We start from the raw sequence: 72,089 nt of genomic DNA, 5'->3' as shown, positions 1-72,089 counted from the left end.
TCACTGCTTTTGTAACTTCCTCAAATGTCAGATCAGAGTCCAAGTTCTTTACATTTTCTTCATCCAGCACAGGCAAATTATTAAAAAGTTCATCTACGACTGCATTTCCTGTGCACTCTTTACCATATAAGTCCACATAAAAATCAACAGCAAGTCTCCGCATTTCCAAAAGATCAGAAGTAACATTCCCATCAGGTGTGCGTAATGCATGCATATAATTAGTATGACAACACTTCTTATTTAAATTAAAAAAGAATTTCGTGGGAGCATCCATATCATGTAATGAAACAAAATGTGATTTCACAAGAGCTCTTTTTACCTTTTCATTTAACATATTACTTAACTCTTGTCTCTTCTGACTAAGATCATCTTGTAAATTAACATCATTTTGTTCAATTAACATATTTTGAATTTTTAAAATATCTTTCTCTAATTTTGCCATTTCTTGTTTAATTTGACATGCAGTATGTGCCATAAATTGTTGACAGAAAAGCTTAATCTGCGTTTTACCTATTTCCCACCACTGAAGCAGATTTTCATAATCATTTTTTTCTTCAACCCAACAATTCCAAAACATTTTAAAATTCTCATAAAAAATAACATCCTGAATTAATTTAATATCAAAACGCCAATAAAAGAATTGTGGTTTTGTTTCTGATAAAACAACATTCACTGTAATGAGCTGATGATCAGAGATAATACAAGGTGTGATAGATGCACCAATCACCCTATTACTTTGATTTTTACATAAATAAAATCGATCCAAACGAGCCGCACTAACTCTACCTACTGCCACTTTAATCCAGCTATATTGTCTCACTTTTTTATTTTTTTCCCTCCACACATCTACTAGCCCCAACTGAGTGATTATTGCTTTCAAAACTTTAGCAGAAGGAGGATGTGGTTCTTCTCCATTCCTATCAAGAACAAAATCAAGGGTGCAATTAAAATCTCCTCCTATAATTAATAAATCTTCTTTTGAAAGAGAAACAAGAGTATTTTTAAGCATCTCAAAAAGCTTAATTCTGTCCTTACCAATATTTGGTGCATACATATTTACAAAGACAAAACACAAATCTTTTATTTTAGCTTTAATTAAAAGAAGTCGTCCCTTTTCCAATTCATTAATTGATAGAATGTTTACATCTAACTCAGAAGAAAACAAAATTGCCACCCCTGCACTTAAATTTGTCCCATGGCTAAGAAAACACTGACCATCAGACCACAAACCCCAATCTACTTCATTATTTATGTCACTGTGTGTTTCTTGTAGAAACATCACATTAATTTCTTTTAGCTTTATACTTTCTTTTAACAATGACCATTTATTACTTGCCCTAATCCCATTTACATTTAAGGACCCCACTCTTAGGACATCCATAATAAAATAGGGTATGAAAGCAGAAAGAAACAGTATTGTGAGAAGAAAAACAAGAAAAGGACAGATACCCATCGTGCACTTATTTTAGTTTACCTCTCACAGACCGGCGTTTCGCCCTGCCTGATTTTACTCCATGCCTAATTGTTGTTATGTATTTTTTTAATCGAAACCTTTTCTGCTGGGATAACACTTCTAGACTGCATTCCTGTCTTACATTCATAACAGATAGCACAAATTTGTCTAAATCTGGAAAAAATTTACCGATGTCAACACTTTTGCCCTTTGTCTCGTCCAAAAAAGCATTAATTTGCTCAACTGTATACAAATCATTTCCACAATTTGCCACATCAAAGTCCGCACATGAATCATCATCTCTACAACTCTCTAAAGTTGCTTCTGACATATCATCCATTTCTTCACTTTGCCCATCATTCGTCTCATTATCCTGTACTAGGCCACCACAAACATCACTCTTACCAACATCACTATTGCTAGGCCTACTACAACTTGGAACCTCAACATCAGCGACAGTATTTTCAGAAACAGTTGGCCTTACCTCGATATTCGTATCTGCCTTTTCAGGTTGTTGTGGTGTACTTTCCTTCACCATCTGCGGCCTTTCAGAAGTTTCAGTTGGGCCTTCCACTTCAGTATTACGCGCTTTATGCGGGCAGGTGAAACGTTTATGACCAATATCCCCGCATTCAAAGCAACGCAAAGTCTCCGTACTAGCGTACACCATATACGCACTCTCACCATGAGATATCCGAAAAGATACATCAAGCGTTTTAGTGGGAGAGCTCAAAAACATATAAACGTGTCTCCTGAAAGATAACACGTGTTTCAGTGCGGCGTTTTTACAACCGAGCGGAATTTCTTTTACAGCGCCGGCAATTTTACCAAATCTAGTCAGCTCTTTAATAATATTCTCATTACCAACGAATGGGGGCACGTTAGAAATGACAATTTTCGTTGCCGGTGCCGACAATGGTGTAATAGGCACATACGTTTCATTGATCCAAATTCCGCTTTCAATCAAGTTTTTTTACTTGATTTTCATTTTTCAAAAATACGACGACTGCCTTATTCATTCTAGAAGCAGAACTAATATTTTCATTTCCAACCTTAGCTCCTACAGCAAGGAGAACATCCTCAATAGAGGTATTCGCCTCCGACGCACACCTGAAACCATTCCGGAGGGTGAGAGGCGACGCTCCCCCCGCAGGGGTAGACGTCATACTGCCTCACACACACAAACACCACACGATATAACCTTAAAACTACCCTAAAACCAAGAAACGTGCTCAGAGAGGTGAAAAAAAGGAAAACACCTCATAAGAAAAAGAAAAAAATTAGTAATAATAAAGAAAGAAAAAAAAACAGCTTGAAAAAAAGCAAAGCGCTCTCCTACACGCGTCTCTCACACACGCACCCACTCCCAACATCCACTCCAACAGAGAGAGAGAGAGAGAGAGAGAGAGAGACTTTACAACTCTTTATCAAAACATGTACTAAAACGCTAAAATATCATATATTTCACCCTTACAAACTTACTATTACAATATGCACATACGGAAAAAAATCAAAAAAAAAAAAATAAATAAAAATAAAAATAAAAAATGAAATTGACCATTAAACATCACCAATTAAACACTATAGTTTCATCTTCACATATTGACAATAAAGCACCATTCACACACCATTTAGACTCAAATTCAAGTACATTTTTGGTAATTTGATAGAATTTATATTCCAGTCTGATTCTTGATTCAACCAAGGCAGTAAACATTTTCAGCGCACTCATATGTCTCCCTTCAGCAGCCATTCTGCAAGTCTTCCAAATGGCTAGTTTAGCTTGTCCAACTGCAAAATTTGCCAAAGTACACTGTTCTCTGTGCATTTTTGAGTACTTGCATCCATAAATAAAGAAAGTATTGTTAAAACAAAAACCTAGGCTTCCAAGTATTTTTTCCAATAAGGTAAACAGTGGTACTAGCCTTGGACATTCAACAAAAACATGGAACACAGTCTCTGGATTAGTACAAAAATTACAGAAGGATAAAACAGCTGTATTAAACTTAGAAACAAAGCTATTGGTAGGTAACACACAGTGCAATATTCTCCACTGTAAATCCCCAGATCGTTTCGGAAGGGGACCTTTATACAAGAGCCTCCAAGAGGGAGCAAGATCATCAGAGTCCATAAAGTATTCTCTCCACTTTGTATCACATCTCTGATTAATATTCCCAAAATAATCAGTCTTTACACATATCTGGTAAAACTCTCTTTTTCCAACAGCTTGAAATTCAAGCTCCTGTAGCCCCTTAAATTTCAATAACTTCCCCTCTTGGTCATCCTCTGTACAAACCCTAGGAGACACAAATAACTTCGGGAAAGAGCATTGCATCGAATCACCAGACAGGAAACAATTTACAAAGTGGAGGAATTGGGAGGGAAAAGCAGCTTTCAGATTGTTTATGAAATGCTCCACCATTCTCACAGACCTGAATCCCACCTGTTCACAAATTTCGGCTGCTGGTCTCCATTTTCTGGAAACAGTATCAATCAGATGAGCAACTGTGGTCAAACCTTTGTCTATAAATGTTTTAGCAATGATATTAGACGTACATACATTGCCACCAAAAAAGGAGTTATCAAACAGTGGCTCATTCAGGCCAAAATGATAATTTTCTCGTTCAAATTCCTTAAAAACGGTCCAGGAATTTAAAACTGTCACATAGAATCTTGCATCAGATAGGCCTATAAAAAGTCTACTATGCAAAGACATCAAAAACAATTGTCTATCAAGGGAGAAACCGCCAAAAGTTCTGAGCAAAGCCAGGCCAAATGAAACCCATGGTGTTGTAGAATAAAGCACAGTCTGAGCAACTATTAGCATCATAGCTTTAACTTTAGCGGTCACATCAATTAACCCTTGACCTCCTTCAGTAACTGGCAAGTAGAGAACTGCAGGGGGAAGCCAGTGATGACCGTCCCAAAAAAACTCAACAAAAACCTTCTGCAAACGTTGCAATAGACATTTTGGTGGATCAAGTACATTTAAACGATGCCACAGCATAGATGCAGCCAAGTTATTGATTATGAGTACTCTACCCCTATAGGACAAATGAGGGAGAATCCACCTCCACCTTTGTAGACGGCCAGACACTTTATCAAATATACCTTCCCAATTATTCTCCATATATTTGTCAACCCCCATAAAAACCCCAAGCACTTTGAACCCTTCCAAGCTCCAAGAACAGAGCTGAGGAAGTACTGGAGGACCTCCATTCTCCCATTTGCCCAGCAAAAATGAAACACTCTTTTGCCAATTTATTTTTGAGGAAGATGCTCTTTGATAGACATCCAAAGATTCTACCAATTTCTTAACATCTTCATCTGACCTTATTACCACTGTAACATCATCAGCATATGCACTTAGTTTAGCTGTTACCAAATCTGTACTATAAGGACACATTGTAGAAATCCCACTTAACTGACGTCTCAGAATTGCCAAAAGTGGTTCAATAACAATAGCATATAAAATACCTGAGAGGCCGCACCCTTGTCGGATACCTCTGCCAACCAAAAATGGCCTCAAAAGGGTGCCATTTATTTTTAATATGCTATAAACATCCGTATACAACAGCTTAACATAAGAAATAAATGATGAACCAAAACCAAAGGCATTAAGACATTTAAAAAGAAAGCCATGATCAACTCGATCAAAGGCTTTCTCTTGGTCCAGAGAAACCAATCCTACATCAAGTTTATGCACTTTAGCAAAGGAAATCAAGTCTCGAACCAAAAAAAGGTTATCAAAAATGGATCGATTCGGAATGCAATAAGATTGATCTGCATGAATCACTGAAGATATACACAATTTAAGTCTATTAGTCAAAGCTTTGGAAAGTATCTTGTAATCAACTCCTAGCAATGACACAGGGCGCCAATTTTTGATGTCTCCAAGATCACCCTTCTTAGGCAGTAAAGTTATCACGGCCCTCCGAAGGCTCACAGGTAGCGTGCCTCTTTCCAGACACTCCAGGAAGACAGCAAACAGGTCCTTTCCGATCACAGACCAAAATGTTTTGTAAAATTCAGCATTCAGTCCATCCAATCCTGGTACTTTACCTGAAGAGATTTCCTGAACAGCTACAGTCAGTTCATCAAATGTCAAAGCCTGATCAAGTCTAAATTTCTCCTCTTCTGCAAGTTGAGGTAAATCTTGAAGAAGAATGTCAGCCATTTCATCATCACAGGTTTCAGCCTTATAAAGATCCTCATAAAAAGATGAAGCATAGGACATGATTCCACGATCGTCAGTCACTTTTCCTCCTCCTGGAAGTTTCAAATGACATAGAATCTTCCTATTTACAGTCTTTTTCTCCAGACTAAAAAAGGATGATGTTGAAGCATCCATATTATTAAAGGTGGTAAACCTTGCTCGGACAAGTGTCTCTTGGGCCCTTTCTTCTAAAAGATTCCGTAAGAGAAATGTATTCCGTTCAAGGATTTCAGCAGTATCCACACCATCCGCTTTATCATCAGTGTAAAGGATGTCTTGTTCAAGCTGTTTCAATGTTCTTTCCAGAATGCTTTTATTATAGGCAATATAGTTCTGACAAAAAATTTTAATTTGTGTTTTGCCAATATCCCACCATTGACTTAGGGATTTATATAGCATTTTACTCTCTCTCCAAGTCTCCCAAAAAAAGGTGAAAGAGTGCACAAAGTTGTGATCTTGCAACAGTCTACTATTAAACTTCCAGAGTGAGTGCTTAAGAGTGCTCTGTGTAGTAGAAACTTCAACAGCCATATACTGATGATCAGATAAAGCAGTGGGAATAATACAACTATTAAAAAAAATTACCCCTAACACTTTTCTGCACATATATTCTATCAAGTCTGGCTCAGGATATCATGTTAGAGTTTACTTTCAACCAAGTATATTGTTTGGTCTGAGGGAAAGCTTCCCTCCAAACATCTACAAGACAATGATAAGTTATCAAGGTTTTAAGTTCTTCTGACGACTGCTTATGTGGTTCTTCATGGTTCCTATCCATAATATGATTTATGGTACAATTAAAATCCCCAGCCAGAACAACCATTATATCCTGCAAAACATCACTTAAAGCAGTCTTCAGTTTTTTAAAGAAGAGAGTTCGCTCTGAACCCACATTTGGGGCGTACACGTTAAATAGCGAAAAATTAAGTCCATGAACCGTTACGTCCACACGCAACATTCTACCAGGAACCAATTCAAAAACACTCACAGGATGCTCCTTATACTCCGGCCCAAAGAGAATTGCAACACCTGCGCTAACACTAGAACCATGACTTAAAATCGCCTGCCCCTTCCATTCACTCAACCATTGTACTTGATTATTTGAGTCTGTATGAGTTTCTTGCAGAAAAACTATACTAGCCCTCTTTATCATAATTAATGCCATCACGACAACCGTTGATATTTAAAGTGCCAAATCTCAAGGATGCCATGAAGAGAAAGAAGAGAAGATTCCAAAAAAATTGCATGCTAGCCATATCACCTTTTGCCTGGTAATTGCAGTATACTTCTTACATTACTCAGGAGCTTCTTAAGGCGGTATCGTTTTGGTCTGTCTAGCTCATCAAAGGTTGCCTTCCGCATAGCCACAGTACAAGATGCCAGGAAAAGTTTTAAATCCGGAAAGTACGACTCAATACTGGGCTTGCGAAGCCCCTTTGTATTGTCAAGGAAGGTGTTTATCTGTTGTAATGAGTAGAGTTTAGTCCTACCTTCAGAAGTATTCTCCAAGTCCATTACGTCACTCCCATATAGTTCCTCATCGTCCTTGTCGAAATCCACTTCTTGTGAAACATGATCTCCTTGACTCTGATCGATTGACTCATCATTGCTTATTTTAATCACACTTACTTCAGGTTGGGTTTGTTGTTGTTGTTCATCCTCGAGTGAGTCGGCCTCATGCGCGTCTTTTGCACTTATCTGATCCGAACTCAATTCTGACTGTGTAACTACGGGCATAACATCAGCTACCTGGGAAACCTCAGCTATCTCCACGGCACTATTGCTGGAGTTAGCCGACAGGGATCTCTCCCCATGCACCTCGAGCGAGCCACTCGGCGCTGACTCAGCGTCGACCTGTAGATGTAGTAACGGCGCAGCGTCCGCAACGTCAGAACCTCGCGCCCTACCATCAACAATATTATCAGCCAAAACTTCATTATTTCCATTACGATTCGGGCAAGTCTGTCGAACGTGTCCGAATTCGCCACAAATGAAGCACTTCATGGACTCAGAACTAATGAAAATAATATAATCCTTCCCTTCAATGGTTAGTTTCGCCGACAAGTTCAAAGGATCGCTTTGAGAATTCAAAATCATAAAAACCTGGCGCCGAAAAGACATCACATGCTTAAGTTGTGGATTTTTACATCCAAGCGTGATCATCTTAATGGGACTCACTAATTTGCCATATCGCAATAGTATTTCCTCTAGCTTCTCATTTTTAACAAATGGAGGTACGTTTGACAAAACAATCTTCTTTGATGGGCTCGACAGAGGCAAAACGGGCACAAACATTTCATTTATTGTTAATCCGCTCTCAATTAAATCATTGACCATTTGGCTTTGACTCAAAAAAATAACTATCGCCTTGTTCATGCGAGAGGCTGATCTGATGTTTACGCCGCCGACTGCAGCACTCACGGCCACCAGGCAATCCTCTACTGACACAGACGCATCAGGCATACATTTGCAACCGTGTCTGATAGTCAGTTGCGAGAAATCACCTGCATTTGTCCCCATTTCCCCACACGCTGACCAAAGTCAGCCCAAATAATCCTACCACTTAATAAACCTATAATCAAGTAAAGGAGAAAAAGGAAAAAGAAAAAAATAAACTCCAGCTCAACAACACCTCTAACCCACGCCAAACTTCACTCGCTCCCAGCATGCAACACACAGAGAGAGAGAGAGAGAGAGAGAGAGAGAGAGAGAGAGAGAGAGAGGTTGAACAGATCTTTATTGTTACATTAAATCCAGGATTTACAACATTGTTACCTGTATCATTTTACCTCAACAACAATTCATTAAAAACTAGAAATTAAAAAGTAAAAAATAAATCTGCATCATCAATAACACATAAAACATCATTTATACCCCAAATTCGTAAAAAACTTTCAACATTATTGATCAGCTTATAATATGAAAATTCGATTTTTAACCTTCCTTTCACCATACACTTCAACATCATTTCTACATCTATTGAACCGATTTCAAGCTCCTTGTTTTTCCTAGTTTTCCACATCGCAAGCTTTGCTGTACCAATTAAGTAGTTTAATAAACACAATTTTCCTCTATCAAGCACTTTGTATTTGAGTCCCCCGATAAAAACTTTGTGGGAAAACTCCTCACCAAAACCCTGAAACCAAACATCAAGCAACTTAAAAAGACTTCCAAGCCTCAAACATCTTAAGAACAAATGTTCTATGGTTTCTTCATCATTACAAAAACTACAATTCCCCCCCACTGCTGGATTCAGGCGTGCTACATGTCTGTTCGTAGCTATCGCCCTGTGGATAAGCCTCCACTGCAGATCGGCTGTCCGCTTCTCGATGGGAGGCTTATACAGGACTCTCCACCTATCTCTAACTAGGAAGTCTGGCTCCATTGTCTCTGTCCACTTTGAGAAACTCTGCCGGCTAAGTGAGTCCATGTGAACAACTTTCACTGTAACATACAGCAATGCTTTATTTGATGCAACGTCAAGCTCTTCCAGCTGCGGAGTTTTAAAAGTCAATATAGATCCTTCAAACTCTCGTTGTTCTTCACTGACAGCAGGACTAATTTTCAACTTTGGAAAACCTCCATTCCGCTGTTGTACATTCCCCCCAGCAACAAGGTTTCTGTAACTGCTAGGCAAAGCAGCAAAAATTTCATCTCTCAATTTTGAAGCAATTCTTATCGAGCACAAACCAGATAGTTCTTTAAAAGTATCTACTGAACTCCATCTGCCATTGTCCAGTAAATGACCCAGTTTAGTGACTCCATTCCTTACAAGAGTTCTCCGAATGCTTACTGATGATAAAAAACGGGTCTGAATCAACGGATTATGAAACAGTGGTTCCTCATTAATCCAGTCTCCAAGCTCATCCAAGTTTCTCTCCACCTTCAAAACCTTAATCCAAGCTTGCAACATTGATTTGTAAAAAGAAGAGAGATTATCCATTCTCAACCCGTCCATTTTTAATAAAAACAAGTGTTTATCTAGTCCAAAACTTTCAACCTTCTGCAGGAATGCACATGCCGTCGGTGTCCATGCTAAATCATCTTGATAGAGAAGTTTCTGCACTGCTTGCAGCCTAAAGGCAACAATTCGACTCTTTACGTCCACCAGACCTTGACCTCCTTCATGTACCGTTAGGTAAAGCACTGCAGCCCGAGTCCAGTGTTCGCCACTCCAGAAAAAATCAACAATTTTTCTCTGTATGTTACAAATCAGTTCACTTGGTGGTTCCAGAACAATGACTTTAGCGTAGAAGCTGCCAGATTGTTTGCCACCAGAACTCTTCCTCTGTAGGATAAATGTGGTAATAGCCATTTCCATTTAGACAATCGAGCCACTACCTTCTCCAGCATTCCCTCCCAATTCTTCATTTTAAAACTTTCCTTTCCTAAAAAAACACCTAGCACTTTTATACCCTCCCTCCCCCAAATTAGTCCTCCTGGAAGTTTCAGAGGTCCAGTATCTCTCCACCGGCCAATAATAAACCCCTCACTTTTCTCCCAGTTAACTTTAGCTGAGGAAGCCATCTCGTATTGCCTAATGCTTGTTTCCAAAGCTGTTACATCATTTTGTCCTGAAATACAAATAGTTACATCATCAGCATAAGCAGACATATACACCTTAAAAGTTTCCTTTACGCCTGTAATTGAAAAACCACCCAAATCTCTCCTTAATTTACATAGTAGAGGCTCAATTACAAGACTATAAAGTTGCCCAGAAAGAGGACAACCCTGCCTAAAACCTCTATTGACTGCTACTGGGGCACTTATTCCTCCACCAACCTTGATTAAAAGTGATACATCAGAGTATAACAATTTAACATAAGAAATGAATTGATCACCGATTCCAAAGCTCTTTAACACTTTAAAAAGATAGTCATGGTCTACCCTATCAAAGGCTTTTTCTTGGTCTATTGACAAGACACCCAAATTAGAATCATTTATACAACCACAATCAATCACATCTCTTAGAAAAAACAAATTGTCCATTATTGATCGGTTCGGTATACAATATGTTTGATCCTTATGAATCAACAAGTCTAAAACATTTTTAAGCCTATTTGCAATTGATTTTGAAAATATTTTGCAATCTAAACATAACAAGGATACTGGCCTCCAATTCTTTAAAAATTCTAAATCACCTTTTTTTGGTAACAGTGAAATTACAGCCCTCCTACAACTAACAGGAAGTACTTTATTTTCTAAACATTCTAGTACAACTTCATACAAATCCTCCCCTAGTATTCCCCAGAAATGTTTATAAAACTCAGCTGTTAATCCATCAATTCCTGGAGAACGCCCCATAGACAACTGCTGCACTGCTTCTGTTAATTCTCCATATGTAATTATGCTATCCAAAGCTTGACTTTTTCCTTGCTCCAACTGTGGTAAATCTTTAAGTAAGTCTTTTGCACTGTCAGGATCACATTCCTCAGCACTATACAACACAGAATAAAAGTCCATCGCCAACTTCCTCATTTCAGCTGGATTTGTTGTTATATTCCCATTTTGGCAACGAAGATAATGCATCTGTTTATACTGAACTGTCTTTTTTTCCAAATTAAAGAAATATGAAGTTGGGGCATCCATGTCTTTGATAGAACAAATCCTTGATCTTACAAGTGCCCCTTTCACTTGTTCTTGTAACAAATTTCCAAGTTATTTCTTTTTCTTGTTTAAAAATGTACCATTGTCCTGTGCTCTTTCATTGTTTGTCAAGTCCTCTTCCAAACACTCAATTTCCTTTTGCAAGCGTTGTATAGTTTTTTTCACATTCGTAGAGTTACAATAAGAAACATTTTGACAAAACTCTTTAATTTTTACCTTGCCTACATCCCACCATTGACTAAGGTTTTCAAAATCACTTTTTCTTTCTTTCCATTTCTCCCAAAACAACTTAAAACTATCACAAAAGAATGCATCTTTTAGCATTTTTTCATTGAAATGCCAATAATACCTTGGTCTTAAAGTTTTCTTTATATTAAAATCAAACATGATTAAATGATGATCAGAAAAACCATTTGGCAATATTGATGCACTCATTACCCTATTTTCCACCATCTTACTTAAATAGAACCTGTCCAGTCTAGCCCCACGAACCATATTTTCTACAACTTTAATCCATGTATACCGTCTCACTCCAATATTCCTTCTTCTCCATACATCTATTAAATCATGTTTCCCCACTATATTAGACAATAATTTACTAGAGTGACTATGTGGCTCTTCACCATTCCTATCAATTAAACAATTAATAGTACAGTTCCAGTCCCCTCCTAACATTAACCAAGTGTCATCATCAAAATTTTTAAGTGTTTTATCTAATTGGTCAAATACCCTCACTCTTTCCATCCCATTATTTGGAGCATACACATTCACTAGAACAAAGACATGTTCCCCATACTGTATTTTTAGTAATAGTACCCTTCCTTTTTCGATTTCTTCAGTATGTAAAATATTGACATTCAACCCTTTTTTAAAAAGTATAGCTACTCCTGCACTATTGTTTGTCCCATGACTTAATGCCAACCTCCCTTCCCACCATCTATTCCACTCAATTTCATTCTCCTCATTGCTATGAGTCTCTTGCAGAAATACAATATTAACCCGATTTATATTTAAGAACTCAGATATCACTGCAAATTTAGCCCTATCTCTTCCTCCATTTATATTTAAAGAGCCCACTCTTAAGTTCTCCATAGAAAGGTTAGAAAATAAAGTGGACAGGGACAGAAAGAGAAAAAAACAACACATCATAAGAATCACCCAGTGCATTTTTTCCATTACTTTTTAAAAAGAGACGTCCCTTTATTTTTCCTCAATTTCGTAATAAATTTCTTTAATCTAAACCTCTTTTGTTTGCTCAGTGCATCATAACTCGCTGTACGCTGCAGTATTTTCACTGAAAAAACAAATTTTTCCACATCTGGGAAAAAATCTTTCACTTCTACCACTTTGCCAAATGTTGTATCCAAAAAGTCATTAATCTCATCCAAAGAGTACATCTCTTCCATATTTTGTGAACCGATCTCAGAAATATCCGAAAGGGTATCCTCATCCCTTAGTTCTTCCTCTCCAACCATCTCAGTCCAACTCAACGACTCGTTCACCTCCATACTAACCACTTCTTTCGTCTGAACATCCTCACTTTCCTTACCTACTGATCCAAGACTTTCCTTAAGTTCTACAACAGACATGTCAAAAATCCTTTTTCCATGTTCTACACCACTACATGATGCAACAACACTTCCATCACTTTCTTTTGTTTCATTTTGAATCGTTTGCTCCCCATTGGATTCATTCCCTGCCTCTGAATCAAGAGTAGGAATCACAACAGGGATTACATTGGGAATCGTTTGCTCTCGATTAGATTCACTGGCCTCTGAATCCGCAGCAGGATTCGGTATAACATTATTAACACCACTATTACCCGCCTTATGTGGACATTTAGACCTTTTATGTCCCACATCTCCACATTCAAAGCACTTTAAGCTTCCTGTACTAGCATATACCATGTATGTCTTCCCTTCATGTGCAACTCTAAAAGATACATCCAATTCAGGTTGTTTAAGAAACATTGCCACCTGTCTCCTAAACGACATTACATGTTTTAGAGCCGTATTTTTGCATCCGAGTGGAATTTTTTTTTATCGTACTAGCAAACTTGCCGTACCATAAAAGTGCACGCTCGATTTCGTCATCAGGGATGAACGGAGGTACGTTTGAAATAATTACCTTTCGGGTCGGGTTAACTAGCGGAGAAATAGCAACAAAGAGTCCACTTACCGAAATTCCACTGCTTACTGGACGGTGAACCAAATTTTCCTCCTTTAAGAAAACCACTACAGCTTTGTTCATTCTTGACGCCGAAGAGATGTTCTCATATCCAACTTGTTCTCCAATTGATAATAAAACTTCCTCCACCGCCACATTCGATTCAACCTCGCACCTGACGCCATGACGGAGTGATGGTGACGCTTCTCCGCCCTCAGGCCGAGATGCCATCACAACTCCGTCAACAATCCTCCCGGCGACGCCGCGCCAAATAAATAATTAAAACACTTTACTTCCTATGTTCTTACTTTTAAAATAATCCCCATAGGTTATAAGAAAGAAAAAAAGAATAACAGTAGAAAACCCACTTTCAATCACCCTCTACTCGTGAACACTCCCACACGCACCCAAACACTCCCAGCATGCACAGAGAGAGAGAGAGAGAGAGAGAGAGAGAGAGAGAGAGAGAGAGAGAGAGAGAGAGCTGAAAGTTTCACTACGAGAATTCTGAGTTATTGTGTTTGTTGTTGCTGTGCACGTGCACGGTGAACGCGCTTTGTGCACACCTTTTGTTTATTTCTAAGAAACGTGAATAAACGAGAGTCCCAGCTCAAGCCGACCCCTTTCTTCTTCCTTCCTTGTCCATATTGAACTGAACTTCATCACACAGTGTAATGACAATTTTATTCTTTGCATGAAAACACTTGAATTAGCCTAATCGAACACTGTCTGGGTGTATTAAAACTTCAGAATTATATTCATATTGACCTGCAACAGTGATAAGGTGAAGCTAAGAGTGGTCCAGACCAACCTTACGAAAGTGTGACTTACAGAAGATATACTTAGTGTACGAACGTGTCGGGAATCGTGTCATAACGTTAAGAGAGAGGTTAAGGAATAGGTTAAGAACTACTTAGCAATAAGAACATTTTGGGGAACCGGGCCCAGATATATTAAAGTTTGCATGCTACAAAAACTCCCAAAATGGGTGCAGAGGTCTTGAAATAGTTTGAGTTCTCTTCGTCCCCAAGCATCAAGTCATGTGGATCCAGGCTTGTCTCACTGTTTCTCACTTGTCTCCAACCATAAAAGAATAAATAAAGTTCAGCTGGGCATGCACTGTGACAACATCAACAGTGTTAAATTATGAAAAAGTTACATCAAAGCAGTGCTGCATTGAATTAAATTATGGTCACTCTAATTAAGTCATTACACATGCTGTTAAAAAACAAAAACAAAAAACACAGTGGGATCATTAAATCCAAGATTGTGTATGTATGTGTGTTTTGTTTCCAAAGTCCTTGTTTTTGTGTTTTGTTTGTAGAATCCATGTGTATTTTAAAGAGTCTTTGTGGTGGTGGTGTTTTTTAGAGGATTTAAACATTTTTTAGAGGATAAAACCAATCTTAAAATAAATACATATAAAATGCTAAAAGAGGAAGTCGTCTGTTGTGCAGGACCGGGGTGGGTCCTTATCAAATTTTCCACCACTCCTCTCCGGCCCAGTGCTTCCAGTGCCCAGCAGGTTTCCGGTGGTCCAGATGGCATCCTTGATATGGTTGAGGGTGAGCCAGAGCAAGGTAAATTGTTTTGCTGTCAGCTCCTTCAAGCCCTGACCCACCCCCAGGATGGCGAGCTTGTAGTCCACCTGGGCCCCACCCGCTGGCAGGCACGGGAAAACCAGGGGGCTGGTCCGGGCCCACAGGTCCCAGAGGTCCGCACTCCCAGAGCAGATGTCTCCCAGTCTCCGGGCAATTACACCCGGGCGGACCGTGGGCAGGTTGAGTCTTTGGCCATGCCTCTGGAGTGCATAACCACCGTGACTGGGAGGATCTCATGGGCCACCATCCACGCTAAGTCCTTATGCCTGTTCCGGAGAGCAGGGTGGGCAGCGTTCACCAAGGGTGAGGCCTGGGACTGGACTGGACAAAAGAGACAAAAGCCTTGTGGTTAGTTAAATCTGTGATATCTAAATCCTATAAAAAATGCTGCTCTATAAAACTGTATTCTTTTGGGAGGTTAAAAGACACAGGGGTTGTCAAGTCTACTGGTAAAAGTTAAAAAAATCTTAAAGCTACACTGTGTAATTTTTTACGTTGATTATTAGCAAAAAAAACTTTGTTCTTTCAAAATGATATGTGCTCATTAATCTGTAATTACTTCTACCAACTACTCAAGTATTCTCCTGAGCGTAGAATCTGCCATTTATAATACATACGAGCGAGTCGCTCAAATGGCGGCAGCCATGTTGCGCCTCCATCTTGATACATCAGCCAAAGAGGGACATACCTGGAAATTCAAGCTTCGTCTGCGTTTTTACACTCAGTGGCACCGTGACGAATGCGAGAGGGAGATTACTCGCGACTGCCGGCAGATTTGAAATAATACGGCCACCGTAGGAGTTAAAACGCCCTCGGAATGGGAGGGACTAGAAAGAAATATTCAGTTGGTAGTCATAAACAATTTCACCGCTAGATGGGAGAAAATCCTACACAGTGTAACTTTAAGTAAGACCCCATCCAAAATCGTGCAAAAGCTGCTGTCTTGTTTTCTTTGGATGGGGTCACGGCATATCTCATGTGAAGGGCGGTAAAAAGGCTGCCTAAAAATGAGTGGGGCCATTTCTGGTCTCCTATTGACCACCTCCCTCTTCAATCTTTCCCACTTGGACCCCCACAGGAAATAAAACACCGCCCTCTCTAGGTTCCTCAAGAATTTCCTAGGTGGGGTAAAAACAGAACAGACAAGTGACATTAGAGGTAAAATGACGGCTTTAAAAATGAAAACTTTACCTTCCCCAAAACTCCAGTCTTTTCCTAATGTTCCCTAGCAAGTCAGTCCAGTTTTCACGTCCACCCCCTTCCTTGTCGAATTTAACTCCTAAAATCTTAAAATCTGTGTCCTTAAAATCTACATCGAGTCCATCTGTGTCTGTCTCGTCCCACGGTCCGAAGAGCAGGGCCTCGGACTTGCTTCTGTTGAGTTTGGCGCCCGAGGCCCGACCGTACCAGTCAGTCAAGTCCATTGCTCTTCGTATGGATAAAATGTCCGTGGCTAAAAGAGTAAACCCCATTTTCAGCGCGTATTGGATGTGGAGGGCAGTAAAGTGGCTGCCTAAAAACAGGTGGGGGTCTGGGAGGCTAGTCTTTGGGAGGGGTCTTAGTCACTCCCACTTGGACCACCACAGGAAATAAAAGACCGCCCTCTCCAGCTTGGCCAGGAATCGTCTTGGGGGACTAAAAACAGAACAGACAAGTAAAATCAGTGGTAAAATCACGGCTTTAAAAATTTAAATCTTGCCTTCGTACGTCAGTTGTCTTAGTCCCCAAAAGCCCAGTCTTTGCCTAACTTTCCCTAAGATGTCAGTCCAGTTTCCTTGTCCTCCACCCTCTCTGTCAAATTTTACACCTACAATTTTCAAATCATTGTCTTTAAAATCCAAATCTAGTCCACCTGTGTCAACGTTCCCCCACGGCCCGAAGAGCCGGGCCTCGGACTTATTCCTGTTGAGCTTGGCGTCCGAGGCCCGGCCGTACCAGTCAGCCAAGTCCATTGCTCTTCGTACTGATACAAGGTCAGTCGCTAAAAGAGTCACGTCATCCATATATAAAACACAGGTCGCCATCAGTCCACCACTTCCTGGGATATCTAGTCCTTTAATCCATTTGTCCCTTCTCAAGATTTGTGCCAGTGGCTCAATACAAGCCACATACAGAAGGGGAGATAAAGGACACTCCTGACGGACGCCGCTGTAGAGTTTTACAACTTTGGATAAATGCCCATTAACCTGTTAACCGTTGCCAGTGCGCCCGCGCACTGAAGCGTTTTTTTATTTTTATTTAGTTCAAATTTACTATCAGATTTAATGTTATACCTTGACAAACTATTGATCATTAAAAAGATATAATACTCAAGTTTCAGTATTTGACCACTATTGTATTCTGAGAAACCTATAGCGACAGTTATTTCTTAATTTCTGTCAGGAGTTATGAAATGAAAAAATGAGTCGATACCTTTAATATGAATTATGCGCGTCAGCCGGTTTCATTCATTTATTTATTTATTTATTTATTTATTTATTTATTTATTTATTTCGAGCAATATATAATGACACCTAACAAAGGCAATAAAGAAGCATTTTGATTCATCTATACAAGTTAAATTCATCATACTTTAACAACATAATTCCATCTATTGCTCGAAACGGAGTGGGTAGAAGTCAAACTTATTTAAACCCACCCCGGTTACAATTAACAGGAAAAACAAAAACAAGGCAATTGCTTCCTTAATTATTAACATTATCATGACACTCAGTTAAATGTATATATAAAGACGTCTGAGAAAAAACATGAAAAAGAAAATGACAAAAAAAAAACAAAAAAAAAAAACAAGCAAAAACAAACACAAACATATCTTAAATACACACCATATATTTCCGCAGGTAACAGTTATAATAATACCAACAATGGTAATCAAATACCTACAAGGTAAAATAAGACAGACTATGAATACATAGATACATCAATACTATTATAGTAATACCAACAATGGTAATCAGAATACCTACAAGGTAAAATAAGACAGATTATGAATACATGAATACAACACCACATAATTAAACCATGCCCTCCTTGTAATGTGACAAGACCTTCTTTTATAGAGTACTTTAAACTGATTTATGCTTTGACTTTGTTTGAGTTCCAGCCCCAGACTATTCCATAGTTTAACCCCACATACAGACACACAGAAACTCCTCCTAGTAGTTCTGATCGTTGGTATTAAAAAGTTCCCATAACTCCTCAAACTGTACAACTGCTCTCTCTGTGTGAATACTTTTTGTATGTTTGTAGGTAATAGATTATGAAATGCTTTGAATAAAAATTGTGCTGTATTAAATTCTACTAGGTCCTGTATTTTTAATAATTTCGATTTAAGAAATAATGGATTTGTGTGTTCAAGATATTCAGCCTTGTGTATGGTACGTAAAGCCCTTTTTTGTAAAATAAATAGTGATTGTATTAAGTTATTATAATTATTTCCCCATACTTCAACACAGTAAGTTAAGTACGGTAGAATCAGGGAACAATACAAAATACGGAGTGAATTCTCATCAAGTACTTGTTTGGCTTTATTTATTATCGCAAGGCTTTTGGAGACTTTGGTTTTTATGTGTCTGATGTGAGTTTTCCAAGTTAGTTTATGGTCTATTGTAATTCCTAAAAAATTTATTTCAGAGACATTTTCAATTTGTATCCCATCTATCTCAATCATCTTATCCGTTTTTTTCTTATAATTACCAAATAATATAGCTTTAGTTTTATCTAAATTTAAGGATTTTATTTCATAAAAAAAACTCCGTGCTGTCGTCATGACAGCGATACACAAAACAACTTCCCTCAGGGCTTTTAGCTCAAAAATGTGCAGATTTGGAGAAATATTGATAGATTCTCATAGGTTTACATCAGATTTCTATTGACAGGAATAATATTTATTGAATTTATGTGACATTCCAGGACACACAAAGCTAACAAGAGATCGCGCTGTATCATGCAGATACAGATGTTTTGAAGACAATAAGCATGATTGCAATGATATTTGAGTTACCTGTGTTTTTCAAGCCATGCCAGGTATTTTCATAATAATAGATTATATTTATAATGTAATGCTAATCTATAGACCATCATTGTGCAGAATATGATCAAATAGTATATTTTCTGTCTGATTTTTTTTATCTGATGTCAAATTAGATCACAGAAGATTATTTAAAACACTTCACTTGCGTTTTAAAGTAAGTTTGAAGCACAAACATGGTTTTAATCTCATAAATTGTCATGTATTGATGGTGTGCTAAGCTAACATGCTAGCTAGCTCTAGGTGCTTCTATCTTGAAAAAAAATGAACTAAATACAGAGTTTTAGACTTATCATCTTCAGATTGTGGCGGGAGTCCCGAGGAACAATCAGCGTCGCCCTGGCAACACACAAGCGGCACCTGGAGCCACTCACCACGGACCAATCGATCATGGCAAAACCTTCAATATAAGCAGATAGCTCACCACAGACGGGTGAGAAGGATCTCCAATGAAGGGTAACACTTACCGACTCTCTGTATCGCTCTTTCCCCAGACTCGCCGTGACCGATTGGTTCAGCACTTCCTGGACTCACTCACCGGGGTGAACGCGCGTTCCCGCACCCACCCCTCACCGGCCACTGTCACCAGGAAAGCACCAGGGAAGGAAGGATTCACCCAGCACCGAGCACCAACGACGCCGTCACCTCACCCACCAGTATTGTTGTTTATGTTTCTGCACGCTGTTCAATAAATTCACCCTCCGGGGCTCACTAAGGTCTTTTGTTCTGTCGTGTCGTTCCCCGCCCGGCCACAAGGTGGTGGAGAATGCGGGCAAGTGAACGGGCCTGAGAACGCCGACGAGCAAGACGATCTTTTGTTTACTTCTGGTTTCTGTTTTTCCTTTCAGGCGCGTTCCTCCCCGGCAGCATGGAGGAGCTGATTAAACAACTAACAGAGGTGAGCGTCCGCCAGCAACAATGTTTTGAGCTCCTGACGGAACAACATGGACAAATTCAAGGTTATTTGGCAGATCTACGCCTGCCGGCCGCTCAAAACGTTCCCCTACCCGATCCACGCGTCACCGCCGCTCGACTACTACCCAAACTAACCGCAGATGATGACATCGAGGCCTACCTAAAAATGTTTGAGTCGGTCGCCCGCACAGAGGGCTGGGCAAGAGGTAATTGGGCTGCAGCACTGGCGCCGTTGCTCTCGGGTGAGGCCCAACGGGCATATTTTTCATTACCAGCATCCTCTCAAAATAACTATAACGAATTAAAAAGAGAGATTTTAGGTCGCCTTGGACTATCAGCGACCACCGCAGCCCAGCGTTTCCATGACTGGGAGTTTAAAGCCAGGTTGCCAGTGCGCACCCAGGCTGCCGATCTGATGCGGTTGGCCGAACACTGGCTCTTAGAAGACGCACCATCACCTTCCCAAGTCGCCGAACGGGTAGTAGTCGACCGTATGTTGAGAGCGCTGCCGCGCTCGATGAGGCAAGCTGCTGGCATGAGGGGTCCCAAGACCATCGGTGAACTTATTGAAGCGGTCGAACTGGCGGACGCCACCTACCACCGGGAGGCCGGGGAGCGAGCGCCGCCTTTTCCCCGGAGGGTGATCCAGGAGCGACGGCCGCCGGAGGGCACCCCACGACCAGTGCACAGACCGTCCAGCCCCCGCGACGAGCCGATGCCCACTGATCCACCCTCCCCGCCGACCAAGGCATGGATGGCAGGCTGTGTGGTTCACCGAAAGACCCCCCGAGGAGCACCCACGACCACCGTGAAGGTTCAGGGCCGACGATACCGAGCCCTGCTGGACTCGGGAAGCGCTGTCTCCCTCGCTCGACCCAGCACGCTGGAACCCCGGCCAAGCTCCAAGTCAACGATGCCCATTACCTGTGTCCACGGGGACACCCGCCAGGTATTTACTAATATACTTACCTTCCATAAAGGTGGAAAAGCCTGGACTCTCGAAGTCGGAATCCTGAAGGACCTACCAGTACCGCTGCTGTTGGGACGTGACTGGCCGGGGTTGGACGCCGCTTTGGCCATGGCCACACAGCCTGCTCGTCCGCGTCGGCGCCCACGTCGCCAACCGTCGCGGGGGTCTGAGAGCCATTCCAGCCTGCTGACGTCCGGCAGTGGAGGAGAGGGTGAGTCCCCCACTCATAACACTAACCTCTTCCATGATGTATTTCAGCAGGTTGCTGGAGGGGGAGATTTCGGGAAGGCCCAGAAGGAGGACGACAGACTAAAACACTGCTGGCGACAAGTGCGCCTCCTAGAGGGCCAGGAGGTCCTTCCAGCACCTCACCCTCTCCCTTACTTCGTCGTCCAAAACGGTCTGTTGTACTGTGTCGCGGAGCGGCGGGGGGAGGTTAAACATCTTCTAGTGGTCCCAAAGAGCAAGACGGAAACTGTCCTCGAGTTGGCACACTCTCACCCCATGGCCGGCCACCTGGGGGCCCAGAACACAACCAAACGTATCCGGGACAGATTCCACTGGCCGGGGCTCGAAGCGGAGGTAAAGAGGTTTTGCCAAGCCTGTCCCATGTGCCAACGGACGTCTCCCCGGAAACCTCCCCCCAGCCCGTTAATTCCCTTACCCATCATTGGGGTGCCCTTTGAGCGGATCGGGATTGACATCGTAGGGCCGTTGCCGAAGTCTGGCCGGGGGCACGAACACATTCTGGTCATCGTTGATTACGCCACCCGGTACCCGGAGGCAGTCCCCCTTCGCCAGGCCACCGCCAAAGCCATCGCTCGTGAGCTGTTCCTGCTTTTCAGCCGGGTGGGTTTACCGTCGGAGATACTGACCGACCAGGGAACCCCGTTTATGTCCCGGCTAATGGCTGACCTCTGCCGGCTGCTGAAGGTAAAGCAAGTAAGAACCTCAGTCTACCATCCCCAGACCGACGGGCTCGTCGAGAGATTTAATCAGACATTGAAGCAGATGTTACGAAGGGTCGCTGCAGAAGATAAAAAGGACTGGGACCTGCTTCTTCCCTATGTTCTGTTCGGCATTCGAGAGGTACCACAAGCGTCCACGGGCTTCACCCCATTCGAACTCCTATTCGGACGACAACCCCGTGGTCTCCTCGACGTAGCCCGAGAAGCCTGGGAACAGCAGCTGGCAGTATACCGAACTGTCATCGAACATGTTCAAGACATGAGGAGTAAGATCGACCGCGTCATGCCATTAGTCCGGGAACACTTGGTGAAGTCCCAACAAGCCCAGCAACGTCTCTACAACCGGGCGGCCCAACCGCGAGAGTTTCAACCAGGAGATAGAGTGATGGTCTTGGTCCCCAATGCAGCATGCAAGTTCCTCGCTCAGTGGCAAGGCCCATATACCATAGAAGAGCGAGTCGGCCCAGTCAATTACAGGGTAAGACAACCTGGCCGTAGACGAACCGTCCAGCTATACCATATCAACTTGTTGAAGAAGTGGGTCGGGGATCAAGACCAGGCAGTCGCTCTCACTGTCCAAGAGCCCGTGGTTGTGGACACCAACCCTAACCTCTCCGCCGCCCAAAAGACAGAGCTGCGGCACCTGGTCGGTCAGTTCCAGGACGTCTTCTCCGACACCCCCGGCCAGACTAACGTCCTCTCCCATGACATCCACACTCCTCCTGGCGTCGTCATCCGGCAACGGCCCTATCGAGTCCCAGAGGCCCGCCGGCAAGCTATAGAGGAGGAGATACAGAAGATGCTCAAACTGGGGGTAATTGAACCGTCCCGGAGCCCATGGTCCAGCCCGATAGTCCTAGTGCCTAAGCCGGACGGCACCCTACGTTTCTGCAATGACTACCGACGCCTAAATGAGGTCTCCGACTTTGACAGCTACCCCATGCCCCGAGTGGACGAACTCCTGGAACGCCTGGGAAGGGCCCGGTACATCACCACGCTCGACCTTACTAAAGGCTATTGGCAAGTCCCCCTCTCCACGGAGGCCAGGCCCAAAACAGCCTTCTCGACACCCTCTGGCCACTGGCATTACCGGACCCTTCCCTTTGGCCTGCACGAGGCCCCAGTGACGTTTCAACGCCTAATGGACGTCGTACTCCGTCCTCACCAATCCTATGCGGCGGCCTACCTCGACGACGTAGTAATCCACTCGGAGGCGTGGGAGGACCATTTGGAGCGTCTCCGGAGGGTGCTGTCCGAGCTCCGTCGGGCTGGGCTAACCGCCAACCCCCGAAAATGCCATCTAGCCATGAACGAAGCAAGGTACCTGGGATTTACAGTAGGAAGAGGACTCGTCAAGCCACAAGAGAACAAGGTCAAGGCAATCCTGGACGCCCCAAAACCCCTCAACAAGACCCAGGTACGTGCGTTCTTGGGGTTGGCGGGGTATTACCGATGCTTTATCCCCAGTTTCTCCTCTATAGCCGCCCCCCTGACGGACCTGACCAGGAAGGAACAGCCAGAACGGGTCCGCTGGACTAAAGAGGCCGAACAAGCCTTTCAACACATTAAACAGGCCCTGACAACAGAACCTGTGTTGCGTGCTCCAGACTTCAGCTGTCCCTTCCTGCTCCAAACGGATGCTTCGGACACGGGATTGGGGGCCGTACTCTCCCAAATACAGGAGGGAGAGGAGCATCCGGTGGTATACATCAGCCGTAAGCTGTCCCAGGCCGAGAGAAAGTACGCAGCCGTGGAGAAAGAAGCTCTCGCCATCAAGTGGGCAGTCCTGGAGCTGAGGTATTATTTGTTAGGCCGACATTTCACTCTCTTTACAGACCATGCTCCTCTGCAGTGGATGGCCCGGGCGAAAGACACGAATGCTCGAGTCACAAGGTGGTTCCTCTCGCTCCAGGACTTCCACTTTGATGTGCGCCATCGGGCCGGTTCCAGCAACACCAACGCCGACGGTCTCTCTCGGTCCTGGGCAGCGTATTCAGGTCTGTCAGGGGTCACTCCCCTCCCACCCCCGGTCTCCCCTTTTTTTTGTTTCCACCTCCAGGACAAGGACGTCGCTTGGGGGGGGAGTGTGGCGGGAGTCCCGAGGAACAATCAGCGTCGCCCTGGCAACACACAAGCGGCACCTGGAGCCACTCACCACGGACCAATCGATCACGGCAAAACCTTCAATATAAGCAGATAGCTCACCACAGACGGGTGAGAAGGATCTCCAATGAAGGGTAACACTTACCGACTCTCTGTATCGCTCTTTCCCCAGACTCGCCGTGACCGATTGGTTCAGCACTTCCTGGACTCACTCACCGGGGTGAACGCGCGTTCCCGCACCCACCCCTCACCGGCCACTGTCACCAGGAAAGCACCAGGGAAGGAAGGATTCACCCAGCACCGAGCACCAACGACGCCGTCACCTCACCCACCAGTATTGTTGTTTATGTTTCTGCACGCTGTTCAATAAATTCACCCTCCGGGGCTCACTAAGGTCTTTTGTTCTGTCGTGTCGTTCCCCGCCCGGCCACAAGATTTTAAACATAAAATGTTTAGACATGTGGCTTTAGCTGTAGTGCATTTCTAGATTGCTACAGGGTCAACTTCAATTTTATTTTCATGAAGATGTTTCATAAAAATAAATTTCTAATAACTTTACAAAACTTTAAAGCTATTTATAACAAATTTTTTTCATTATGACAATAATTAATTCTACATTTACAATAAACTGCCAGGTGTCAGCTTTCAAATGAGATCATACTTGTGCTTTTAGTACAAAGGGCTCATGAACTGTATCTGTTTCAGTTTGGGTATGTCATTTCTGGGGATTTTTCAAAAGTGGGGTTGCAGCTTAACAGGTTAACCAAAATTCTGCTAGACAGATCGTTGTACAGCAATCCCACCCAGGCTATAAACCTCCCAGGAAAACCCATTTTTCCCAGTACCTGCAACAGGTACTGGTGTGAGACGCGGTCAAAGGCTTTTTTGAAATCTAAATTTAGGACTTCTAGCCGAATGTTTCTGTCTCTCGCATAACAGATAGCGTCTCTGATCAGTACCAGGCTGTGCATGATCTTCCTGCCGGGCACTGTGCATGCTTGATCCAGGTGGATTACGTCCACTAAAACAGTCGACATACGTGTAGCTAAAATCTTACTAAAAATTTTAACATCAAAATTTAAAAGAGTGATTGGTCGCCAGTTTCTCAAGTCAGTCTTGTCTCCTTTTTTGTGTAGTAAAGTAACTATCCCTACTCTAAAGCTGTCCGGAAGTCTGTCAAGAGTCTCAAATTCTTTAAAAACTGTAGAGAAAAGCAGAGAATTGTGTGTAGTGTTTTGAAAAAAGTGTGTTTTAGAACTGCAATCTGAGTGTAAAGCAGGAATTGTGCTTGTAGTTTAGCAGAATTGGTTCAGGCGCTTGGTGAATGAGTTACATGTTGTGGTCATTGTGTCTCAAGTACCAGAAAATGTGTGTAAACAATCGAGAAAAACTGTAAAAGGCATAAGACGATCTGTGCTCTTATATTGCTCCTGATTGTAGAGATTGTGAGAGCCATGAGCAGTATGGTTAAAAGGGTGTGAGACATTTAAAAGCAACCAAGGGACTACAGAGATATAATTAAAATCATGTTATTTCTTGTTGCACTTGCCTTTCCTTTTCCCCAGAAGACCTGGGATCAAGGGGGCAAGGAACAGTGCAAAATCTACCCAACCAGACACAAATTTCATCTCCAGTCACTGTTTCATTAAACATCCTGACGATCAAAGTTTTAAGTGTGTTGTCAGAAAGTTTTTCCACAGTGAACATAGAGAACTGGGCTTTAACAGATTCAAACTTTTGCCAAAAATCAAAATCAAAACCCAAATCAAAACCTTTGTTTAGGGGCAGAGTCATCAAACAGTTCAAATCTTCGGGAGTAAAATTTAAGGTCTTTTGGATTAGCTTCCTGGAAAAATCCATACGGGACATACCCAGGAGCTTCCCCTCCACCTCTTTGAATAAAAACCGCACGCTGTGGTGTCTCCGCATGCCGGCACGAGCAGCCGACATGGTGGAGGCACCACTAGCACACTGCAGCTAAAAAACAGTAATAAATTAACAATTAAATAAATATAAATTATCTAAAAAGCTTACCTTAAAACCGTATTCCTCACAGATGAGAGTCGTTTCTTAAAACCTGCTTGTCAATTTACCTCCTGAAGGTTGCAGGCTCTGTGCAACAAGCAACACAGGAGCCCAAAGTTCCTGCAAGAGGCGATTGCTGTCTCAACCACCAGACCAGACCCCTTGAAAGCCGAGAAGCAAAACTGATAAAGGGTTTGAGCTAGAGGAGTCACTCAGCGCGATACACACCTCAATGACGCACGTGCTGATATCAGGAGAAACACTTCAGACTACACACACACTCGAGAAATAATGTCCCGCTCAGGGACTGAGAGAAACACGGAGATTCTCACAAATAACAAGATGAAAACATTTTTTACCATTGTCCAAACAAACACGAGCACAGAGTCCATCAACCAATCAAACACGAGCACAGAGTCCATCAGCCAATCAAACACGAGCACAGAGTCCATCAGCCAAACGAACACGAGCACAGAGTCCATCAGCCAATCAAACATGAGCACAGAGTCCTCCAGCCAATCAAACACAAGTAGAGTCCATCGTCCAAACAAACACGAGCACAGAGTCCATCGTCCAATCAAACACGAGCACAGAGTCAGAGCACAATAAAGACTGTTTATCTCCGTTATTAGTCTTTGTTAATCACAAAACTTTCACTATTTAGCATTTAAGTATTTCTGCTTGAGTTCAGATGCCAGATTCAGAAAATAACGCTGAAGAAATTAAGCTTTTTACACACTTTAACTCGCTTGATGCGCCTCGTGTGGTTAAATGCGGTAATGAACGTTCAACGTCACTGACTGAGGCGTTTAATTCTCAAACTTCAACAGAAATGACGATGATAAACAATTACTTGTCCATCTATATACCCTACAGAGCAATATTAATACTCCAAACATATATCAAACATCTTGGCCACCTGCAAAAACACTGCTGTAATCTAACAATGGCACAGAAGACAAAGTAATGACAACGTGCTCTAAATTAAACATTAAATATAAGATACAATTAACTCACATATACAAAACAATATCACCAGACAGTTTTAGAAGTAATTTATTGTTTGTTTGGTTGTTTTTTTTCCTCAGAGGAATCTCCAGGTCCGATGTTCAAAAGTTGAATCTGGATCAAGCCATTCCGTATGTCGTCACGTCCGCTCTGATTAATAACGAGTTTCCGCCTCCGTTATTGGCGCAATGGACGGGCACCATGTTTTGAGAGGAATACAAATAGTCTTTCAAATAATAAATCAGTTATGGCATAATAGTTGACAAGAGAAATTATATAAAAGTAGCTTAACATATAACCTACTGAAAATATTTCCCAAGAGAAAGAAAGGAGGAAGACAAAATGACACAAAAGTGAATGAATGAATGAATGAATGAGGCATTTATATAGCGCTTTGATATGTACTACTGTACACCCTTTACAACTGTATCAGGGAATCTCTCCTCAACCACCACCAGTGGAAGATGAAAGCATATTAAGAAAGAATATCAAAAATGGCACAAATTCTAGATGTTTTTATAGCTTTTTTATTAATTGACATTGAGATTGTATTTAAATACAAATTCAGTGCTTGTTTGAAAATGTTAAAGGGGGTTTACTTTATACATTTATGGATATACAATTTTTTTAATAAATAAAAGAAAGGTTATACAAAAACCTGCTTTGATTAGATTCTTGTCATTCATATAAAACCCCAAAATAATGTCTATAAGATAAAAAAAAAAAAAAAATCACAAAACATTTCGGACAATCAAGGCGTTGTTCCTTCAGAAAGACTGAGCAAAATGACACTCCCAAAACAAATGGCAAAGACAAAAACAGCGCTTGTTCATTTGCACTGAAGCAAATCAAAATATCTTACATTGGGAGACCTTTGCCGAACTCCTGTGGAAAAATAATAATATAACATGAATGTCATGACATGATATTTTATGTATAAATGGTAAAATGCATAGCCTACAATATGTCAAAATGCCCATCCTGGTGAGTATTCACATAACACACAGTCAGTTTTTCTCTTAAAGGAGAACTCCAGGCAATTTTTAAGTTAATCTTGATCGTTAGACCTTTGTGAGTACTGTCTATAGAGAAAAAAAAAAAAAAAAAAAACGAACCGGATCGGTGCTTGCAACACGGAGCTACTATAGCTAATGTCCAGAGCTCCCACTCAGCTATAACAGCAGTTATGGGGGCATATACATAAAGGGTGTCTTTGTGCCTGTTAACAGACACAAAATGCAATTAAAATGTCTGTCCAACATGAAAAGGCCCCCTACATGACAACAAGATGCGTTTAGCAACTTAGCCATTGTTTAAATTCACCTAAATTGTGTTTTAGATGGCTAGATGTAGTCTCGCGCTGAAGTCCCGTGGGAACTCAGTTGTAGCCGGAAAAGGGTAAACAACAGTGTGCAAGTGGGAGGAGTGTCGTAAGTCCGAAAATGAAGAAGCTGCGCGTCATAATCCTGTTTCTTTAACTGCAGGTCCAACTCCTTCAATTTAATAGCTAGCATAGGATCAAATCGAGGATGACTAATCTATGCTAGAAAAAGAAAAGGTATCTCCATCTACTGCTGCTTCAGCACCCTTCCCCGTTACTCCTTCCACAGATTCATCTGGCAATATTCTAGCCTCCATCAGTTTGCTATGCAACTCTTCTTCAATCATTTTGGCCCCTCCCTATGAACAACAATATGAAAGAAATCTGCAATTTGTAACAAATCAGCTTTACGACACTTATTAAATTCCTCCGTGGCAGGAGGCAACGTAAACGACGTTAAATCAAATGCCATGCTTATACTCCTCAAATTCGTCACACACCAAAGAAAAATTACCAGGCAACAAATGCTTGTATAACTAATATCAACTACCTTCATTGATATGCAATGGACGAGCCCCCCAATTTATGTTACGGTCCCTGGTCTAGGTCAGGGATGTAACATAAACAACAAAACAGTACTTATTAGTTAGACTTTTTTTTATTGTCTTTTCCTGCTCTCTTGTTTGTCTTCAGAGCGGTGTACTTCACATTTTAAACAACAATCTCTTGAAAAGAAAGAATCAAGCAAAAATCTTCAGGGGTGAGCTAATGCCAAAACAATAAACAAACAGAAATTAACTTTCCCACAAAAAACTAACTTCCCTATGAATCATAAAATAAATGAAACAAAACATACAATAACGTACCCTATCTCCTTATCTAACCAAAAACAGGAGAAAAAGTAACGGCCTTTTGGCCTACAAAGAAAAATAAGGCACTCACCCCTTCCTGCTTCCCAAAATAAGTACACTTTTACAGGTGGGATCGTTAAGTAGTGATGTGACAGTTGAATCAAGGCGTCGGAGCTTGTGTCGAGAAAAAATGGGCGTGCCAGATGAAGCCGCGATTCGAGGCTTGTTTTGTTAACGTGAAAATCACGTGACTAATGACAAACGAGGCCTCGGTTTGTGCGGATACGTCATCGGTTCGGTCCGAGTGTCGCTTCCGGATAAAAGGGTTCGAAACTCAGGAGTAGTAGAAGCAGTTGTAGTGTCAGAGAGTCAGATAACTATCATTGTCATTGTCGTTATTGTGTCATCATATATGTGTTAGGGCTGTATATTATTACATTATCAGGTTAGAATGGTTAGTATATTGTTTTTATTAATTAAAGTTGCTTATAGACGAATCCGGCGAAACTACCGGAAGTAAGCGGGCACCATTACTGAGCTGTTGCTGGGTAGCGTTGCGGCATTGGTTTGGTTGCGTCCACTGGAATAAACAGCCTGCGATTTACGACTGTCACTAACGTTACATCTACAACTTTACTATTCTTCCTCTGCAGAGTTATTTGAACACTATAAGTGTTGTTAATGGTCTGTGAAAATCGGACAGGTCCTTTAAGAACTATGTATTTATCATCTGGTAGAGTGTACATTATTTGTAGCCTAGAAATCTAGACGCACCCTAGCGGCAGCAAAATGTATTTCGCAGCCAGGTACGTCTAGCAACTCTCAATAAACCTTCTCGCTGCAAAAACCCAGAATGGGTCAGGCCAATCACGTTGTGTATAGAGTAGGCGGGGGCGGGCTTAACATACACGACAGAGTTGCGACGGTTACCTGGCTGCTGCTACTTGAAAACAAAGAATGGCGGCTGCTGATGGAGAACAACGGTCTTTCGAATCGGCTTTGGCCGCGACTCTGGAGGACTTGGAGTTAAGTTTTTCTTTGAGAAAAGAGCAAAGAACGGCACTTAAGTCATTCTTAAAAAAAGGAAGATGTGTTTGTCGTTTTGCCGGCCAGATATGGCAAAAGTTGAATCTATCAACTAAGCTCCGCTGTTGGGAAAACGCTCTGGTTGGTTGAAGCGCTGTCCTATTGCGTGCAGAGGGAATTTGAGAGACAGCCGTTTATCCCGCCCCTCGGATTGAGCCGTGACTATGGTGAGTTTCCAGACCTAACATCTTGATGTAGGTCTGGCTTGCCAGGCTACATTATTTGACCAACCCATATGGAGCTCAGATAATTTTTTTGACCCTCTATCAGTGACCTGTAGTTAGCATTTTGTTGATCATCGGATGCCAGGCGAAGGAGAAAATACTCTTGAATACCTTTAAAACAACCGAAGGGGCGCGTTGGGGCAGTAGTAACATTACTGTAACGTTATTTGCTTGACTGTGACTCTCACTCTGAGAACCAACAACGCTAGCAGTTAGCTGTACCTTACCCTTTCCTTTTGAAATGTGAAAATGAGATAAATAATAGTCACAAATGAAAAACATGAATTCGTTTATTTGATATCATTCATTTATTTATTGTTGCAAAATGGACAGATCTTTTAATAGTTTCCTCGTTAGCTTGCCTAGCTAGCATACTTATTGCCAAGCTATTTTCATAAATAATCAGTAAGATCGTTTGTACCTTCATCTGTGACTGGAGGCCACTGTCTAACATCATCAACCCAACAAGTCATACTTCCATACATCGAGGGTGCGTTTGCGTTATCACGGAGGTTTGTTTACATACTAGTAACAGCTCAGTAATGGCGTCGCCACAAGATGGCAGCCTACACAGAACGCTCGTCGGATTCGTCTATAGTCTTGTTATATTAATTAGATAAGATTATTTGGATTTTTGGATCTGTACTGGACTGCTTTTTGATTTGGATTGCCCTTTTGGATTTGTTTGCTTTTTGTGACCTCTTCTTTTTTCCTGGTAATGGACCAGCAAGAAAGAGGGAATCCTCCCCTGTCTGGGCTCAACAGAAGCATCAGTGTCCTCATACCAGATGGCACTGGCATTTTTATGTTTCCCCTGCATCCTCTGTTCCTTGTGAAAGGATCTTTTCCAAGGCTGGAGAGATTTTGTCCGAGAAGAGGAAACGTCTAAACCCCAGCACACTTGAAATAATTCTGTTTCTCAACAAAAATATATTGTAATCCTTCCTTCCAGACTATTCTGTTGCAATTTACTTTATTACACTCCCTCCAACATAAGCACTGCACTCAACACAGTGTCACTGTTGTTGTTGATACTGTCACTATCCAAACAATTTCTGAATAATTGATTAACTGTGTGTGTGACTCTGCACAAGTAAATTCAGACAGAGAAAGATAGAAAGATTTTATATTATACACAGGCAATGGACAAATGTCTGCTCATGTCTTTTTATTATTGCAAATGAAAGGTTACAGACATTAACAGCGAGTACAAAATAAAAAAAAAATCAATAATTTTATTTATAAAAATATTTTTATAATATATATATATATATATATATATATATATATATATATATATATATATATATATATATATTTAAAAATATATATTTTTTTATAAAATTTGGGGGGGGGGGGGGGGCACTGGTTCAGTTCAGAATGAATGAATTTGTCTGCTATTTCTTTGCACAGTAGCTAGGTGTCACTAGTGAGCAATGCTGAATGAAGCTTCGAGTAATGAACCTTTGGCTGAAGCAATGGGCTGCAAGGTCTCAGTGGTTCAGGAAGCCTCATTTTGCCATCACTATCGTTAAGGCACGAACAGATCACACTGTATCACAAGTGGCTAACAGCACTGTTAACATAAAGAGGAGCACAGCAATCACAAGCTATTGTGCTACATGTTCACCAGCTAACACACAGCACAACAACTAGTGCAGTCAAAGAGGCAGAGAGCTCCATCCAGAGGAATTCTGGGGAATTTATAGTCCAGGCCTCTTCTCTGGTCCAACCAGCAACAGCCTCTCATTATGTCCAGGACCAATCCTAAAGGAGGAGAAGACAACAGCAGAAACCACAACAGACAAAACGTAACAACGTAACAAAGTATATTTTACACTTTAAGTGAACGTAAACAGTTGGGGAAAATAAGATGCGTGTCAATATATTTCATCTGTGCCTTAGGTTTCTAAGAGGACAGCAGCGTTGTTAATGTTAATATAAATCAAACAACAAAAGAAAATCATTACATTTACATTAATGCATTTAGCAAACGTTTTATCCTAAGCGACAAAATCACTCACTGCTATTGTCTTAACTTTTGTAGCTTTAATAAGAATCAATAATTAAATCATACAATGAAGACTATGCAATGTTTTATTTTTACTTTTTTAATAAAATTTCTGTGGTTTTTCGTGTTAATAATCTCCCGATTGTTTTTTACTATGAGTTATTGTTTATTAAAGGTTTACTGCCGTGACTATTGGTATCACATGATATAAGTTAAGGACTGATGTGAAATGTGTTTGTGTGTCACATTAATGTCAGCAGAACCACAGTAAAACCTTCAGTAAAGGCACGGCTGAGATGTTAACAGTGCTTGTGATCTTTCACAGGTCGTCATCGTTGCATTGGAGAAAACTTCGCCTACGTGCAGATAAAAACAATCTGGTCGAGGTTGCTGAGACTGTACGACTTTGACCTGGTTGATGGACAATTTCCTGCTGTGAACTACACCACCATGATCCACACACCGTACAACCCCATCATCAGATACACACGGAGGAACACACAGTTTCAGTTCCTCAGTTTCACAAATGTTGAGTTGGTTAACATTCATCAGATTCTGCAGGTTGACTGATTTAGTCTGCCATCTCTTACTCAGATCTTAAACATTGTGTTTTTTATTTAATAAAACAAAATTCAAATAAAAACTTTTATTTTGCCCAAACTGAACTGCATTGCCCAGATACTCAGTGACGCACTTTCAGAAACCACCAATGCCAAGTCTTGGCATAGACACATTTGCAATCACACTAGATTTCCAAAATATTGTTGTCTAAATGTAATTGTCTCTAATTGTACCATTTTGCCCAACATAGTATAAAAACAAACTGTTCCCTGTTTACGTACTTTTTAGCATGCAAATGCAATGAAAAAGTATAAAAGTTATTTATTTCTTCTTCTCTTTGATAGAAACTGAATTCACCACTGTCTGTCACGACACCATTCTACAGACTAACCACACAAGCTCTACATCTGCAGCGCAAAACCACACAAAAAAAAAACCTCCTGCCTCTTTATTTTCTAACTTTACTGTGCATTTATCAATAACTGTTCTTTCCTATTCCTACTTACCTATTTCTTTCCTGTTCTACCTCAAAAACACAAACTAACACATCCAAGGCTGCCTAGTTTTAGTTAATGCATTCATTATTCATGTAGTCCAAACACAAAAGGATTAAGTTAACTTTCATTTTACAAACATAAGCAGAGTGAACGTAATACGATTAAATGCAAAAGACATTTAAATAAAAATTGGATTTAGGTTCATTCAGTAATATTAAAAAATATTTTTTTCGTCAGTTGTTATTCTTAGGTTATAATTTTTTCCATGTTTCATCTGTGGTGAATGTGATGCAAAGCTGTGGGAGGGATTAAGAGCTGAGAAGATCTATTGTAAATCTATCACTCATTGACAATTGCAGCATTTTTGTTGTATTTCTGGAGTATAAAGAACTTGTACTGGGATTGTAACGAAAGATGATTTAAGACTGGGATTATCTGACAGACATCACAGGTGAGTCTCAATAAGTTCTTATGTAGCTCCTCATTTAATACTAAAACCTCAAAAATATCATCAAATTTACCGTAACTCTGAAGAAATAAACTGATCATCATGGTTTCCACAAAAATATGAAGCAGCAAAAACAGTTTTCAACATTGATAATAATCAGAAATATTTCTTGAGCAGCAAATCCGCATATTAGAATGATTTCTGAAGGATCATGTCAGGGCTCAGACTAACAGTAGCACCAATACGGTGGCACTACCACCTGGTTTGGTGGTAGCAACAATAATTAATTATCAATGATAATATTAATTACTAATATTACATGTTTTTTCCTCTTGGAACTGCATATTTCACAGTAGCTTGAGGGTATGTTTACATGACAATGATGTAGTAAAAATGGAAGAGTTTTATCTTTGTACAGATGACAACATTATAGACCATAGGCCAGTGGTTTCTTTGTAAAGAAAGACTAATACATGTGCATGCCCGTATCATTTTCAAAAGTTTGGTTTTCAGACCACCAAAACGGCATTATAAATGTACGGCCAAAACAAAGGTTTTAGTTGAAAACAGTGTCGTGTAAACAGTCCCTGAGATGCGGATGTACATTTATTTTCATTATTAAAACATTAATTTTAATAACTTTTTATAAAAACGTAGCTTTCCTATAGCTCAGTGGTAAGAGCATTGCTTTAACAACGCAAGGTTGTGGGTTCGATCCCAGGGGAATGCACATACCTATGTATAAATGTATAGGATAATGCAATGTAAGTTGCTTTGGATAAAAGTGTCTGCCAAATGTAAATTATTTGTAAAAACTGTAACAACCTAACTTTTATAGAGTACAATATAAATACTTTGAGTTAGAACTCTACTCTTATTCAAATTTGTCTTCCATATTTGTAGATCATGATAACCACAAGCATTGCACCTCAGTCCCATAGTAAAATAGGAACTATATCGTGTCTAAGGGTTTGACTAAGGGTTTGAGCTCTCCTGACTCTAGTCCTCTGGGACCACTGAACTCGGGGCGCCTGAGTCAGACGCTCCTGGGCTAATGGATTTGGGACCTCTGATAGAAGGGCATTTAATTGCACAAGATGCGCCCTCCTCTTCCGCTTCCGGGGCACAATAGTGCATGACTGACCGCTTCTGGGATGACTTGAGCGGACTCGACAGTCTCTGGAGTAAATTGAGCGGACACGACGGACTCTGGGGTGACTTGAGCGGACGTGACTGACTCTGAGGTGACTTGAGCAGACTCGACTGACTCTGGGGTAAATTGAGCGGACTCGACTGACTCTCGGGTGACTTGAGCGGACTCGACTGACTCTGGTGTGACTTGAGCGGACTCGACTGACTCTGGGGTGACTTGAGCAGACTCGACTGACTCTGGAGTGACTTGAGCGGACTCGACGGACTCTGGGGTGACTTGAGAGAACTCGACAGACTCTGGGATGACTTGAGCGGACTCGACGGACTCTGGGGTGACTTGAGAGAACTCGACAGACTCTGGGGTGACTTGAGCGGACTCGACGGACTCTGGGGTGACTTGAGAGAACTCGACTGACTCTGGGGTGAATTGAGAGAACTCGACTGACTCTGGGGTGACTTGAGCGGACTCGACTGACTCTGGTGTGACTTGAGCGGGCTCGACGGACTCTGGGGTGACTTGAGAGAACTCGACAGACTCTGGGGTGACTTGAGCGGACTCGACTGACTCTGGTGTGACTTGAGAGAACTTGACTGACTCTGGGGTGACTTGAGCGGACTCGACTGACTCTGGTGTGACTTGAGAGAACTTGACTGACTCTGGGGTGAATTGAGCGGACTCGACGGACTCTGGGGTGACTTGAGAGAACTCGACAGACTCTGGGATGACTTGAGCAGACTCGACTGACTCTGGGGTGACTTGAGCGGACTCGACTGACTCTGGGGTGACTTAAGTGGATTCGACAGACTCTGGGGTAAATTGAGCGGACACGACGGACTCTGGGGTGACTTGAGCAGACTCGACTGACTCTGGGGTGACTTGAGCGGACTCGACTGACTCTGGGGTAAATTGAGCGGACTCGACTGACTCTGGGGTGACTTGAGCGGACTCGACTGACTCTGGTGTGACTTTAGCGGACTTGACTGACTCTGGTGTGACTTGAGCGTACTCGACTGACTCTGGGGTGACTTGAGCGGACTTGACGGACTCTGGGGTGACTTGAGAGAACTCGACTGACTCTGGGGTGACTTGAGCGGACTCGACTGACTCTGGTGTGACTTGAGCGGACTCGACGGACTCTGGGGTGACTTGAGAGAACTCGACAGACTCTGGGATGACTTGAGCGGACTCGACGGACTCTGGGGTGACTTGAGAGAACTCGACGGACTCTGGGGTGACTTGAGCGGACTCGACGGACTCTGGGGTGACTTGAGAGAACTCGACTGACTCTGGGGTGAATTGAGAGAACTCGACTGACTCTGGGGTGACTTGAGCGGACTCGACTGACTCTGGTGTGACTTGAGCGGGCTCGACGGACTCTGGGGTGACTTGAGAGAACTCGACAGACTCTGGGGTGACTTGAGCGGACTCGACAGACTCTGGGGTGAATTGAGCGGACTCGACGGACTCTGGGATGACTTGAGAGGACTCGACTGACTCTGGAGTGACTTGAGCGGACTCAACGGACTCTGGGGTGACTTGAGAGAACTTGACTGACTCTGGGGTGAATTGAGCGGACTCGACGGACTCTGGGATGACTTGAGAGGACTCGACTGACTCTGGAGTGACTTGAGCGGACTCAACGGACTCTGGGGTGACTTGAGAGAACTCGACAGACTCTGGGATGACTTGAGCAGACTCGACTGACTCTGGGGTGACTTGAGTGGATTCGACAGACTCTGGGGTAAATTGAGCGGACACGACGGACTCTGGGGTGACTTGAGCGCTCGACGGACTCTGGGGTGACTTGAGCAGACTCGACTGACTCTGGGGTGACTTGAGCGGACTCGACTGACTCTGGGGTGACTTGAGCGGACTCGACTGACTCTGGGGTGACTTGAGCGGACTCGACTGACTCTGGTGTGACTTGAGCGGACTCGACTGACTCTGGTGTGACTTGAGCGGACTCGACGACTCTGGGGTGACTTGAGCGGACTTGACGGACTCTGGGGTGAATTGAGAGACCTCGACAGACTCTGGGGTGACTTGAGCGGACTCGACTGACTCTGGGGTGACTTGAGCGGACTCGACTGACTCTGGTGTGACTTGAGAGGACTCGACTGACTCTGGGGTGACTTGAGAGGACTCGACTGACTCTGGGGTGACTTGAGCGGACACAAGGGACTCTGGGGTGACTTGAGCGGACTCGACTGACTCTGGTGTGACTTGAGCGGACTCGACTGACTCTGGTGTGACTTGAGCGGACTCGACTGACTCTGGTGTGACTTGAGAGGACTCGACTGACTCTGGTGTGACTTGAGAGGACTCGACTGACTCTGGGGTGACTTGAGAGGACTCGACTGACTCTGGGGTGACTTGAGCGGACACAAGGGACTCTGGGGTGACTTGAGCGGACTCGACTGACTCTGGTGTGACTTGAGCGGACTCGACTGACTCTGGTGTGACTTGAGCAGACTCGACTGACTCTGGGGTGACTTGAGCGGACTTGACGGACTCTGGGGTGAATTGAGAGAACTTGACTGATTCTGGTGTGACTTGAGCGGACTCGACTGACTCTGGGGTGACTTGAGCGGACTCGACGGACTCTGGGGTGACTTGAGAGAACTCGACAGACTCTGGGGTGACTTGAGTGGACTCAACTGACTCTGGGGTGACTTGAGCGGACTCGACTGACTCTGGTGTGACTTGAGAGGACTCGACTGACTCTGGGGTGACTTGAGAGGACTCGACTGACTCTGGGGTGACTTGAGCGGACACAAGGGACTCTGGGGTGACTTGAGAGGACTCGACGGACTCTGGGGTGACTTGAGCGGACTCGACGGACTCTGGGGTAAATTGAGCGGACACAATGGACTCTGGGGTGACTTGAGTGGACACAATGGACTCTGGGGTGACTTGAGCGGACTCGACTGACTCTGGGGTGACTTGAGCGGACTCGACTGACTCTGGGGTGACATGAGCGGACTTGACAGACTCTGGGGTGACTCTGGGGTGACTTGAGCAGACTCGACAGACTCTAGGGTAAATTGAGCGGACTCGACTGACTCTGGGGTGACTTGAGCGGACTCGACTGACTCTGGGGTGACTGGAGCGGACTCGACAGACTCTGGGGTGAATTGAGCGGACTCGACTGACTCTGGAGTGAATTGAGTGGATTCGACTGACTCTGGGGTGAATTGAGCAGACTCAACGGACTCTGGGGTAAATTGAGCGGACACGACGCACTCTGGGGTGACTTGAGCGGACACAACGGACTCTGGGGTGAATTGAGCAGACTCGACTGACTCTGGAGTAAATTGAGCAGACTCGACAGACTCTGGGATGAATTGAGCGGACTCGACAGACTCTGGTCTGAATTGAGCGGACTCGACTGACTCTGGAGTGAATTGAGCAGACTCGACTGACTCTGGGGTGAATTGAGGGGACTCGACTGACTCTGGGGTGAATTGAGCGGACTCGACGGACTCTGGGATGACTTGAGCGGACTCGACAGACTCTGGGGTTACTTGAGAGGACTCGTCTGACTCTGGGGTGACTTGAGCGGACTTGACTGACTCTGGGGTGAATTGAACGGACTCGACAGACTCTGGGATGACTTGAGCGGACTCGACAGACTCTGGTGTGACTTGAGCGGACTCGACTGACTCTGGGGTGACTTGAGCGGACTCGACTGACTCTGGAGTGAATTAAGCGGACTCGACTGACTCTGGAGTGAATTGAGCGGACTCGACTGACTCTGGGATGACTTGAGCGGACTTGACTGACTCTGGGGTGACTTGAGTGGACTCGACTGACTCTGGGATGACTTGAGCGGACTCGACTGACTCTGGGGTGACTTGAGCGGACTCGAATGACTCTGGGATGACTTGAGCGGACTCGACTCCAAAGTCCTCAGTTGCTCCATCTCCCACTGTGGCAGGGGATCATCCAGGCAGACAGAGGGGCCGCATCATCGTACTCATGGCCCTTAGCCATAGTCCTGAAGAACTGGATAAGAGGAGCACATGGCCAACACAAACAGAGACAGAGCCATGTGCTCAGACACAAGACAAACAAAGAAACATTGAACAGAGACATGGACAGGACCCTGACAATAACATAATACAATTCAATATGTATTTGCCACATTTCTGCCACAATACCATGATTACAGTTAGTGTTACTACAGTAAATCCATAGTAAATTTGTGGGTTGAAAAGCATTCTAACTGGATTGATGTACATGGCGTAGTCTTTCCCCTGTTTTACGCATCAGTGTTGAGAATATCAGCACAGTTTTATCTGACTTAGAGACATTTGTGGCTGGCATCGGTGAACTCTGCACCGAACTCGAACAAGGTTCAAACAAGCAGCAATGTTTCGCTCCGCTATTGGTGTGTTTACCATTTATGTTTCTTAAGTGCAACAGTAATGTCTAAATGTATAATTTAGTACATCATTTAGTGTTCCATTTGTAGCCGTACTGAAAGCACCAATGGATAATTCACCTCAGATCTTGAAGTAAAGAAAATGGAAAACAAGAACGTTCAAACTGTCAACTCAATGTGTAACCTGTAGTAACCTTGCTTAAGTGCAAGGTTTTGTCTTAAACACATCCAATTTGTTGATCTCCATATACAGTAAGCAGATCAGCTGTTTTTAATTACTTCATGACCAATAATACATTAAAACACAAAATGTGTGTTTTATTGCCCATTTTTGGTCCTAATTAAAGCAATAAAAAATCATTGCCACCTGGGTTATATCTGTGTCCTTGAAACCATGTGCCCTTAAGTAGCCTTTCATGGGTTATGAAAAAAATCTTCCTAAGATATGAATTATAGAGCTAATCAGAGCAGTTATAACACAAATCTAGAAATATATTTAAACACCAGCACTTACTCATGCTCTCTCCACAGAAGGTCAAAGATGGAGTCCCAAAACTCCTCCAGATCCTGTAAGAACCTCTTCATCGCAGTGGTTTTGATGACACTTTTCTCAGCAATATTCTACATGTATTATGAGCCATCAGTAAACTGGTTAAACTGTCCAGCCGTTCCCAAACATGATGTCTGCGGAAACATCTGCATCAATGCTCTTAAGACGCCAAATCAAATCCAAATAGTGAACAACACCTGTATGGTGAACTTCACCTCTCTCAGACACCAGTTAACACAAACAGAAGCGGCTTCATCGCAGGGAGGCGATCTAGACACCATTCTCCTGATCTGGATGTGGCCTTTTGGGCATCCGTTTGATTTAGGACTCTGTAGTTCAATGTACAACATCCATGGCTGCCACTTGACAGTCGACAAGAGTCAGTTTAACAAAGCACATGGCGTTTTATTTCATCACAGAGACATCTATGGGGACTTGTCCAACATGCCGAAACTGCCACGACCTCCAATCCAGAAATGGGTCTGGATGAACATGGAATCTCCCAGTAACTCAGGACAACGGTCAAATCTAAACAATCTGTTTAATCTGACCACGACTTACAGACACGATTCAGACATCATGGTCCCTTACGGGCGAATCTCAGAGAACACTGGTGGAAAGAAACATGATGAAATCCCGCATAAGAATAAACTTGTTTGCTGGATTGTAAGTAACTGGAACTCAGACTTTAAGCGGTCAAAATACTACGAAGAGTTAAAAGAACACATTAGTATAGAAACCTACGGAAATCACTTCAACAGGCGCATTAGTGCTAAAGATTATTCAGATGTGGTGTCCAGCTGTAAATTCTACCTGTCCTTTGAGAACGCCATCCATCAAGACTACATTACAGAAAAACTGTACAACCCTCTATCTCTCGGCACTGTTCCCGTGGTCCTTGGCCCACCCAGGAAGAACTATGAGGAATTCATACCAGGAAGTGCCTTTATCCATGTGGATGACTTCAACTCCCCCAAAGAGCTAGCTGAACATCTTAAGCTTCTGGACCAAAATGATGATTTGTACAGGCAATTCTTCACCTGGAAGGAACATTTTGTTGCAAGAACAAGCTTCTTTGGTCCTGAGCAAGCCTGTCATGCTTGCGATCATATCAGGAGAAACAAGAACTATAGAGTAGTTAATGATCTTAACAGCTGGTACTGGGGTTGACAACTGATGTTAACAATAGACTTCAGTCACAGATGCCTTTTCCGTCATGGACAAAGTTTTTTTTTTTTTTAAATAAAGAAAACAGATGCTTGATTTCGAGTTCTAGCTCTGACAATAAATTCTTGATTTCTTGACCAGCATAATTTAGCAAAAAAAAAAAAAGAAAAAAAAGTCATAAGCCGCGTTTCCACCTAAATTACCCAGAACAATCTGTCCGAGGATCTTTACTCATCTCACTTGCACAAAATAAATGCAGTAATAGAAAGCACAGAAATGCACAGGTCAAATACACTGAAAATTATATGCATTTAAAAATTTGGTCGGGTTGAAGTCCTCCCTCCGGATCTTCTGCATCCACTCAGCCCATACCGTAGCATCAGCGGGGAATGCATGAAAGCGGACTTAACTGTTGTAACGTGACGAAACGGTACATAACGGCACACAACGATGAAGTGCTGAGGATGTCCCTCTCTGAAAGGCAAGTCGCCTCTCTTGAATCCTAAAAACACTCATTGTGAAAAAATATCTCTGTGGTAATGGAACTCGGTCGCTGTTGTCTCCCGCTCTCGCTGTCAGTTCACCGGAAGTTTTCACCGGAAGTACTGGCCCACACACTCAAGGTCGAACGTGCACGGAGCGAATAGCAGATAAAAATATAAAAATACTATTTGTCCAGTGGAAAAGATTGAGAAAAACTTTCTCTGAAATGTATTTTACACTATTTGATTGATTTATTCAAAAACTAGGCAAGGATCGGCTACTAGCACATCCATCTCATATTCTGCTAATGTCTTGTACCGTTAAACATGGTATCACGTGGATGAATAATCATATGCAAATGATATGATGAGGAGATGAGGATATGCGTAGTAAAACGAGGCGTTGTAAGCTCATATATGGTTATTTCTGGGAGGAGACGCATGTTCACAATCTTCCGCTGACTGGGATTACAAAGTAAATTTTGCGCAGGTTCTGGCGTTCACACGGTTTTATAAGTCTGAATATTTTTTGGTGTACACCATTTTGGTAAGGAGGTGTAGGTAGCTGAATAGTTTACAGAGTTGAATGATAATGACTGTTTGTTTCATTTGTATAATTTTTCTGTTGTATTTGAACTAGCCTATTGTTTGCAATTAGTTTTTTTTTTAACTGAGTGTTTACTTATTTTCAATACTTTGAGGACTTTTTTTTTTTATACCAACATTAGTTAGTGTAGTATTCTACTGTGGTATTGAAATTGGTATCGAGAACTGTGAAATTTTGCCGGTTTGTAAAATTGAGATATCATAGCAACCTTATTTCCAGCAAATATTGACTTGATAAATATATCTCTATTGTTAAATAAATTACTTGTATAAGGTTTTGGTCATATGGCCCACTTGTAATTATGTTAACTAATACAATATTGAAAAAAATAATCGTGATGATTATGATTTATGCCATAATCGAGCAGCTCTATGTCACAGTCTTATATAGGTTTTATTTTATACAAAGCAAACTGCAATGAAGGAAACATTTTGCAAAACAAAGACAAGCTCAAACCACAGAGTGTGTGTGTGTGTGTGTGTGTTGCTGAACAGTAGCTACCCATCGATGATACTTAACCTGTCAATGGCACTTATAGCTGACCAAGTAGGCTACACATGTTTGAGTTGGCAAAGACTTGTTAACTTTATTGCAGAGTTAAATGTGTTGACCGTTTAACACATTTAATGTGTCAATACAAATGTGTTAAGAATTTTTTTTTTTTTGCCACACAATCAACTAATAAGGACTTGCGTGCACCATGTTGCCAGCTTTCACACATTTACTGTGAGATAAGCTTTCAGGCTCTGTCTCATGCTCTCACTCTGCCAATCGCCAACCCTGCTTCTGATATGAAACAAAGTCTCAGCTTTCAAATTCTGCAAGTTTTAATACGAAATTCAAACAATACACTCTATGCACGATCGCTTCCGCGTTTTGTCTCAGCCCGCCAGTTGACATGTAGTTGCAAAGTTAGTCAGTAGAATGTCTGTTGGCGGACCATCACAATAAAGTGTTAGCAGATATTAAGCAGACAGTACACTAATACTCTAATGAAAGTTAGTTGACATATAGTTGCAAAGTTACTTATAGTCAACAGCATGTTCAAAAGGGACCATCAAAATAAAGTGTTACCGAGAATTTCTCGTGCTTCAGTCACAGTGATCAAAAATAACTCTCTAGTTCAGGCTGGGCTACACAGCAAATTCTGGTCTTTGGAATAAACTCCATGCGAGTTAAAATCAACTCAATTTGAGTGTACATGCGTGACCATCAAATAGACTTCAACGCAGAGTTAAAATAACTCCGCTCTTGGTGTTGAATTTTTAACACTTTTTCAGATTTAAAATATAACTCTTTCTGGAGTTAAAATACAAATCATACAGAGAGTAATTGTAACTCTAAAATTGAGTTATTTATAATATGAACTCCTTAACAGTGTCAAAAATCAACGCTTAAAAAATATTGCATTTAACACTTCTTAGAGTTAACATATATTTAACATAATATAATGTTTTATGTGAAAATGATATACTGAACGCCATACTCTCAACTCAGTGCTTTTATTTGATCAAATTCATACATTGGTTTAAAAATTCCATGTATGGACACACTTTAAAATAATATCTGTCATAAAATACTGTAAAAATCTAACAGCAAAACATTTACATTTATGCAGCTAACAGAGTGCCAACTAAAAAAAAAAAAAATTGTATAAAACAATGTCAACAACACATCACTTCATTATATAAAATCAAGACTGCAGGATTATATAAAAAAACATGTAGTGCAGTAGGATTGTGTAACCTGAGATAGACACTTATACATCAGATGAAGTAACAATGAACAACTTCACAGTGAACTCATTTAAATGGGACTTGAACAGCTTGTCAAAAGCACCCAAGGATGTACATGACTGACAAGGCAAGAGTTTTTTGTCCAAGACAATGTAAAAGGTGAAAACCTGTGCTTTCGAAGTCCCTGAGGCAAGAAGGTATAGCTGAGGGTTTCCTTCAGTGGTCAGGATATGATCATCAAGGCTTTGGAATGACTGAAACACAACATAAATGTCTCTTTATAAACAATTTGTTTAAAAATAGGCATTAACTACAATATTTGGAGTAGGATAGTGTTGTCTTAACAAACCTTGTGAAATTTCACCAGATTCCACCAGTTGTGGAGTGAGAAGATGCAGCAGGACAAGTAAAGAAGCCATGTCGCTGTCCCATTCTGGAGACAGAAAAAAACGTAGTTGTTTCAAAGTATGTTTAGGGCATCTCTAAGTTAGCCCTGTGAATTGTGTATCATAATATATTAAAATGATGAAATATTAGTGGGGTAGTTTTATTAGTAGTTTTTTATTGTGTGCTGGAGAGCAAACTGGATACTGTACATGCCCAAAGCCAAGGGGACTTACTCTTACTATGTTCTTACATGCATCATGATTTTTTTTAATGTAAAATTTATGAAAAGCATTCACAAAGCATGAATTCATGAGCTTTCATAATAAATTACATTAAGAAATAACTGTGTATTCAGTGTTTTTAGCAGACTTTTTGGGAAATAATCAATAAAAACTTTTTAACCAGAAGATTGATTGGCTCAAGTAACAACATTACTATTTTGATGATGACTGTACCTGGATCATCAGTAGTGTCAGATACTTCATTCAGTGCAGCTTTCAAAAGCTGTTTTAGGAGAGCAGTCTCTTTAAGGTTCCTCCTGGCCTCCTGGATGACTTTCTTTAAAACTGGTGTTCCATTTTTCCAGGAAACTTAAAGGGGTCATATAATGCCTTTTTGTACAAGCTAATATGATTCTTTAGGGTCTAAATTAAAAGTTTGTAATATACTTTAATTAAAAATTCTCATTAGTATTGTAAGAAAACACTAATTTTACCTGGTCAAAAACAGCTCTGTTTTCAGCACACCGTTTCAGTGCATGTGTCTTTAAATGATAATGAGCTTTGCTCACCCCGCCCCTCTGTTCTGTGCGTACACCGTTTCTAACACAATAACCACACGTTGTTCATTATAAACGTGGGATTATGAATTATATTGAGAAGGTCGTACATAGAAAACATGCCGTAATGTACCCTGAGTGTAAACCTTAGATGCATTCATTGTGAAGCCTGCAGCAAGGTTTGCAAATTTCGCATAGATTATTATAAATACTAATATAAAGGTTAATAAAACATTACACTCACATTTTCTGGAGGTTCAGCAGGAACACGTTGGTACCGATCCGTTTTTTTCTCGTTTGTAAAGCTGTCTGGTGTGAAATGATTCGCGCAAACATGAAAGCATGGACAATCGTGGGGAATCCCCGTGAGGGAATCCCCGCGTCAATCCTTTGGGCATATCGCTTCAAAAACAAAACTCTTCAACGGCTCGGATTTAGGAACATCCAAATTACTGCTGTGTTCCTTATTTCATCTAAGAACAGAACACCACAATCGCTTAGACGCCATTCTGCTCCAGCATATCCACAATGGCGGACTACTATGACGGCTGTCACAGCTCGCTCAGGGCGGGTCTTGTGTTGCAACACAGCTGTCAATCACAATAGCGGGAGGGGCGTACGATCTTATGACGTCACAATATCGAACGGCTTGATTTCAGAGAGGGTCAAACATATAAGGAGATTAAAACAAAACCACTGGATGGATTTTTATCATGATAGGATGGTTGTGTACAGGCACTGCCAACAGACATTTCAGTGCAATCAACTTGTAAAAGTGCATGTACCATTATATGACCCCTTTAAAGCAACCTCTGCTCCAAACATCAGTAAGAAGTCTTGCAAAATCTAATTAAAAAAGGAAAGACAACCATTCAGACATCTAATGTAATGTAATATTTTTGATACAATTTTCATAATCACGGTCATCCCTGCTGGCTTTGACGAGAGAATTTGCTTTACATTCACGTTGCACTATTATCAACATCGTGAACTGACATTAAAGAGAAAACATGTAATTTTTGTTAACTGTTATGTTAGTGTGATTGAAAATGCAAAAAAAAAAATAAAAAAAATGTTTAAGCTGAAAACTACGCACTTTTTAACTATTCACTAGTCTAAAACGTTTATCATTACAATTCAAACCCGTTGCAGGCCAAACGTTACACTTTCACGGCTCAAATATATTATAATCCAGGGTAGACACTGCAGTTAGGACGTCTGTAAAACAGGCTATATGACACACATAAAGTTCCATGGCTGTATAAAGTGTATTACCTCGTCGGCATTAACGTATGGAAGCTCAACAGAAGAAGGTTTCTTGAGTTGAGTCACCATTTGACGGCAAAAAAAAAATAAAAAAAAAATTCAGAAACACGGTGTGAAAGACGGTTAGCCTATCTAATGTTAGTTCGTTTAATCGAGGGGAAAAAAACTCACAAAACAGGCTAACAGCCACTCAATTCAAACACCACGTTCGCCACGGTCATTGACGTTAGTACACACACAATGCAACAGCTACGACAAAACGTGTTTCTGTCAGAAAATATCGAACATTTTGAAAAAAATATGTATATATATATTGTAATAAAAACGTTTTTACATACCTCACGGCGGATCCATTAGGCCTTTAGTGCTGCACCAGGGTCGTGACTCGATCGTGTGGCGCACTTCTTAATATTTAACTCCAGATGTAGTGTTAAAACACGCTTCTGAACACCATTGAATAAACTCCAAAATACAACACAAACAGGGAGTATCCCATAACACAAACTGTAGTCAGAGTTAAAAAATAAACTCACAAATCTAACTCTTTCGCACTTTTTTGCCTAACTCTGGATTTTTCAACTCCATAAATTTGCTGTGTATACACCACTCAGCCAAAACAGTATTTATACGCTCTATGCACGAACGCTACTAACTATTTCCGGTAGAATCTCAGCCAGCGTCTTTACTTCCGCATAGCGCGTTCTATAGCGAAGTGTAGCCTACAGATCTGTCCTCTGTGGCATAACAGATCGCATAGCGTCTCAGTCAAAGGGGTGGTTGATTATGATTTCACTTTTCTAACTTTAGTTAGTGTGAAATGTTGCTGTTTGAGCATAAACAACATCTGTAAAGTTATAATGCTCAAAGTTCAAAGCAAAGGGAGATATTTACTCTTAAAGAAATTGTTTTTTAAGGATTACCGCCCCTTTAATGAATGCAAGAAAAGACTGAATTTAACCCAAGAAAAGTAAAAAATAGTGCTAAAAAGGCAAACTGCATTCAACAAAATATGTTTTCCTTATATGTACAGTAGGCTAAATACATGTGAACTGATAGTGAATCAAGGTTGAAATTTGCAACCCCCCCCCCCCCAAAAAAAAAATAAATAAATAAATAAATAAATAAATCTCACTCCATCCTGAACTTAAAGTTGGCAACCCTGGGTTAGGTGAAATTCTGAAATATTTAAGAGCAAAAAACTCACTTGATGATGTCAAAGACTGTTGAATGACTATAATCGGCTGCATCAGGAAAAAAAAAACAGTATGAAGAAGTATGTCAGAATACACAGTACTCATTAAAGAGAAGGCAAGAAGTACCCAGATGACATACTTCTTCCGGTGGGATTCTGAAGTGCGTATATGATGGACACTACTATCCCATGAGGCCACAGGAGAGGATCTGTGAATGGCAGTAAAGTGACACAACTGGTGGGTCACTTGATATAGGCAACATGGTGAATGTAGTGTATATAGATTACATGTATATTGGAATATTCTTGATCAATCGAGCGTCACTTCAAAGAATCATCAGCTGAGATAAAGGATCTGCCCTTATGTTGTTTAAGTTCAGTTATTTAAGAAATTCATAAATAATAAAGATAAAACAAGATGCCCTGTTGATATATGTGTGATATGTGGTTTATTTAAACTGCAAAGGTAAAGCATAAATATAAATGATTGTGACAGATGTGAAGGGGGAGGAGAATTTATAAGTGCGTCAGGTTTCTCGACAAGAAAGACTTCCACATGAGATACACCCGTGCATCCTCGCTCATGACTCCTCTGGAAGCTCTTTCACTCCTCGCTCCTCACAGTGCAATTAGAGGATTGAGATGTCCTTGAAGATGGCCGAGTGCGATCGGTTTCTGGGTCACGGGCTGGAGGACGGAGGAGAGAAGAAACGAGGAGGGATTTTGAGAAACACCCACTGTCTTCAAACAAGTGGTTTTAGAGGCTTTGAGAAATGAGGTCATTTGTATATTATAAGAAAATGAAAGTGTTTTTATTTATTTATTATTAGATGCATGTATGTAAACCTGTTGTGAGAGACTGATTGTGAAACCTTTAAAACAGCTTAATGGGGCACTTTAAAGATGTAATGGTAAAATCAAAGTGCGGACCATTACAACATATTTTGCATTTTGGAACATTATTTGACCCATATTTTGACATTTTATTTTAACAAAAGTTATTTGAAACATTAAAGTAGACACTTTTACTTGCATGCAATATGTTTATCATGTATTTAAAACCACTTTTGTAAATTTAATTTGATTCAAAAGCACATTTATAGTTGATGCATAACATGTCAACATTAAGGTTTGTTTGAAAATATGTATGCTTTGGAAAGTGTTGATGTTATTTCGAATATTGTCGCTTTTATACAGCCTGAAAGATATAGTGGATTTGCTTTTTTTAATGTCCCTATAGGTTTTATGTATGTGGCCGCGCAAATGTTCACTATTCAAAACTCAAACCCAACCAAATGTTATGTCTGGGGTTTCCGTTTGTGGGCAGGTAATGTATAAGCAAAATCTATACAGCAAGTAACAACAGGAAAAGAACAAAAAGGAACACTTTCAAACAGAGTTCGCCAAGTACGGTGTGAATCACAATGTTCTATAAAGAAACAAACCAAAATAGAAGATAATAGTCACACTTCCGTATCTTCCCCTCAGTAAGTCCTCTCTCACAATAGTCAATTTGTTTTAATTTTTCCTTTTCAGCTTTATGCAAATAATTGTAACGTTCTCAAAAATAAAACAGAATACCCAAAACCGTTTTTGTGAGCACTTATACCCCAAACAAACAACAGTAGTGGCTTTTTATGCTTTTCTGTAAGGCGCACCATCACCGTGGAATGTATGATCGTTCCACACAGAAATCTCTGGCACTCAGGAGAAATACGGGATCCGTGCGATCAATCTCTGCTCTCTTTCCCCTTCATCTCGTGAACAAGTTAGAGAGAATATAGGGCACTATATGTCACTTTGAGTGATTTATTGCCCTTAAGCCCCGCCCCCTTTTTGACCGTGGGAATATTCCCACGCTTGCCCCGCCCCCTTCTACCCCCTCCCTCCCACCTCCGGACAGATCACGTGACCGTGGGAATTTTCCCACGGTACCCTTCCCTACAAACATCCCCACCCCGCCCCACTTCTGAACAGGTCACGTGACCGTGGGAAAATTTTCCCACGATCCGCATTAAAACGTTAAAACAACATGTATTAAAATTATATCAAGCAAATAGTTCTATTTTCTAATACATTTGAAGAAAAGTTGTACTTTCACAATTATATAGTGTTTAAAGGTGTATAAAACGTTGTATAAAGTTAAAATACAAGTCTTTAACGTTCATATTTGTAAAATGTTAAAACATTAATGAAAAAGTTTAAATTGCATTATCTTAATGCTATCAAAATGTATTAGTATTAAGACATTAAACAAATATTAAAACATATCAAACACATAAACACATACGTACAATTAAAAGTGTGTATTTTCTTAAAGATATAAAAATGCGTTAGCATTAAAACATCTAAAATAACATTTTATGTTAAAACATTGAAAATCAATATTCAGTCATTTACAGGTAAGTATAACAAATTAAGAGTTTTTTCATTACAAAAAGATAATTTTTTAAAAATGTAGATCCATAATCATTTAACTATCACACATTATTTATAAAATATTACATTTTACATAAAATATCTTTAAAAGTGTGTATTTTCTTAAAGATATAAAAAATGCGTTAGCATTAAAACATCTAAAACAACATTTTATGTTAAAACATAAATGTTAAAACATTGAAAATCAATGTTCAGTCATTTACAGAAGAGTATAACAAGTTAAGAGAGTTTTTTCATTACAAAAAGATATTTTTTTAAAAATGTAGATCCATAATCATTTAACTTTCACACATTATTTATAAAATGTTACATTTTACATAAAGTATCTTTAAAAGTGTATATTTTCTTAAAGATATAAAAATCTGTTAGCATTAAAACATCTAAAACAACATTTTATGTTAAAACATTGAAAATCAATGTTCAGTCATTTACAGAAGAGTATAACGAGTTAAGAGAGTTTTTCATTACAAAAAGATAATTTTTTAAAAATGTTGATCCATAAGCATTTAACTTTCACGCGTTATTTATAAAATGTTACATTTTACATAAAGTATCTTTAAAAGTGTATATTTTCTTAAAGATATAAAAATCTGTTAGCATTAAAACATCTAAAACAACATTTTATGTTAAAACATAAATGTTAAAACATTGAAAAATCAATGTTCAGCTCCGGACCGTGGGAATTTTCCCATGATCCCCTTGTCTACAAACACCCTCACCCCTCCCCACATTTTTTAAAAATGTTGATTTGTTAGCATTTAACTCCCACACATTATGTGTAAAATGTTAAAACATTAATGAAAAAGTTTAAATTGCATTATCTTAAAGCTATCAAAATGTATTAGTATTAAGACATTAAACAAATATTAAAACCACACCATGTTAAAATCACAGTATCTAAAAAATAGCCTTACGTTTTTTGTAAATCCGTTTGTTGAAAGAGAGCCAAAAGGTATATCCAATGGTGTATTCCACATCAAAGGTATATCCAATGGTATTTTCCACATCAAATGTATATTCAAAAGGTATATCCAAGACCAAAGGTTTATCCAACAACAAGGATATATTCATGACCAAAGGTATATCCAAATATATATCCAAAAGGTATATCCAAGACCAAAGGTTTATCCAACATTAAGGGTATATCCGGATCCATAGGTTTAGAGATTTTATTTCCAAAAGTTGCAAAGTCTCGTGAGGAGCTCAATGAAACACGTCCACACGGTTACATCCCAAAAGTTAGACTGACCTCTGTGACATCTGCCCTGTAGCCACAGGTAGACCACTCCCACCCTAGACCCCTCCCACCCCTAGACACCTCCCACCCCTAGACCCCTCCCACACCATGACCCCTCCTACATCAAGATCCCTCCCAAGCCAACTATGTATTGGTACCAGATCAGTGAGTTGTTTTTAATTAAAGAAGAGTTTTGTTTTCCACAATCATTTAAAAACTTTTTTTTAAAAATGTATGTATAAAGTTAAAATGCAATGGTTCAGTATTCGTACATTTTACGACGTTATCTGAAAAAAGTTTGAATGTGGTCCTTCACATTCAGATTTAGAAAACCGTTCAAAACAACATCAACAAAAAATAATGTGCAATCATTTTAAAACAAGTTCCATATGATACATCACTCATCGTAGACACATGAATGAGTATAGATCATGTGTAAACCCGAGTCTCAGCCCCCCCCCCAACACTAAATAACATTTATAAAAAATAATAGTTGTTTAAAGTTTAAAGTTAATTCATGTTTTAGTTAAGTTATATTCACTAACTTACTGATTTATTCACTCTTTGATAAGATAATCCACCTCACCCAATGGAGAAATCGATCATTGTTTGAGAATGCGTTTTGATGTAAAAAATAATGAATCTGTTCAAAACTGTGTGCTTTTAACTTTAAAACCGTGAAACATAAGCGGTAGGCAAACATTTTCCACACACACATGTAACACTTTCACATACAACTTTAATAATAAAATAACTTTAACTTTAATAAAATGACACAGACCTTTAAAATACAAAGCTGTATAGGCTAGTATTTAAAACGCCAGGCCTATCAGAAAAATGTAAACAAGCTAGAATGTCTTTTTACGTATACAGATTTTAAAACACGTTAAAAACAAAAAAAAGGTCAACGTTAAATAATTTAAAACAAGTTATAGGGTAGAATGCATTACACAAATGAGTTTTAAAGATACCGTAAAAAGAAATGGTAAATTATATTTTTAAACAATGTTTCAAACGTGAGCATTTAACATATCGAACAACATCAGTTAAAAACTATGTAAAACGAATAGTTTTTAAGCAAAGCTTTTTAACATTACAATTCACTATAAACTTTTTGTTTAGTTCTTATAGCTAAAATATATCCTTCACTGTCCACAAAGCATCCATGCGCACGGAAAGCATAACATGAATGTGAAATCCGGTCTGTGAAGCCAAGTCTACGTTGGTAAAAAATACTTAATCAAAACAATGTTTTAAATTTTGTACGTTTTATTTAATTTAGTTATTAATTCAGTATTAGATCTTTTTACTTATGTCTCATTTGAGGCCTCCGGATGACACAGATGTGACGTTATTTTCATTAAAGAAGACATATGTGCATTAATTACACTCATTACATATTAAACGTTAAAACAACAGTGAAATAAGTTAAAATTGCATTTTCTCTAAAGAGTTATTAAAAAATGAGTTAGTGTTATTTTAAGATGTTAAAACATTAAAAATACAACGTTCAGTCATATACAGAAAAGTAAAAACAACTTAAGAGAGTTTTTTTCATTTACAAAAAAAAAAAAAAGATCTAACTTCCATACAGTATTTGTAAAACTTTTACATAAAACACAAACTAGTTTAAAAAGCCTTACGTTTTTTACATAACCAATTGTTAAAGACTCAGAGTTTAAAAGATATAAAAGTGTTTCCTTGTGCTAGAGCAGAGTAAAAGAATGTCCACTCACTCCAGAGATTTGTCAGGACTGAAACACTGTGAGGGCTGCACAGAGACCCACGCAAACCCCGCCCCTACCACCTCCCACAACAGGTGTCCCGTGGGAAAACCCAACACCCCCTTTTCACCTCCCAAACAGAAAACACGACTGGTCACTTCAGAGTCCAAGTTGGAAATGACTACTGAAAGACAGGGCAGTGGGTCAAACAGACTCCGCCCCCTAACACACCCCTCTCAAAGCTGAGAGGCCAACAAAAAAAACTCTCAGTTAGGTTATTTATTTTTCTCATATAGTTATTTCTTTTTTTATTCTCTATTTTCACAGACCTAAAATCATGATGCTTCAAAGTATGGATTGGAAGTAAATTACCAAAGACACAAACGACTTCAAACATTTTTACAGTAGTGTGTAGCAAAAGCAGAATTCTATCTTCTTTAAATAAAGATTCGTCTTTATTCATGCTTTAATTTCTTTAAAACAGTCTGATGACATGCAATATTTCTGTGGTTAATTGATTAGTAATGTTGCGAGAGGTTTCCTCATACGAGTAAAAACGCTTTAGATGTGTTTGTGACAAAACATTGTACTCACTTAGACCTATTGGAAAACATTAATACAACTCTTGCTTTACAAAAACTGGTATTACACTAAAACAAGACACAAAATTGTATATTTCATTTACCCCTACAGTAGTCATATAGTTATTTCTTTTATTTTTATTCTCTATTTTTACAGACCTAAAATCATGATGTTTTAAGGTATGGATTGGAAGTAAATTACCAAAGACACAAACGACTTCAAACATTTATACATTAGTGTGTTGCAAAAGCAGAACTCAATCTACTATGCGTTGGGATAATCCAGACATAGCTTTACTAAAAGAAAATATTATGGAAGTCATTTTCAAACTGTGAGTAGGCTATGCTTCAACATGTAATTATATCATATTTTATATATTAATATCATGGTTCCATGTTGTTTTAATGTTTGTTTGTTTGTTTGTTTGTTATTAACTAATACCTTTTTTAACTAACACTTCAACATCCTGCCCAAATTAAAGAAACGTATGAGCTAAGGATGACTCTGACCCCCAAATAAACGGGTAATGGAGTGTTCACAATCTACAATATACAGTTAGATATTCTCCTACTTCGTATGTGTGTAAATAGTTGTGCTAAATTCTTTGGGTGTATTTTTTACACATCAACATATTTGTCACACCGTAGCGATGCATCACGGTCTTGTAAAGCCGAACTAACTTTAAAACATCATCTGTGTCACTAAACAACATGGTTAAGCTAATGAATTACAGTTGATACGTGGTATTTTTACGTGAAAGGAGGGAAAGGAATATTTAACATATAAAAATAAAAATATTTTAACCTATTGTCAATTTCAATTGCTAGATAAATCATCTAACAATCAACAGTTATATGTGAAACAATTAGAGTTGGTGTAAATTTGCACATCCAAAAACTGTTGTTACTTGGATGATGAATATCTTCACTTTATGATAGGAAAGTACGGACAGCGCCTTTGACCAATCCTCTACATATGGGGCACTTGCGCAGAGAAGGCGCACATTCTTTGCACACAACTAGGTGACCACAGGGGATGAAGACAATGTTCACTTCCTTATCCATGCAAACTTTGCATGTGCGCTCCTCTTGAAGTCTTCTTAACTGTTCCTCCATAGGCAAGTCTGAAAGATCTTGACTCGGTGATGCAGCTTCATTTGTCTGGGCCATCAGTTTTCTCAGCAGACAGACATCATTCTTCTTGATCCAGTTGCAGAAGACTTCTGCTGCTGCATTTCCTTTCGACAGGACTAACTCAATGAGCTGCCCTGTCTGCTGCTTGGCTGTAGCACAGTTACGAATAATGCCATACTCTTTCTGTGAGATGACGTTCTCCTCTAGAAGATGGTCCATTAAGCTCTGCACGCTTTTTAGCTGCTGTGACATGGCAAGATGATGTTTCTTAAGAAAAGTAAGCAACTTACTTTCTCGCTCCTCCTCTCTCTTCTCATCTTCTGCACTTAGTAAATCAGACACCAACTCTTGAACGGTTTTGTAATTTTCTCCACTTGCGAGAATTTTGCTCTGCACGGTTTGCTTCACCAGGCCACGCTCAAATCCCATCTCTAAAGCAGACTTCACCACAGGATTGTTCATCATCACTGCATCTTCTGAATGATCTTCTCCAGGACCCAGGTGTACAACAGGTGGATCAACAAATTCTCTTGAGTTGTTGTCTCCATTAGTCAATAGCTGTTTAAATAGTCTTGGAAATCTTGCTTGAATCTGATGAACAAACTCTTGGCCCTTTTCTTGCAACAGGTATTCACATCTTGGAAACCACTTGGCATGTTCTACCCATGGATCATCACCAGGCTCCCAACATCTGAGTCCACCATCACAACAAAAGCACTTCACGTCATCACGACGACCAACATAGTAAAAACCAGCCTTAGCCAATTGGTCTGGTCGAACAGTTATTCTTGAGGGCCAGTAGACAAATGTGAGCAACCTTTCTTCACACTGTTGCATTGCCGATATATTGGAAAGGCTAGATAAAGGTACATTATCTGCACGGTCACCTCGAACGAAGGGGCAGTTGGGGTAATGTCTCTGGTGCTCTGATACTGCACGATCTCCCGGTTCCCAGTTGCTAAGCTGGCCTCCACAACTGAAGCAAGCCACTCTGTCGCCCTGGCCAAGGTAGTAGAAACCACTTTTGGCAAGCTCGGCTGGACTTACTGGTGCAATAGTCCAATTCTGAAAGGTGTCAAGGCGTTCCTGTTCCCAGCGCATGTCAGGACTGTGACAAGCCGGAGGTCGCTGGCGAGACATATCCAGGTTTAAGTAACCCACCTGCTCCTCCGTTTGGCCTGAAACGGATGCCGTGGTGGTCGATGTTACGGGTATCGCAGGGCTGTAGGATGGCTACGTTGCGAAATGGGGGAAAAGGCAGAGTGAGAGGACGACAGGTTTGTGGTGGGGGGTAAACTCTGGATGAAGACATAAAAATGTGACCACAGGGCGTGTCCACTTAAGCCCCCTCTCTGCTGGACATCCAATGACTAGTGTCTAGTCGTCCATGACAGAACACATAATCTCATTAAAAAATTTAATGAACTTTTGAACAGATTGAAGGTCGACGTAGGGGGTATGTGCTTCCTCCCTCTATGATGCAGGAACCGATGCTAAGAACAAAATCTAATTTTGTTCAACACTACAAAATGCCCTTTCTTCTGTTCTGTTCTGTACACAAATTAGTTGTATCATTTGAAAAATCACCACACATTTTTCAGAGACGCGATGTGCCTCGGTGGTCCGTGGCACAGCGCATCCAGACATGGTATAGAAATGGTTGCCACCTCGGGAATACAGTAATTAAAATGCAGAAAACATTCCGCAACTCTTTACAAGGATCTCTGAAATATTTCATCTAAATCATGTAGTATTTTTAATTATTCTAAATATTATTATTATGTATACTATTATAATACTATTTTTGTGAGCTCAGAAATTAACACAATAGAAATGTTTGTAATTTTTTTATTTTTTTATTTATATTTCAACATTATACTTTCGAGTATACATTGAAGTAGTGAAGAAAATGATAGACCGGCAAACCGGGGGTGTGTGCGAAGTCCTGAAATATTTATCAGGACAACAGCTCACCCAGCCCCACTGGAGGGGTTGTCATCATGATGCCGTAAACAGCTGTATAGGATTACATATAATACCATATTGAATCAGAAGTAGCGTCATGGAGAAGTTATGCATATGCCACCGGAGAGATGTCTATTTTACACCAAAATATTTATATATATATACATATATTTTTAAACATATGCATGGGTGAATTGTACGTCATAAGATCTGTAACAAGCATGTAGAAAGTAGTTAGGATGTATTTCATTTTGCCTAGGCTTTAAGATCATTTTACCAACTATTAAGATGTTAAAGTTCATAGACCTTTAGCGCATTCAAATGTATTGAGTTAAAATTAAAACGTGATATCACATTACCGAATTCAGAGGTGTTTAATAGCTTCAATAGTTATCAAGCACCAGCTGATTTAAGTTTTTCTTCAAACAAAAGTAATTTTCTGATAAATCATTGTACACATACATGTGTTTTGTTTTATGCACAGATTTTGAGGGTCGCTTATAGAAAGATGTGTCCTTGTCTTTGCTTCGCGGTATTTTTAAAAACATAGTTAGATCTAGATGTTTTCACGATATGTCAGAGAACCTTGTGCGGCATTCTATATCCGCATAAAGGGTTAAAATGTAAAATATACCTTTTAGCGCTATTTAAAAACTAGGACGGTATAATAATATAATGTAAATGTCTCACATGAAAATGATGGTTTAAACCATAATTTTATCAAATCAAGTCAATTCATGTGAATACTGTCGTATATGAACAAAGGGAAGACCTAGAGTTCACTAACATTACAGCTAACTGTAGGAAACAGATATCCGGGGGAAAGTGTACAAACATTACAATCACACCCGACAATACGATAAGTGTTACGCTAGTGATGTTAAAAATTGTTAAACAATTTCAAAACAGGGTGTTTCAGAAGAAATGAAAAGATGCCTAAAAACAAAGGTGTCCAAAATGTTACGTGCTAATACTTGGTCTTGTTTCAGAGTCGGTATGCTCCGGTGAAAACTGTGTGAACTCTGATGAGGCCGAGAACAATAGCGCTGTTAAACATGGGGTACAAATGTTCAATATAAACAAGAATCCTGCTCTAATGCGACTAATTCTAGCCAGCTCTAATTGTTTCACATATAACTGTTGATTGTTAGATGATTTATCTAGCAATTGAAATTGACAATAGGTTAAAATATTTTTATTTTTATATGTTAAATATTCCTTTCCCTCCTTTCACGTAAAAATACCACGTATCAACTGTAATTCATTAGCTTAACCATGTTGTTTAGTGACACAGATGATGTTTTAAAGTTAGTTCGGCTTTACAAGACCGTGATGCATCGCTACGGTGTGACAAATATGTTGATGTGTAAAAAATACACCCAAAGAATTTAGCACAACTATTTACACACATACGAAGTAGGAGAATATCTAACTGTATATTGTAGATTGTGAACACTCCATTACCCGTTTATTTGGGGGTCAGAGTCATCCTTAGCTCATACGTTTCTTTAATTTGGGCAGGATGTTGAAGTGTTAGTTAAAAAAGGTATTAGTTAATAACAAACAAACAAACAAACAAACATTAAAACAACATGGAACCATGATATTAATATATAAAATATGATATAATTACATGTTGAAGCATAGCCTACTCACAGTTTGAAAATGACTTCCATAATATTTTCTTTTAGTAAAGCTATGTCTGGATTATCCCAACGCATAGTAGATTGAGTTCTGCTTTTGCAACACACTAATGTATAAATGTTTGAAGTCGTTTGTGTCTTTGGTAATTTACTTCCAATCCATACCTTAAAACATCATGATTTTAGGTCTGTAAAAATAGAGAATAAAAATAAAAGAAATAACTATATGACTACTGTAGGGGTAAATGAAATATACAATTTTGTGTCTTGTTTTAGTGTAATACCAGTTTTTGTAAAGCAAGAGTTGTATTAATGTTTTCCAATAGGTCTAAGTGAGTACAATGTTTTGTCACAAACACATCTAAAGCGTTTTTACTCGTATGAGGAAACCTCTCGCAACATTACTAATCAATTAACCACAGAAATATTGCATGTCATCAGACTGTTTTAAAGAAATTAAAGCATGAATAAAGACGAATCTTTATTTAAAGAAGATAGAATTCTGCTTTTGCTACACACTACTGTAAAAATGTTTGAAGTCGTTTGTGTCTTTGGTAATTTACTTCCAATCCATACTTTGAAGCATCATGATTTTAGGTCTGTGAAAATAGAGAATAAAAAAAGAAATAACTATATGAGAAAAATAAATAACCTAACTGAGAGTTTTTTTTGTTGGCCTCTCAGCTTTGAGAGGGGTGTGTTAGGGGGCGGAGTCTGTTTGACCCACTGCCCTGTCTTTCAGTAGTCATTTCCAACTTGGACTCTGAAGTGACCAGTCGTGTTTTCTGTTTGGGAGGTGAAAAGGGGGTGTTGGGTTTTCCCACGGGACACCTGTTGTGGGAGGTGGTAGGGGCGGGGTTTGCGTGGGTCTCTGTGCAGCCCTCACAGTGTTTCAGTCCTGACAAATCTCTGGAGTGAGTGGACATTCTTTTACTCTGCTCTAGCACAAGGAAACACTTTTATATCTTTTAAACTCTGAGTCTTTAACAATTGGTTATGTAAAAAACGTAAGGCTTTTTAAACTAGTTTGTGTTTTATGTAAAAGTTTTACAAATACTGTATGGAAGTTAGATCTTTTTTTTTTTTTGTAAATGAAAAAAACTCTCTTAAGTTGTTTTTACTTTTCTGTATATGACTGAACGTTGTATTTTTAATGTTTTAACATCTTAAAATAACACTAACTCATTTTTTAATAACTCTTTAGAGAAAATGCAATTTTAACTTATTTCACTGTTGTTTTAACGTTTAATATGTAATGAGTGTAATTAATGCACATATGTCTTCTTTAATGAAAATAACGTCACATCTGTGTCATCCGGAGGCCTCAAATGAGACATAAGTAAAAAGATCTAATACTGAATTAATAACTAAATTAAATAAAACGTACAAAATTTAAAACATTGTTTTGATTAAGTATTTTTTACCAACGTAGACTTGGCTTCACAGACCGGATTTCACATTCATGTTATGCTTTCCGTGCGCATGGATGCTTTGTGGACAGTGAAGGATATATTTTAGCTATAAGAACTAAACAAAAAGTTTATAGTGAATTGTAATGTTAAAAAGCTTTGCTTAAAAACTATTCGTTTTACATAGTTTTTAACTGATGTTGTTCGATATGTTAAATGCTCACGTTTGAAACATTGTTTAAAAATATAATTTACCATTTCTTTTTACGGTATCTTTAAAACTCATTTGTGTAATGCATTCTACCCTATAACTTGTTTTAAATTATTTAACGTTGACCTTTTTTTTGTTTTTAACGTGTTTTAAAATCTGTATACGTAAAAAGACATTCTAGCTTGTTTACATTTTTCTGATAGGCCTGGCGTTTTAAATACTAGCCTATACAGCTTTGTATTTTAAAGGTCTGTGTCATTTTATTAAAGTTAAAGTTATTTTATTATTAAAGTTGTATGTGAAAGTGTTACATGTGTGTGTGGAAAATGTTTGCCTACCGCTTATGTTTCACGGTTTTAAAGTTAAAAGCACACAGTTTTGAACAGATTCATTATTTTTTACATCAAAACGCATTCTCAAACAATGATCGATTTCTCCATTGGGTGAGGTGGATTATCTTATCAAAGAGTGAATAAATCAGTAAGTTAGTGAATATAACTTAACTAAAACATGAATTAACTTTAAACTTTAAACAACTATTATTTTTTATAAATGTTATTTAGTGTTGGGGGGGGGGGGCTGAGACTCGGGTTTACACATGATCTATACTCATTCATGTGTCTACGATGAGTGATGTATCATATGGAACTTGTTTTAAAATGATTGCACATTATTTTTTGTTGATGTTGTTTTGAACGGTTTTCTAAATCTGAATGTGAAGGACCACATTCAAACTTTTTTCAGATAACGTCGTAAAATGTACGAATACTGAACCATTGCATTTTAACTTTATACATACATTTTTAAAAAAAAGTTTTTAAATGATTGTGGAAAACAAAACTCTTCTTTAATTAAAAACAACTCACTGATCTGGTACCAATACATAGTTGGCTTGGGAGGGATCTTGATGTAGGAGGGGTCATGGTGTGGGAGGGGTCTAGGGGTGGGAGGTGTCTAGGGGTGGGAGGGGTCTAGGGTGGGAGTGGTCTACCTGTGGCTACAGGGCAGATGTCACAGAGGTCAGTCTAACTTTTGGGATGTAACCGTGTGGACGTGTTTCATTGAGCTCCTCACGAGACTTTGCAACTTTTGGAAATAAAATCTCTAAACCTATGGATCCGGATATACCCTTAATGTTGGATAAACCTTTGGTCTTGGATATACCTTTTGGATATATATTTGGATATACCTTTGGTCATGAATATATCCTTGTTGTTGGATAAACCTTTGGTCTTGGATATACCTTTTGAATATACATTTGATGTGGAAAATACCATTGGATATACCTTTGATGTGGAATACACCATTGGATATACCTTTTGGCTCTCTTTCAACAAACGGATTTACAAAAAACGTAAGGCTATTTTTTAGATACTGTGATTTTAACATGGTGTGGTTTTAATATTTGTTTAATGTCTTAATACTAATACATTTTGATAGCTTTAAGATAATGCAATTTAAACTTTTTCATTAATGTTTTAACATTTTACACATAATGTGTGGGAGTTAAATGCTAACAAATCAACATTTTTAAAAAATGTGGGGAGGGGTGAGGGTGTTTGTAGACAAGGGGATCATGGGAAAATTCCCACGGTCCGGAGCTGAACATTGATTTTTCAATGTTTTAACATTTATGTTTTAACATAAAATGTTGTTTTAGATGTTTTAATGCTAACAGATTTTTATATCTTTAAGAAAATATACACTTTTAAAGATACTTTATGTAAAATGTAACATTTTATAAATAACGCGTGAAAGTTAAATGCTTATGGATCAACATTTTTAAAAAATTATCTTTTTGTAATGAAAAAAACTCTTAACTTGTTATACTCTTCTGTAAATGACTGAACATTTATGTTTTAACATAAAATGTTGTTTTAGATGTTTTAATGCTAACAGATTTTTATATCTTTAAGAAAATATACACTTTTAAAGATACTTTATGTAAAATGTAACATTTTATAAATAACGCGTGAAAGTTAAATGCTTATGGATCAACATTTTTTAAAAATTCTCTTTTTGTAATGAAAAACTCTCTTAACTCGTTATACTCTTCTGTAAATGACTGAACATTGATTTTCAATGTTTTAACATAAAATGTTGTTTTAGATGTTTTAATGCTAACAGATTTTTATATCTTTAAGAAAATATACACTTTTAAAGATACTTTATGTAAAATGTAACATTTTATAAATAATGTGTGAAAGTTAAATGATTATGGATCTACATTTTTAAAAAAATATCTTTTTGTAATGAAAAAACTCTCTTAACTTGTTATACTCTTCTGTAAATGACTGAACATTGATTTTCAATGTTTTAACATTTATGTTTTAACATAAAATGTTGTTTTAGATGTTTTAATGCTAACGCATTTTTTATATCTTTAAGAAAATACACACTTTTAAAGATATTTTATGTAAAATGTAATATTTTATAAATAATGTGTGATAGTTAAATGATTATGGATCTACATTTTTAAAAAATTATCTTTTTGTAATGAAAAAACTCTTAATTTGTTATACTTACCTGTAAATGACTGAATATTGATTTTCAATGTTTTAACATAAAATGTTATTTTAGATGTTTTAATGCTAACGCATTTTTATATCTTTAAGAAAATACACACTTTTAATTGTACGTATGTGTTTATGTGTTTGATATGTTTTAATATTTGTTTAATGTCTTAATACTAATACATTTTGATAGCATTAAGATAATGCAATTTAAACTTTTTCATTAATGTTTTAACATTTTACAAATATATGAACGTTAAAGACTTGTATTTTAACTTTATACAACGTTTTATACACCTTTAAACACTATATAATTGTGAAAGTACAACTTTTCTTCAAATGTATTAGAAAATAGAACTATTTGCTTGATATAATTTTAATACATGTTGTTTTAACGTTTTAATGCGGATCGTGGGAAAATTTTCCCACGGTCACGTGACCTGTTCAGAAGTGGGGCGGGGTGGGGATGTTTGTAGGGAAGGGTACCGTGGGAAAATTCCCACGGTCACGTGATCTGTCCGGAGGTGGGAGGGAGGGGGTAGAAGGGGGCGGGGCAAGCGTGGGAATATTCCCACGGTCAAAAAGGGGGCGGGGCTTAAGGGCAATAAATCACTCAAAGTGACATATAGTGCCCTATATTCTCTCTCAAGTTGGTGTTAGTTTCCAACGTGCTTCAGGTCACGTGTGCTCTGAAATGTCTCTATGGCCAGAGCCCGTCTACGACATTCTCTGCTATGGCTGCGTTCCAGTCCAAAACTATCACGCCCTTCGCTCGCTAACTTCCCTCCGTCTCGTTCACTCGGATGTACGCCATTGCACGATGCACGAGTGCCCTCTACTGTCAGAAACTGCAATGCGCGGAACTGGAACGTCCTGAGCCCTTGATCACTTGGAATCAACTAAAGAGTTGATTTATTATTTACATTTTTTCCCTTTAAGAATTTGTTTAATGCAGCATCCAAATGTATATAGGTGTGTGTGGGTTGTTTTAAATAAAAAAAAAAATATAATTAATATATGAAACTTCAGATGCAAAAGCCTCTAAGTGCCATCTGAAATTTTCTTTCTAAAATGAGTATTTTTTATCAAACTCATATATTTAAGTTAAGTAATTTCACTTTAATGACAATTAATAGGTAATTTTCATTGCCATAAAAGTGAAATAAGTGAATATAAACATACAAGCTTGATAAAAATGATCATTCGATCATTAACGAGGGTCTGTCCATATAAACTTCCCTCGTCCACTTCACGAAGTGGAACGCACTTCAAAATGGCGGCTGGGATTCCCCCGAGGGGAAGGGCTTAGGGAAGTTCGTAAGTGCGCGTCTAAAAGTCATAGACAGTTTATAAACAGAACACAGCGACCCCATAGGTTTCAACTGAGAAAAGTGAAGTCAATTAGAAGCTCTCACTTCCTGATGGCTGAGCGACTGCGCAGACTCAAACTGAGCTTGACGACGCAGATGTGACGTGAGCAACCCGTCTGTCTTCTAGTAGCTGTGCCGAGAGAAATCTGAATCAATCCCTTCCAAATCTTGCAGAGACGGAGAGTGTGAGAAGGAGGTGTCCATGAGCTAGGAGCAGGAGCAACTTTATGACTCTCTATGGGCTTCTCCCTTGACTTTATCGGACTGTATGCCTCCACGTCCCCCCGATTGACCTCAAGCTTCTCCTCCTGTCTCTACGGTAATTTCCAGAGAGTCGCGTGGTTATGACGCAATCGTTAGCCTACTTTTACAAAAACTGCTTCAACGGGACCATAACGTAAGATACAAGGTAATGGAGCCTTTTATACATTGTCGTGTTTCTTTAGAAATAAACAGTGGACAAATGGAGTCTTTAAACGCCTCAGATGTAAAGTTATTCGCTGTCAAAGTGACGCCAAAATGAATGGGAGTCAATGGAATGCTAACAGCAGGTGATGGCTTGTTAGCCAATGGCGGCCCCCGGGGGTGGTACGGAATTCGAGAGCTCGATTACCCCCTTGCTAAAAGTGGACTGGAACGCAGCACAAATCGGCAAAAAACGACTTCTCCTTTTCTTTCCGTTACTGCACTACCCATGTGCACCAGGGTGCCCTCTAGAGGCGGGTCGGCATGACTACAGGATATTTTTGCCCTGGTTACATGTATATTTAATTAAGCATAATCAATCAAATCTATGATGTTCAACTTAGTCTATTGCATACAAATGATATATTCAATCATGGCCACCTAGTATATGACAAGTGTATCTTACAGAATAAATTATATATTTACTAATTTATGATTATTCTCTCTTTCACTAGCTTATTTCCCCAAATAGGTATGCACCGTTCCTGGAGGTACTGCAATACCAGGTCGATGCGTGGAGTGGACGGAGCAAGCCCCTATTCCATCTCCCTGATCCAAAAATCAATTTAATATATGGTCCCCGCCGGGTAGGGGACGTATCAGATATTAAACTGATAAGAATTTTTTTTTTTCTTCTTCTTTTGAACAGTTTTATTGTCACAATTTTTTACAACTTACAACCAACCAAATACATCATGTTCTCAATAAAAAAAAAAAAAAAAAACACACAGTGGGATCATTAAAACCAAGATTGTGTATGTATTAGGGGTTGCACGACTACTGATTTCTGCTAGTCGATTTCTTATCAAAACAATACTCGAGTTACTCGACTACTCGTCGTTCATGCTACTGTAAATGAAAAGACATGAAATAGCTAGATCTTATCAATAAACATTTATAAATAAAATAAATGGCCGTTCTTGCCTTTCATTTCAGACGTCTGCTTCTAGTGGCCGTTCACATATCGCGTCTTTTCCGCGCTCATGGTCGTTATTTCAAGTGTAGGCGCGCGCTCATAATGAAAGCAACATGGTGCGCTAGTTTTTCCAGGCGGGTTTTTTCTTCTCATTTCCAGAAATATATCTAGTAGTAAAGCTAATGCAAGGGCTAGAAATCAATTAATCCTTTGCTGAATGATACTTATTCGCCGTCATCATGGAGAGCACAGTTTGTTTGCATAGCGACGACAGACGCCACGGGAGCGCGAGCGCTTGTAGGAGACAGCGGCACGGCCGCGCGCGCTTTCCACACGTTTTTAGACGCAATATGTGAACGGCCTCTTGCCGAGTAGGCCAATTAATTACTATTAATATTTTTCTCATCCTTGATGAAATACTTCCACACATCTGACGTGTGGTGTCTGTTGGTGACGTTCGCCATTTTTAATTCATTTATGGTCAATGGACGCTCGAGTAGTCGATTGTTTCCGACAGCGTCGACTAGTGGTTGAAGTAGTCGATTTATCGACTACTCGACTAGTCTATGCAAGCCCTAGTATGTATGTGTGTTTTGTTTCCAAAGTCCTTGTTTTTGTGTTTTGTTTGTAGAATCCATGTGTATTTTAAAGAGTCTTTGTCGTGGTGGTGTTGTTAAAATGCATCAAAAGCATTTTTTTTAGAGGATAAAACCAATCTTAAAATAAATAAATATAAAATGCTAAAAGAGGAAGTCGTCTGTTGTTCCAGTGCCCAGTAGGTTTCCGGTGGTCCAGATGGCATCCTTGATATGGTTGATGGTGAGCCAGAGCAAGGTAAATTGTTTTGCTGTCAGCTCCTTCAAGCCCTGACCCACCCGCAGGATGGCGAGCTTGTAGTCCACCTGGGCCCCACCCGCTGGCAGGCACGGGAAAACCAGGGGGCTGGTCCTGGCCCACAGGTCCCGCGCAGCACCGCACTCCCAGAGCAGATGTCGCATGGTCTCCGGGCAATTACACCCAGGCGGACCGTGGGCAGGTTGAGTCTTTGGCCATGCCTCTGGAGTGCATAACCACCCTGACTGGGAGGATCTCATGGGCCACCATCCACGCTAAGTCCTTATGCCTGTTCCGGAGAGCAGGGTGGGCAGCGTTCACCAAGGGTGAGGCCTGGGACTGGACTGGACAAAAGAGACAAGAGCCTTGTGGTTAGTTAAATCTGTGATATCTAAATCCTCTAAAAAATCCTGCTTTATAAAACTGTATTCTTTTGGGAGGTTAAAAGACACAGGGGTTGTCAAGTCTACTGGTAAAAGTTTAAAAAATCTTAAAGCTACACTGTGTCATTTTTTAAGTTGATTCTTAGCAAAAAACACTTTGTTCTTTCAAAATGATATGTGCTCATTAATCTGTAATTACTTCTGCCAACTACTCAAGTATTCTCGTGAGCGTAGAATCTGCCATTTATAATACACACGAGCGAGTCGCTCGAATGGCGGCAGCCATGTTGCGCCTCCATCTTGAAAATACATTAGCCAAAGAGGGACATACCTGGAAATTCAAGCCGGCAGATTTGAAATAATACGGCCATTTTAACCGTAGGAGTTAAAACACCCTCGGAAGGGGAGGGGCTAGAAAGTAATATTCAGTTGGTAGTCATAAACAATTTCACCACTAGATGGGAGAAAATCCTACACAGTGTAACTTTAAGTAAGACCCCATCCAAAATCGTGCGAAAGCTGCTGTCTTGTTTTCTTTGGATGAGGTCACGGCATATCTCATGTGAAGGGCGGTAAAAGGGCTACCTAAAAATGGGTGGGGCCATTTTCTGGTCTCCTCTTGACCACCTCCCTCTTCAATCTTTCCCATTTGGACCCCCACAGGAAATAAAACACCGCCCTCTCTAGGTTCCTCAGGAATTTCCTAGGTGGGGTAAAAACAGAACAGACAAGTGACATTAGAGGTAAAATGACGGCTTTAAAAATTAAAACTTTACCTTCCAAAGTCATCTGTCATAGTCCCCAAAACTCCAGTCTTTTCGTAACGTTCCCTAGCAAGTCAGTCCAGTTTTCACGTCCACCCCCTTCCTTGTCGAATTTAACTCCTAAAATCTTAAAATCTGTGTCCTTAAAATCTACATCGAGTCCATCTGTGTCTGTCTCGTCCCACGGTCCGAAGAGCTGGGCCTCGGACTTGCTTCTGTTGAGTTTGGCGCCCGAGGCCCGACCGTACCAGTCAGTCAAGTCCATTGCTCTTCGTATGGATAAAATGTCCGTGGCTAAAAGAGTGATGTCGTCCATGTATAAAACACACGTTGCTGTCAGTCCGCCGGTCCAAGGTATGTCTAGTCCTTTTATCCATGCATCCCTTCTCAAGATCTGTGCCAGTGGCTCAATACAAGCCACATACAGAAGGGGAGATAAAGGACACCCCTGACGGACGCCGCTGTGGATATTTACAGCTTTGGAAAGATGCCCAATTACAAAAATGTTGCTGACTAAGCCCTCATACAGCAATTCCACCCAAGCGATAAACCTCTCTGGAAACCCCATTTTTTGCAGTACCTGAAAGAGGTACTGGTGCGAGACTCGGTCAAATGCTTTTTCAAAATATAAATTTAGGGCTACAAGCCGAATGTTTCTGTCCCTCGCATAACAGATGGCATCTCTAATCGGAACTAAGCTGTCTGTTATCTTTCAGCGCAGGCTTGATCCGGGTGGATTACGTCCTCTAAAACGGTCGACATTCGTGTAGCTAAAACTTTACTAAAAAGTTTGCAATCCAAATTTAAAGTGTGATAGGTCTCCAATTTTTTAAGTCAGTCCGGTCACCTTTTTTGTACAGTAAAGAGACTATCCCTGTTCTAAAACTGTCCAGAAGTCTGTCAAGGGTCTCAAAGTCTTTAAAAATAGTCCATCTGCCCCCGGGGACTTCCCCCTCTTAAAACCTTTGAGTGCTTTTTGGGTTTCTAAAATGGTAAAATCTTGGATTAAAAGCTCATTTGGACTATTTACTTTCTTGACTAAAAAATTTAAAACTTCCTTTAGAGTGGTTTCATGTACTTCTTTGGGACTATATAGCTCCTGGTAAAAATTCTCAACCCCTTTTAAAATTTCATGTGTTGTTTTTACTTCCCTCCCTTCTACTTTTACACTGGTCATAGCCCCTCCCCTTGTTAATATCTTTAAAAAAAAATACCTAGTACATTTTTCACCTTCTTCTCTCTCTCTCTTTACTTCTTAAAAATAACCCCTTTACTTTGAAAACTGGATAAAACTGACATTTCTGTTTTGACCTCTTTAATTTCATCATTAAAATCAAAGCCATTAATCAAAGCCAAAGATTAAAATATCTTTGTAGTCTTTTTTGCAGCCCCATCATGTGTCTCTTTTCCCTATTCTTCTTGTCCCTTCCTACTTGTCTGGTCCTTTACCATCTCCCACCACTGTGCATGTGTATCGTAAAAGTCTTGGAGGGTCTGCCATTGGCAGATAAGAACAGATTTTTTCTTTCGAAAAAGTTTGACACATTTTCATTCCATTTCCAATTTTTTTTCTTTTAAACATTACACATGTCTTTAAAACAAAAATGACAATTAATGGTTAAAAATCAGTTTTGGGTGGTGTGTTGTGTAAAAGTCCATGTGTGTAAAATGTTTGGTTTAAAAGAGAGGTAAAATGAATGAAAGTAAAATAGAAATAAAGGATATAAAACAATAAAACATGCCAACTAAAACATCATCTCTTGTACAGGATCGCGGGTGAGTCCCTATCAAGGATGTCCATTCACTCCAGGTCTCCAGAACAGGCTCCGGATTCCCCGCTTCCAGTGCCCAGCGGAGATCCCCTCTCCTCCGGCCCGCTGGCCCGCTGTTCCCGTAGCCAGTGTGGTGAGGGTGCATCTACGGGCGGCCAGGGTCGGTGGCGGCCGGGACCTTCTCTGTGCGGCCTGGCCCCCCCCATCCGAATAACGACGTGCGGCCCACCCTGCAGCGTAGATGTTATTTTCTGCTCGCACACGTGGAGGGGGACCGTCACGCGTTTCCCCACCAGCAGGTTTCTGGTGACCCAGATGGTATCCTTTATGATGTTTAGGGTGAGCCAGAGCGAGGCAAATTGTTGTGAAGTCAGCTCCTTCAAGCCCTGACCCACCCCCAGGATGGCGAGTTTGTATTCCATCTGGACCCCACCCGCTGGCAGGCACGGGGAAACCAGGGGGCCGGTCTTGGCCCACAGGTCCCGCACAGCGCCGCACTCCCAGAGCAGATGGTAGACGGTCTCCGGGGAACCACATCCGGACCGTGGGCTGATGGAGTTTTTGGCCATGCCTCTGGAGTGCATGACCGCCCTGACCGGGAGGATCTCATGAGCCACTATCTACGATAAGTCCTTAAGCCTGTTCTGGAGAGCTGGGTGGGCTACGTTCCTCCAAACATCTTTGGCCTCACCTAGTCCCATCCAGAATCTGGTCATGGCTGCTGTCTTGTGTTCTCTGGATGGGGTCAGCGCGTATTGGATGTGGAGGGCAGCAAAGCGGCTGCCTAAAAACAGGTGGGGGTCTGGGAGGCCTTTCCCGCCATTCTCTTTTTTCTTTTTGACGACCTCCCTCTTTAGTCACTCCCACTTGGACCACCACAGGAAATAAAAGACCGCCCTCTCCAGGTTGGCCAGGAATCGTCTTGGGGGACTAAAAACAGAACAGACAAGTAAAATCAGTGGTAAAATCACAGCTTTAAAAATTAAAATCTTGTTTTCATACGTCAGTTGTCTTAGTCCCCAAAAGCCCAGTCTTTGCCTAATTTTCCCTAAGATGTCAGTCCAGTTTCCTTGTCCTCCACCCTCTCTGTCAAATTTTACACCTAAAATGTTCAAATCATTGTCTTTAAAATCCAAATCTAGTCCACTTGTGTCAACGTTCCCCCACGGCCCGAAGAGCTGGTCCTCGGACTTACTCCTATTGAGCCTGGCGCCCGAGGCCCGACCGTACCAGTCAGTCAAGTCCATTGCTCTTCGTACTGATACAAGGTCAGTCGCTAAAAGGGTCGCGTCATCCATATATAAAACACAGGTCGCCATCAGTCCACCACTTCCTGGGATATCTAGTCCTTTAATCCATTTGTCCCTTCTCAAGATTTGTCCCAGTGGCTCAATACAAGCCACATACAGAAGGGGAGATAAAGGACACCCCTGACGGACGCCGCTGTAGAGTCTTACAGCTTTGGATAAATGCCCATTAACCAAAATTCTGCTAGACAGATCGTTGTACAGCAGTCCCACCCAGGCTATAAACCTCCCAGGAAAACCCATTTTTCCCTGAATCTGCAACCGGTACTGGTGCGAGACGCGGTCAAAGGCTTTTTTGAAATCTAAATTTAGGACTACTAGCCGAATGTTTCTGTCTCTCGCATAACAGATAGCGTCTCTGATCAGTACCAGGCTGTGCGTGATCTTCCTGCCGGGCACAGTGCATGCTTGATCCAGGTGGATTACGTCCTCTAAAACAGTCGACATACGTGTAGCTAAAATCTTACTAAAAATTTTAACATCAAAATTTAAAAGAGTGATTGGTCGCCAGTTTCTCAAGTCAGACTTGTCTCCTTTTTTGTGTAGTAAAGTAACTATCCCTACTCTAAAGCTGTCCGGAAGTCTGTCAAGAGTCTCAAATTCTTTAAAAACTGTCAATAAGTCGTGTGCTAAAATGTCCCAGAAAGTCAGATAAAACTCAAAGGGGAGTCCATCCATGCCTGGGGACTTCCCCTTTTTAAAACCTTTTAGTGCTTTGTGCATTTCTAAAAGAGTAAAATCCTGGGATAAAAGCACATCTGGACTCTTAACCTTTTTGTCTAAAAACCCTGAAACCTCCTCTAAGATGCTATTGTGTACTTCTTTTGGACTATATAAATTATCATAAAAATTTTCTATTTCACCCATAATATCTTCTGTGTTTTTGACCTCCCTCCCTCTAAAAGTTTTTAAAGTGGTGATCGACCCTCTCCGTGTTATAGTCTTTTAAAAAAAATTTATCTGGTACACTTCTTCTATTTCTCTCTCCTTACATCTTAAAATAACACCTTTACTCTTAGTTTCAGACAAATCTGACATTTCTTTCTTTACTTTGATTTCTTCTGTAAAATCCAATCCACTGTTTAAAAGGTTAAAATATCTCTGCAGTCTTTTTTGCACCCCCATCATGCATCTTTTTTCTTTAATCTTTTTTTCTTTTCCAATTTGTTTAAAAAACTGTCCTGTCCTTTGTTTTACCATCTCCCACCACTGTGCTCGTGAGTCGTAAAGGTCCTGGAGGGTTTGCCATTGCCTGAACTGCTCCCTATACTCACTAATCACGTCCTCATCCTCTAATAGGGAGCAGTTCAGCTTCCACAGCCCTCCCCCTGCAGTCACACCTGTGGGCAGTGAAAGAGTGCAGGACAGAGTGAAAAAACAGTCAATTCGAGAGGCTCTGGCGCCATCACCACTGAACCAGGTGAAGCCCTCCTCTCTTTGATGCATTGTTTTAAAACAGTCAACTAACTTAAAATCTTTGACTATGTCTTTTAATAAAACCGATGTCTTGTCAACCTTAAAATCCTCTCCTACCCTCTTTCTGTCCTTTTTGGATAAAACACAATTAAAATCCCCTGCTACCACTAGGGGAGCCCTACCTAACATGTGGGGCTGCAGGTCTTCTAAAAGCTCATACCTGTTATTTTTGTCAGTAAAACC

The 72,089-nt window shown here is 40.2% G+C and overlaps 1 protein-coding gene and 1 pseudogene across 2 annotated transcripts; one reads left to right on the top strand and one right to left on the bottom strand.

Moving 5' to 3' along the window:
* The first annotated feature begins 40,130 nt into the window (after nt 1-40,130).
* Nucleotides 40,131-41,513, top strand: LOC307163705 (4-galactosyl-N-acetylglucosaminide 3-alpha-L-fucosyltransferase 9-like). Its single transcript, XM_079879910.1, has one exon. The coding sequence runs from the start codon at nt 40,140-40,142 to the stop codon at nt 41,316-41,318; it is 1,179 nt and encodes a 392-aa protein (XP_079736036.1). The 5' UTR covers nt 40,131-40,139; the 3' UTR covers nt 41,319-41,513.
* A 13,138-nt stretch (nt 41,514-54,651) lies between these two features.
* Nucleotides 54,652-59,412, bottom strand: LOC307163355 (putative inhibitor of apoptosis; annotated as a pseudogene). Its single transcript has 2 exons — nt 59,260-59,412; nt 54,652-56,230 (listed from the first exon to the last, which is right to left on the bottom strand). The product of its transcript is annotated as a putative inhibitor of apoptosis (transcript).
* Nucleotides 59,413-72,089: the final 12,677 nt, after the last annotated feature.

This window comes from Squalius cephalus (genome assembly GCF_949319135.1).
Source record: "Squalius cephalus genome assembly, chromosome: 8".
NCBI lineage: Eukaryota > Metazoa > Chordata > Actinopteri > Cypriniformes > Leuciscidae > Squalius > Squalius cephalus.
This window is presented reverse-complemented; position numbering and strand designations above follow the sequence as displayed.

Bases quoted from the DNA above. Each gene is read 5' to 3' on its own strand.
- LOC307163705 (XM_079879910.1), top strand. From the start codon at position 40,140: ATGGAGTCCCAAAACTCCTCCAGATCCTGTAAGAACCTCTTCATCGCA.